Below are 72,089 nucleotides of genomic sequence, written 5' to 3' on the forward strand. Positions count from 1 at the left end.
ACTCTTTGTCAAGTCGGCAGGCACCATTTTTCTTAATTATAATAATGCTTAGAAATAGTTGTTGGTTTTGATCAAACAGATTTGGTAAATTCTGTGCTCTGTACTGATGGTTGGAAATGATGACTTTAATTTCATTCAGGTGCAAGCAGCATTATTCATCTGGGTATCTACACAGCATCTAGGTTCAACATATGTATCTATATTGTTACGGTGTCTTTCATGTAATGGCAGCACCCAACTTCATTTACATGTCATCTGGGACAGTATAAAAATATGGTGCAGAAATAAGATCCAGCATGAGAAACTGGTGGAATGGCCAGGGCACAAGCTGCTGAAGATGCTGCATTATAAAGTGGTCAGAAGAAATTCAAGGCTTTAACAGTAGACTTGCAAAAGAAGAATGACAGGAGGACCTGGCAGTTAGGATCAGATTTTATACTAGGTACAAAAATATCTGCAAAATCTGTGAAGCCTGAAATGGAACTTGGACCTGAAAGGTGTTAACCTAAATGACAGTCTCAGGCACAAGAAGAGACTGGGAAATATACAGTATGCAAGGAAACGTAGAAAACAATGCCAGAGTTATTCCAGAACAACTGGAATGCTGTTTAGAAATAATAAAGAAAAAACTGACTGCAATGACAACATTAAACAGCTGCTTCTTTTATTTGTTAACATAGTATTTAAAAACAAAATAAACATTATTTTCTAGAAATATATTTACTGTCATACAATGGTAGGTAAAAAAATAGGTATTTTAATTGCAAAATCTCACCATGTAATTAGATGCTAATGTCATGTCCAGTACACTCCAAATATGTACACTTATGCCCCAAAAAATGGTAATTTCACAGCTTCCTGTTGGCTCTGATGCAAATTAATGAAATAAATGGTAATTAACAGTTTCCTTGGCAGTTTCCCAGTAACAGTGACTTAAATTATAGATAAAATGACACTAAAACTGAAGTACAGTAGTAGATGTCAGCACTCCTATCTTTACAAAAAATGTCCATGAGACAAAAGAATCAGTGTAAGTTCAGATGTAATACCATGGTTTGGGATCCAAACAACTAATTTACATGGGTTTAATACTGGAGGTTTTAGGCCTTTTTAACTTCCTTAGCACTGTGTTGTATTTTAGTTTTTTACAAAGTTTTTTATTAAAAAGTCTGTGTTCTATCATACACACCTCGTCATGGATATAAGAGGGTTGAATCCTCAGAAGAAAAGAGAACAACCCTAACACAAAATGATAACTCTGGGGAAACTCCACTTCTCTGTAATGAGCCAGATGACCACACAATCTGAAAAGAAATGGGGAGAAAACAAAAGCCCTAAATTACAAGTGCATTTAGTATTTAGCTAGCATTTATATATTAAACTGTAATTAGAGACAAAGTTTACACTTTACCAACAGCATAAATCACAATTCTAGTTTACAGTGTTGAGTCCTGTGAAGTGATCCACTCCAGCAAAACCATGAAGTATAGGACTGAACTAAGGTATCTTCAGAGCTGGTGCAAACACACTAAGAAGAAAAAGCCACTATAGCTTCTTGCACTATGAATCAGGATCTTACACAGCCAGGCAAAGAATACATTTTTTGACTTTCAGGACTAAATGGAATCACTGTTTGTTCTTCCAGGTTTTAGCAAATGTAGCAAAGTATTAAAATGACTACCTCACCCTATCTTTCAAATTTCTAAGACTATCCAATTCAGACACCTTAGGTTCTTTACTCTGTTCTTCTCTCTCCACAGGGTTCCCCCTCTCATCTTCCTGACACTATGTCATGGGATAATAACCCATTCATCTATTGTCCATTGCCTTTGTGTGCTAAATACAAATTACATGTCTAGAAAGTAATTAGTGCTGTAGCAGCCTTCTGCTTCATTATTTTGTAGCTTTTGTGGTCAAAATGTTAATGAAAATGATGAGGTGATTTTTATTGATGAAGTATATAATGAAAATAGCAGACTAGACTTGCTGGTAACAAGTGTCAGACTGAACAAAAGATGACACAGAGGACAAGCTGCAGAGATAGCTCTGTAAACATTAAATTCACCAACTTAGGTTGGAAAACCACCAAACTGGATAAGGCTCAAATTTAGTTTAAAATACTACAAACTTTCAATTTTTAAATAAAAACACTGTACATTGATATGGGGGTTCAGGTGCTATATTCACCTATAAACCCTATACATCTTCTAACTTAACAGTATTGCCTTGGGATGTGGAGAAGCAGTTTAAATGTTCCCTGTGTCTGATTCAGAGCAGCTGTCTTAAATATTCACCAGAACAACGACTGGGATCTGTCTGTCCCAATTTACAGGTAAGTGTGCTAATTACTAGACTATAAAGTCATTTGCTCGCTCCCTCTGGCCCAGCAAACATTTACATTTTACCTCAAACTGGAGGAACAGCCAGACCCGTCCTGAGTGCCATGCAAGCTGCACTTCAGGGAGCACAGTCTGTTCAAAGCCTCCCAAAGTCTGGCACATTGGAAACCTGAAACTAGGTCTCTCATGCCATACATCCCATCCTCTGCCCTACCTGACACCCCCCAAAAGCATATACAACATTTTTCATACACTGTAGTACCTCGTCACGTATAGAATTCTACAGTCCTTCAGCTTGGAAAGAGCTTTATGAACATTGAGTACAACTCCTGTCACCTAAAGACTTAGGTGTAATAGCAAATAGTTTAGATAGAATATAATAAATGGAATAATAGAAAATAATAAATAGAACAGCAAATCAGTTTAGAATCCAGTTTAAAACAAAGTTTTAAAATAAAACATAAAAGCATTTAATCAATGATTTGTCTGATCTCAGCTTTGCTCACACTGTAATCATACTTCAGTCCCAGGAATAAAGCATTATAGCAGCCCTGTTAGGCCATGCTGATTTTTAAATGAAGAGAATTTGTAAGATATTTTTTTTTTAGTTCCATTCTACATACACAGAGGATAAACCCTCATATCTGAGGGAGTACATGTTGTTTTCCAATGTTAAGTAAGTGTCAGATGTATACTTAACTACTTGCATTGCAAATGATATAATGGGAAATTTAACCGGTAAGAATTTAAATTCAAATCTTGTTTCATGAAGGCTGTGACAGTTTGCCATTAACATTTTAATATATTACATATGAAAATGTAGGTTTAAAAACAGACTTTGCATGGAAGATTATTCACACAAGCATACACCGAAATATCCACTCATTCAATGTGTACATAAGATTTACGCAAATCTGTGGTAAAAGGATTATTACCTCTACTCCCTTAAAAAAAAAAAAAGTTCTTATTCATACAAAAGAATGAATCCATATAACTAAACCTCTTGTAATGTAACACTGTGCTTACATTATTCCAACCCATTTATGTCACTGTGGATATGTGAAAAGTAATGTGAAAAGGAAAATAAAGATAAGCAAATAAATCCATCGAAGGACAGAAAAAAGCATACTCGTAAAACCCAGCTATTCTCAAAGGGAATGGAATGCTTTAAAATCAGGATCGTATCACTAAGACTGCATAGGGGGTATTGATCTCTGAATACCATTTCAAATTATATACCAGATAAAAATTTCATATGTGACTCAGGAGACAAATGAATGTAACTCATTTCACATGAATGTAACCAAGTCTTCTTTCAAAAAAAACCACTTTTCAATAGCATACATGAGAAATTCAGGAGACTCCAAGCTAGCTACAGAGTTGATCTTCTTCACTGATATTACCAGTACATTCCTCTTCTGGATTAGGGTTTCATAATACAACCAATAGCAGAACCAAAGTCTGGTATACGATCCAGAAGTCACTGTGATTAAGGCCATCAAAAAATCATATAGTATATGATTTAGAAAATTAATTTTCTGTGCTTTTTTAGAATCCAGGGAGGAGAGGAATGGGACTGTTTTTCCATTCTTTGTAGAGTTGCATCACAAATATTTTTATAAAACACTGTAAAGAAATGAAGTGGGTATTTGCATCTAGCTGCTACTCTTGCCATGTGACTCTAGTTGTTGATTTTGTCTCATCTCCTCTCTTCTCATAAACTCACTTTGATCACTCTTCATGTTACAGTTTGTCTAGTCACAGTCCAAGACTATCCATTCCTCACACACCCCTTTCTAGAAATGACTGTAACTGTATGTGAACACATAGCCGTGCACACACCCTGTATTTGTCATTTGCAAAACTATATGTACAGGACTTTACTTTCATGAGAACTTTCTAAAATGTATTTAGCAAAAATGTGAATACTTACTTCTCATTACACAGTTTAACTGTACACAGCCAATAGTCAGGGTTCATGGTTGTCAGTAAACCACATTTTTCTTGCAAAACTCCCTTCAGGCTATGCCCGTGAAAACAACTCCCATCTGTGTTTTCTTCAGACCAACTTAACTGAAAACTTGAAGGATTTGGCTTTTCAGCACGTTGCACTGAACCAGACAGCTTGCCAAACTGATTTTGTAAATTCACAACCATTTCTGTGCAAAGAGAAACAAAAGAAACAAATGTAAAAGTACTAGGTACCAGAATACTGGTTAGAGGTGACAAGGAGAAAATGGGGTATTTGTGCTTTTTAATTTTTTTTTTTAACCTCTGCATGAAAGACTGAGAAATCCGGGAAGTCTTTAGGTTATCTCAGCCACCTTCTTTGCAGGTTTTAGTGAAACATTTTGAAACATAATTCAAAATGCCATGTCTTTTATACCTAATGATATTAGTAGTGGGGCACTCTAAAACATTCCTGCAAGTAAAACCTGTAAAATCCATTTGATAGAAAGCACATTCATATACACATGGATTGAAGGTTAAGCTTTTCATGGTGCAAATTTCAACTGATAAAAAACCCCAACAATAAAAAAAACCCATTCTATGTTTGCCTGCTGCTAGTGGATGAACGACAAGCTCTCCTAAGTTATTGAGGCTGAGAAGGGAAAGAAGGTATCATGATAGATCAGCACACACTATATGACTGCCTATGCCTTGTTTATCTAGGATAAAAAGCAGGTTAAAAAACATTGTTGGAGATTTAACTGCTTTTAATGAGCTGTATTTAAAGCAACTCATTCATGTATTGAAAAAAAAAAAACCACAGGAAAAAAACCTCCTAAAATAATCCAAGGACTGGGAAGTTTATCTTTCAAGATGACACTAAAACCTATGATCAAAATCAAAAGTTTAGGAAGGTTTCTGAAAACCTGTACCTGGCACATAAGTGTTCTAGAGCACCGTCTCTAGTGTGGTACATTTGCTTTAAGATCAATCCTGCCCAGTTGCAATTATGTGATATTCCTGCTCACAACATTATGATAAAGCTCTATAATCTAAGTGGTCCTCTTCTAGCTCCAAGAGAAGCAGAGCCAGAAGAGGAATCTCTTTTCCTATAAATGCAGGAATTAAAGGGCATCTGAGTAAATAATCAGCTTGAAATGAATACATCTAAACATGGTTTTCCAGGGAACATGACTTGACGGCAGGATCACTCCAACAGGATTTTGAAGAGTAAGTACTTAAACAAACCCCCACTGCATTCTTGAAGGAGAAATCCAACATGTGTAATTCAAACCAAATAGGATTATACAACTTGTTTAGAAGTCCCTGAACCAGTCACTTCCAGAAACTGAAAGAATATATAAAAAGAAAAATACCACTTGCCATACTTAATATCTCTCTCCAAATACCTGCTGCTTTCTGGATAACATAAAATGTAGAATGAAGAACTCCAGATCTAATTTGGCTGAATAAAATTCTGGTTTTCCTTATTTCTGCAGACAACTGGGGTTTTGTGGTTTTGTTTCTTTGCTTTTATGTCAATAGAAACTCCAGAAACTTCTCACAAGTACTTCCAGACCTACTAAAATTCAGCAACTGTACCTGCTTTCTGACCACATGCTGCTGGCTACGCAAGTAAAGCCTTCCTTGCTTTTTGCAGAGGATTGCAAGGAGTGGGAGAGAAGAGGGACATGCAAGATCTACTAAAGGACATACTGGCATATTCATACCAAAGCATTTAAGAAACTAAAGGAGGAAACAGATAGGAAAGAAGAGCGACAACTCATGAGGAACAGTGATATAAAGGCAAACTAGAGAAGATGAGGACATGGCTCAGTAGGTTGCTGGGAAGACTGGCAAAGGCAGTTTCAGCTGTGCATGTTTGAAAAATTCCAGCCACAGCTTGTAAAACAGTACTACATTAATTGTACCCAGAGATGAAAGAGAGGAGACAAAATATTTTAAGATGTAAATGTTATCAGTCACAGCTGAAGATCTATGATGGGAGAAGTTAGAGCAGATTTCTGTGTTGCTGGGAAGAAACAAAGTTTACTCACGTCTTCTCTTTAGAACTTTAGATTTATTCTTGACTGAATAAAACAATGGCTTTTCACATCTCCACAGATACCTACCAGTAAGAGACATAAGAATTGTTAACAAAAAGAAAGCTGGACCAAATGAATAAATGAATAATAAATTATTACAAATACTGCTAAAGTTTTAAATCAAAATCAAAATAATCTAATGTTTAGTGCTATAAAGAGCCACTGCCCCTCCAACATATAAAGGAAATCTTTTTCTGAGCAGGCAAACCAAGGCATGTTAGCCTAGATCTACTGTAATCAGTTAATTGTTCAGCTGTATAAGCTATTTTTCACAGTAAGTGAGCATTTAATAAATAACCTGGATAAAGCTTATGAGTATAAATAGAAAATTAAAACAGTAATTTACTCATTCTATTCACTCAAGCTTGGTGAATGGATATATGGAACAAATTTCTAACTTTTTTTTATTTCTGTAGGGATCAGAAGTTCACACAGAACTGTCTACCTTAAAAAAGAAGTACTTAAAAGCCTCTTACTTGGCTTTTTCTTCATCCAGTTTCTTTTGCTCCACATCCAAGGAATGTTTTACCACCTCATACCACTTCCTGAATTCAAAATATGGCCCCCCTGAATAAAACATACACACTTTAGTTTGGAAAGAAATGACAGAGAAGGTCTCCAAGCAGTTAGACCCTGCATCTTGCACCTGTATACAAACTAACCGGAATGCTATGTGCTTAAAGAAAATATACTTGATCTAATAATTCTGTAAAAAAGAGAAACACAGAAATGGAATGAAAGAACAGCATGTCATAGGAAGTGCAAAGAAGCCCCATATCTTAGGTTTCATTGATTGAGCACAAGTCAAACCTTTTCCCTCTTTTCTGGAAAGGTAAGCCTAGAAACTACCTCCTCTCTACCAAATCAACTAGTTCTCCACTGTGTGGAGTGGCCTTCAACTGTTTCAAAGTTGAATTCAAGGGATTAATGAAACTATGCATCAAGCTTAAGTTTAAACAAATAAAATCTAAAGAAGATCAGATGCAAAATTTCACATAGTTTCACCAGCTCCCCACTGTCTATCCCACTACCTCTGAAATCTTACAAGATTGGAAAGATAAACTAGACAATGGTCTTCACTTCATATCAGCCTCTCATGGTTTGGAGCACAGAAACCTGTTGATATGTGAACAAGTATTTACCAGGGCACATAAAAACATGAAGACATAGGACATATAGCAGCACCTTTATCACTGATCCTCCAAAGAGGCACAAGACTGAAGCAGACCAACTGGGTACAGTAAGGATAAGAATTCCAAACAGAAATATGGTGTAGACTTATATATTTAAAAATAATCAACTCTTATCCCTGTGGGTGGAATATCTGCATTGTGAATTAACCAGACTTTGCATTTCCCCATGGCCCGAGCTGCACTGCATGCAATGCTTGCGTCATGCTCAGCTTTGCCAGCCAGCTGTTCAAACTCTCCTGAAGGTGCATACACTGTTCTTACAATCAAACTTATGTACCTTTTCTATTATTTGCATTTCTGCTGTTTGTATTATCCTGCCTCAGAATGTCTACATTCTAAAATCATAGATGGTCTCAAAAAGCAAGAGACATATGAAAGGAACAAAGACCCCTCAGCAGTCCTTGAAATTCAAAGGTCTGGATACAACTTCTTTTATCAGCTCCATAAACCCCAAGGTTTAAGTAAATACTCCTAAATTGCTGGGAGAGCAGTGTGGGAGGTGGTAGAAATTGGTGTTAAACTTTATATGAATTATTATGTCACATACAAACCCATTGTAAGAGACATGATGCTACACTGTAATAACTCTTCACCTGGCCAGTACAGCTGGTCTGACATTCATGTAGCTGAGCTGACTGGAAAATACACAGCTCTGATACACACATACATATACATCTATATATATCTCAATCACCTTTTATTTGAACAAAACCCATATTGTGGATGTGTGCAGTTCACAGAACACACATGATAGGTAACTATAACTATCTATTGTACTGCTTCCAGTGTGGTTTGAAGAAATGTAGGAGCTGAAATACTATTTTTTAATTTAAAAAAAATTGACTAGAAAATAGATAGTTAAGTTGAGAATGGAGTCAACATAAATTGAATCTTTAAAACTCAGTGTTAACCATTATTCATTTAAGCACTCTAACTTTGGGAAAATGCCAGAGGCAGTTTTGAGCTCTGGCACTGATCAGTCATCTAACAAAAATTCTCACATCAGCTCCTCTGTGCAGCTGCTCACCATCACCCCGACATCTAAAGCACAGGGACAACAAAACACAGCACATGGATCATTTGCACCAGCAGATTTTAAAGCAAAAAAGTGGGCAAAGAATGAGCTGTTAATTCCCAAGGGCAATGAGACTTGTTAATAAGGGAGAAACCCCATTAAGACATTAATGAGCCTCAGCTTGTAAAGCAGTTGCACAACTCCCCACTCCTGTCACTATCATGTACTCCAAGTTTTCAAGGGAAGTAGAAAGGAAAATAAAAAATCCACCATAAATTTGAGTATCCACTTGAATGTGAAAATTACCAGTTTTAGTTAACAGGGACAACTGTCTCTAGTTTTAGCAGTAATTGAGTCACACATGACTAACACCATAATTTTATTAAACAAAGCATCAGAAGGGTCAAAATGACCCAAAACTGGATAAAAGGCCTTACAGATAAACCGCTGCAACACATCTTGGATCTTATCTTCAACTGTGATTTGGATCGGGCCATGGAACATCTTCCTGAAGATTTCTAATCTTTGATTTGGTCTTTCTGCCCTCAAAGAACCATGTTCACACCATTATCTTCTCCATCTTAATTGCTGCTAGCTTTTCCACACTCTCTCAGGATTATTTGGACTAAGAAACTAGATTACATCTGAAATATGTTCCGCACTAAGACATTTTATTTAACAAGACTAAACAAGTTTGGATTTTATCATAAATGTGGTTTGATGCCCCTAGTAAGTATCTGCTATTTACGATCAAAGTGTGCTCCCTTTTCACAGTGTATCCATTTATCTCCACCTACCACACATAAAACTCTAAACCAAGAGGCAAACATGCACAAGCAGAAGTAGAGAGGGACCCAGCAAAATGTGTACCAAACTCCCCTATCCCAAACAAAAAGAATTGTGCAGGTACACTGAGGCCATTTTACATGAACAGGATCTACTCTTTTCTCTGAATAAAATTTCCCCTTAATGAATGACAAAAACACATTTTCATGATCAATAAGAAAAGTCTTTCTAACCCTGATTGCAAAACAGTTTCATTTACAAAATCATTACACTGCTTCTACCAGAATATTTATATACCTTCTGTGTTATTTTTATTTCTTTCTTCAGCAAACTCTGAAAGTAACCTGTAAAAAAATTTTAAAAATCAGGCTGTTTTGTAGATCCAAATACTGCACTTTTCACATGAAATTCAAATACAACAGATAAAAATGTCATCCTAATTTTATTCCAAGTATCAGATACAACCCAACAAATTTTAAAAGTAATTAATATTTAATGTCTAAAATGCCTTCAAGTGTATGGTTTAAGCTACTGAACTTAAGTGAAATTCCAGTAGTATAAATTTAACTCTAAAGAAAGAACAATCGGAGACAAGCATTTGCACTACTTGAAATTTGAGGGTTGCTACAGATTTGTCTGTACACTTACCATTCATAGTGATCATCTAATAAAAACAATAATTTGAGCACAACTACAATAACTGCTGCAGCAAGAACATCATATTTCACTTTTCTTGTTGACTTATTTCCAGGCATTAGAGTCAGGAAATCCACTTCTCCAATACCAATCTTTTTCACCACTCGACAAGTCCAATTATGCAATTCATCTGATTAACATAAATAAAAATATAAAATGTTAAGACAAGCTAGAAATATTTTTACAGTGCAAATATGATGGGCATTTGAGGAAAACACTGCTTAGGTCTTTTAGGACCATTTGACAGCTGTATTTTTCAGGCTGAGGAGTATTTTTAAAAATACTAGGCAACCTTCACTGTGCTTACATGGAAAACACTTGTGACACTATATATTCATATGGAGAATAAAAAAGTCACATATTTAATAGTGCTTTGATGTTACTTGAATAATATAGTGAGATCATCCTGAATATTCTTGCAGGAAAGCCTATTGCAAATCCACATAAATATATTTTCAAAAAAAATGCCCAAAAGCAAAAAACTTGTCACGAACTTTTTTCCTGCATGTTGACTGAACAGCCGTGGCAGGAATCAGCCCTGCACAGAGGAGGAGCAGGGCTGGCTGTAAAGCAGCTGGTTGTGCATGGAGAGCAGTTTGGTGGTGGCAGGGCAGCACTGCTGCTCCCCCAGCAGAAGCTGTGCCAGGGAGATCCAGCTGCAGCCCCACAAGGTACACAGCAGCCTATCTATACAGGCTCTTATTACTCTGCTTATTTTTCACAGATACAAATCCCCCAAATTTCTCACCTTTCCTGTTCAGCAAGAAATACAGGAGTTGATTACATCACCATCAGATTCCACAAAGGTTAGCAATGTATGACTAAGTACAACCTTAATCCAGCTGTACTTATACCCTCTTGCTGCTTACAAAGAGTTCAGTAGGAACCTGTTTTCAATCCTCTTGCACATAACAGTAAAAGTTAGAAAAAAGTAGAAACTAAATTTTCTTATAAATACTAGAAGCATAGTTAGTTCTATTTCAGATACATAACATAGTCTTTTAGTTGGTATTTAGTGTCCTTTAACACTCCCAATTCATTGCCTTCTTTTAGGAGTTGTTAGACAACAACAGCAGCCCTTTTCAATTTTTAAAAAAATGCTTATACACAATAAAAATCTTAGTTGCACGGAAAAGGACAACATATTCCTCTTCTGCAGTAATTTTCAAAGAGTACTTAGCTTTGCATTTCTCTGAAATGATCTGAAAAGATCTGAAAATAACAAATTTGCAGCCTTTGTTCGATTCAATTGATACTTCACAATCTGTAAAACAATGTAATCCTCTATGGGATCACAACACTGGCGTAAAACTACAAAATCAGAATTACCACTCCAGAATTTTAGCCCTAAACCTTTTGGTTATCGTTTCTCCATTCAATTATGACTAAATAGAAAAACCAAACACTTTTATTCATTGTAACTAATTGCAAAATAACACAATAACTCCCTCCCCTACAATGAACTCTTGGAATGTTTTGAGAGAAAAATTTACAGGCTACTTGTCTGTGTAACTCATCTTCAGTCACAATGGTATTTGACAGAAAATATGGTAACCTAACAGAGAGTTCACATACTAGGACATATTGGTCTTTCCTTGACAAGTCAATATTCAAGACTTCATTGTAGGACAGACAAAAAAAGTCAATAATTATATACAATTTCAGAACTAAAATATAAATCAAGTGAGACAGAAGCTGATCTGTCACACATCATCAATTAATATTAATATAAATACTAATATACAATATTATATAATACACAAAATATATTCTTTGTTAAAGAATATACATCCATTACTACACATGAGAATTTCAGAGCTAAGCAATCAGGTCCCAACTACATGAATCATTTAGCTGAAGTTAATATATCACATGAATTCAACAGGTGCCTCTTAGTTCACATGGATACTGAAAGATTTAAAATGAAGTATCCACTCCACAGCCTTACAGAGCCAACATCAGAGTACCCCTGCATATCTGGGCCCATAACACGTACTCTAAATGTTTGAGGAAGGTGCTTTCTACAGAAAGAATATGTTTTGGTTCAAACTGAAATGGGAATAAATTAAAGGAAAAGAGCAGGCACTTTGAAGTAGTAATTTAAGCCTTTTTGCTAGAGTTTAATAAACCACAAAAAAATTTTATCAGTTCAGGCTAGGGAAAATATTTACCAGGTAAATTAGCTTCCATCAAGTACTTCATGCACAGCATGTCTGGATGAAGAAAGCAGCTTTCTGTTATATCTGGAAAACGAGGCAGGTCTAAAAATGCTGCAAGCTCATGCATTTTGTTGAATACTTCTTCATATAGAGGCCACGACTGAAAGACAGGATTGGAGGGGTTATACATTTGCTCTATTACCATATTTGTCAACTATTTAAAATTATTGATGCTAAATTCTGAATTGTTTAATACAGGATTATTTATACAGATTCTTTTAGCACACTATGACTGTACACACATGCAAGAATGGAGCCACATTACAGTACTGCAAAGAGAAACTGCTAGTTTTAAATCCCATGAAATACAAAGGAAAAAACAGAAAGTTGCTTCAGATCTTCCACTACCTCACCACCTTTCTTGTGAAATGCTCATTATGCATCCAGATGCTCCAAAACTGAGAGCTTTGGGAAAAAACAATAGAGATGCAATTGAGGGTGAACTGTCTAAAGAGCTAAGAGGTCACAGAAGTACAGAAGATGGAGGCTGGCAGGGACTGCTTGAGACCACTGGATCCAAGCCCCTGCTTGGGTCTGTTCAATCAGGGTGCCCAGGAGCACATCCAGTCAGATACTGAACATCTCCACAGATGGCAGCTTCCAAGGGTTGTGGGAAATCTGCTCCAGTGTTTGACCAACTCCAATGTACAAACGAAAAAAGATTTTGTTTCCCCTTACACTTAAATGGAACTTCTTGTATTTCAATTTGTGGCCTTTTCATCTCATCCAGTCACTGGACAGCACTAAGGAGGATCTGGTTTTCCTCCTTTGCAGCCTCCTGCAGGCACCACACCATACCTGCCCTGAATATCCTCCAGCTCCAGGGTGAACAGTCACAGTGCTCTCAGCTCCCCCCATTTGCCAGGCCCCACTCCCCCATATCCAGATCCCTTTACTGGCCTCACTCCACTGCATTCATGTCTCCCTTGTACTGGGTAGCCCAGAGCAGCACCCAGCACTCCTGATGCATCTCACCAGTGCCAAGCAGAGAGGAAGGATGCTCTGTCTCCCTTGAGGACTTGAGCAGTCACCAGAACTGCTCAAATCTTAGTGACAGTGACCTTGCAGTGACACCAGCCAGCTGCCTCAACACTTGTGCAGCATCTCATCGCAGCCCATGAATCTTCATATGCCCACTTCATTCACATATTCCCTAAACTGCTTCTTAAAAACTGAGGCAAAAAACCCAATCATCACTTTAGCCTTCTCCTTGGTCTTTGTGACCATATTCCCATTCAGCACCAGGCCCACATCCTCTAGAACCCTTCCACAGAATCTTTCATGTTATTTAGTTAAAAAAAAAAATCCATATTTGCATATTTATTAGTGACTATAAATCTGAAATTCTCTTTTTGAAACCATTGGCTGCATGAGAAAGTTCTCACAATTTGTACTCAGGTTTGCTGCTATAGGAGAATATAAATTACAGAAAGATTTTGACATGTTTATTCATAATGAACTCAGAAGGACCTGAAGTTTGCGTAAGTATGGATCTGAGGTTTGACCCTCATTTCACAATACCCGAGCTGTTTCATTAAATATTCTTAATTTTCTGTAGTTAAAATGATTACTTGAATTTACCTCTAAAAGCAAAAATTTCAGTTGTCCAGGCTACTTTACCATTTTAAATGTATAAAAAGCAATGATTTTTCTGCCTTAGCCAGGGATTTTTCTAATTCAGCAGAGCACTTTATCATGTATTCATATTTTATAAAGTCAATTTGTACATTTGGAACCTTCCATTAAAAGAAACTTAGCAGGGTTTTACACTTTATGCACAGCTTCAAAACTTTTCTGAACAACAGTGAATGCAGGCTTCTGCTCTTTTTTTAGTTCAGATTACAAACAGAGTAACTGTGTTTACAACAAGACATGACGTGACCTAATGTAGTTATATTCAATAATTTGCCTTCATCTATTTTAATAAAAGCTCTGTAGCCAATGCTCAAATTTTGTTTTGAGTGATTACCAACATTACACTGTCTCTTTTTAAATGATCTCCCCTCAGACTGCAGTTCAGACTTGCATGAACACATGCTTAGGCAAATGAATAATTCTGCTGTCACCTACTATTACACATGTAGCTTTTTGTAACAGTTAGGAAGTTGTATCATGTTTATTATAGTTTCTAAACAGTGTTAAAATTGGCTAAGACTGCTCCAGGACTATCTTGAGAAACAAGAAAAACTTGCACTACCAGAGCTCTGCAGAAGACCAGGCTCACAGTACTTCCCATTCCTTCTAAAAAGCAGTGCTAAATTGAATACCAAGCCAATCTTGGAACAAAACCTGAATCATATGTAACTTCTCTTGAGTGTACTGGGAGAAAAATTGAAGTCCCACATAATTCAAATAAGAACATTACAAGAATACTATTCATAATTAGATAGCAAGGAAATATGCTTTCCCCTAATGAAAAGCAGTTGAATTAGTAGCTTCTTAATAATATATCACAGGTGAAAATAAATGAAGACACTGGGAATTTAGTCTTTTGAAGCATTCCCGTTCTCAAACATCAAACTATCACCAACAGAGTTATCCAAAGTCTAATCTGACACTGAGCTACTTTAAGGAATATAGATCTTAACTGGAGGACTCTAATAGACACCTTTATCACCTTTTACCTGAGCTTCTCTCCCTGTACCAGAGCAAGAAGACAGCTTTCCTATCCTAGGTATTGGTCAATCAAACCTTCTTCCCTCTGCCCAATATCTGCTTTTGGTTCAAAGCTTTTGTTTGCAATTTACAGAAGGCAATTGGGTTCTTTTTCAAAATGGCTAGAGAATGCTTAACTTAGCAATGACAACCAATGCTTTTTTTTTTCTGAAGGCAAACAAGTGGTATAAAAACTACAAATAAAAATCAAGCCTGAGAGCTACCACTTGGACTATTTTAAAAACAGTGTTAACAGACAAAAACTGTTCTTGATGTGTGTTCATAAGAGATCAGAAAACACTTAAAATGTGCATCCTAATAGAAGATAAAGATCAACCAAATCAACTGCTGTTTCCCAGGGTTTAAAGCCTAAGCCCAAAAACATTCCCTGTAGTAGTCCCAGCACTGTGCCACAATGGTGAGGCTGAACTGAACCCCTGCTTCCAGCAGCACAGTCACCTCTGGAACTGGGAGCTGCAAGCACAGCTGCATCCAGCACAAGGTCACACCTGCCTGGGACACAGCACAGGGCTGAAAGGTCAGGGCTAAGGACACTGAAGGGTTTCTGCAGTAACCAAGCACTGGCTGTTTTCACCAGTCACTGTATGCCCTGTTCATACTCTGTTTAACTCTGAAAGAGCTGTGAGTTCACACAGAAAATCTTTTATTCTGAAAAATTTCAAACATATTGGGAGGGTTAAAAGAGAAAGAACTCCCAAATTCCACAGAACCAACACAGCAAATGTTGAGACAATATTAAGAAAAAGAAAGATGCTGTAAACAAGAGCCTCAAAATTAGTAAAAGTTACCACCTTCTACACAGCTATGTATCTCTGTAAAAAAGAAAAAAAAGAACCTGATAAAACAAGTTGCACTGGAAGTCAACCAGCAAATCCACTAGGAAAGCAAGACCCAGAGCCAGGGCCTCCCTCCTTCAGTTAAAAAACTCTGCCTCCAGCAACCCATGATTAAACCCCAAGGGAGGAGTACTTGGACAATAGAGGACAGTGTTAGATCATATGCCACACACCCTCCAAGTATAACTTTCACTTATCCAATAATAAATTAAAAAATTCAAGATGTATTTGTGTGGTATATATTAGGACAACTCCCCTGTCCATCACCACATGAAGTTACTAAGCTCTCATCTTGTTTTGGGAACCTGGGAAAAACAATAAAAACCACATATAAAACTCAAGTTACAAACCCTTGAGGGCACTTAATAATTCCAGGAAGACTGACAAAAAACCCTTTTAAAGCTATTCCACCTGCTAGCCTTTTCAGGTGTTTCGCAAGCTGGGATTCCTCCAAGACTGATCAACAACGCTGACAGAGTCTGTAACTTGTCCAGATGGGCTACAGAGGTTGCCAAGACCTTTTCTTAAGGTTTGTTTTTAAATCTTTGTCTCTTATTCCCACATATGACAAATAAGGTCACTCCAGAAAGCAGTATAGAAGATTAGTATTACTTGAGAGCACTTTCCCCTGCCCTCTGAGCACAGGAGAACAAAATACACATCGTTGAGTCAGTGAAAAAGTGTCTATAACAAGATTTTCATAATGATAAATATTCATTAAACTATTTAAATCAGTTGTCTTTATCTTTCAAACTTACATGGCATTTTTCACCTGTATTAGAAAACAACAAACTGGTTTTCAGGAGCAGAGGAGCCAAACTATTAGCATGATAATCAGATCAAGTAACAGGTAATTGTTTTGAGTAAGCCAAGATTGCAGCCTCTCCTACTTGTTTGGACAATATCAGAATATTGCTGATCAACAAGCAGAAAACAGTATGCACTGGCTGGCTTTCTAGAACAATTTGCAGGCTCCATAGTTTCTTGTTTTAAATGTGGTCTGACTGACTCTCTTCTTGGATAACTGTGTAAGCCATTTCCTTCACCCGTGTCAGGACAATATCCTATAACTTACTTATTCACCATATTCACAACTCAACTTATGTTATAATGATAATGTTCTATTGTTTCTGAAAATAAATAATTATACAGTTATTCTAAATTCTTCATTTAATATTTTTCCCTTTCATCTTTCTTTCCTGTTCAGTACTTTTTTTGCAGCAGAATTCCCTTCCTTATCCTTTTACCTGTGCATTTCCATCCTGGGATCCTTTTTTCCCCATGCCTGCACATTCTCTGAAGTTCTACCTACTTTGTGCTCCTTATATTCCACACTGGACATTTTTCCCAAGGGATTTCTTTAATGATCATTTAATACTGGAACCTAATAAGATCTGACTAATTTTTTCATTATCAGCTTTTTGTAAATCTTAGGGAATCTTCTAATGTTTAGCGTTGGATATGCAAGGCTTCATCATTTTTAAGATGACAAATTCAAGTTAGACTGAGTTTGAAAAAGAGTGTACTAAACTTACCAGGAAATGGATTAATAAAGCCATTTAACTTGTAGGTTTGGAAAACAACAAGTTATGAGGGTTGAGGAATGGGTTTTTGCAACACAATCCAGAATTCTGCTTCACACCTTGTGTAAAGCAGGGCATGCCCATAAAATAAAATATATTTATTGTAAAAATAATAAACCAAATGGCTACCCTAGTGCATGTAAAGATCTTTGAATGCTGCCTGGATTGAAACACACATTCCCAGGAACCTAAGCTGGCTTTACATTTACATAAGGTAAAATCAGGTACCAATAATGAGGAGAGTAGTCAAGTTCTCTATGGCACCTGGCTCACCTTACTTTCCTTCTGCTGCTCAACTGGTTCAGATATATCTGGTCATCTGCAGCATGAGCCTGATGTGGGATGACAACAGCCACAGTGCATGCAGATTGCACAAAAGACTTGACAGTAGAGACAATAACTGTATTAACTGTGAAATTTACACCCAAATTAGTATTTAAAACTGAATGAAATTACCTTGTGGACCAATTATTAAATACTAGATCATTAACATGGTCACAAATTTTATTTTTCATGTTTTTTGTATATTCTTACAGTACTACTAATCTAGCTACCTCCCATATAAACCTACATCAACAAATACAGCCAATTTATTTTAAAACAACATTGGTTTCCCCCTTGCCTGACCTCTATCTACCTCTCAGGCACAACCACCATCACACCTGGAACAGCCACAAACGAATCTAATAGCCATCAAACACAAATTAAAGGTACTTTAACACTGTGTATTACGATGAATACAAACTTTGAAAAAATAGGAAATACTGAAACTTTTTTTTTCCATTTAACCTATCTGGAAAAAACTTAATGTAGGCAACTTTGTAACATGGTTAGATTCTGAGCAGTCTTTTCAGGAAAGCCTTCTTTGTAAGAGCAAAAGGTATACAGAAAAGACATAGGCAATGTTTGTAGAGACTCTCTAAAGGTCCCTTCCAACCCAAACCCAAACCCAAACCATCTTGAGATTCCATGGCATCGTCAGCACTGTCACCACTGCTGTATAGAAACACCCTAGGCTTGTGATTTGCTGGTGAGTGTGAAAATGGACAGGGAGGAACCCCTGCACCCTGCTCCTGCCTCCTTTCCTTGGTCACATCTGAAACAGGAGAACAGACTCCAGGAGCCCCACATCTGACTCAGTGCACTCATTTTTACATGGACTGTATTAACTGTGAAATTTACACCCAAATTAGTATTTAAAATGAGTGGATAGCATTTTAAATGAGTGGATAGATTTCTCCAAACCCTGATATCCATGAATCACATACAGATGCTGATGTAACAGTGAGAGGGTGTGCCTGGAATTATTAAAAGGGAACCAAATGACAAGAAGAAGACAGGTGAAACTGCTAGAACTCCATTTAGGTAACTGCAAAGAAATATGCATCTCGTGGAACTTCTTCCATTAGAAAAGACAAAGAGACCAAGCACACAAGTAAAGTTGCTCCTTTACAAGCCTCCTATCAAGCAGAAGGAAAAAATAAAAGGAAATCAATTTGTCCACCTGAAAGACAGGGAGACAGGTTGCCCAAGTTATGCGTCAGGTCACAAATGGGCAGAAGGGAAGAAAAAAGAAGTTGGGATACCATCTCAAAATCACAAAAGTCACACTGGCAGGCTCTCACTTCCACTCTCCTTTTAATAACTGTTTCAGCTGCAACAACTACTACATCCTAAAATCCCAAATTACTCCTGGTCATTGCTGTAGAGCAAGTGAGAAGGGCCTTTACATAGCAAAAAGATTAATTTTAGAAAATGACTCAATAAACAAAGCTTATGCCTTTTTGAGAGAAAAAAGGTGCTAGGGTATTAGACTGCATTAAACTGATCCAGGCAGTTCTTCTTTACTGAAGAATTCAAGATGGCATGAGGATGAGCCAGCAACCTACATACAAAGAAAAAAAGCCATCTGAACGTCTATTACAGATGTACTCCTTTACTAGGGGAAAAAAAAATATTTGGCTGCCTAACAGGCTTTTTAATGGGCTACTTTCAGAGGAAGACATATTTTTCATTACATGATTCCTGGTTAAAGTGGTTTTTGAATAAATGAGTTTCAATATTAATAAACCACGAGAGACACGTGCTTGAGCATTACATTGTTCACGCTCACAAGCAAACTGTGTCAAGTATCACTTTTCCAAAAAATGTAGTCTTTCTAAAAACACAGAGAGGACTCCAATAAGGAACTGAACTGCCATAATGTATTGAAATCTAAGAGTTTGGAAACAGATTTTATTGAATTTCATAAATACTTTGGTAGGTTTGTTTTCTTTCTTCATTAAGTAATGCTTAAAGACAGGTATGGACAAGCTAGAGTTTCTGTTACACAACAGCAAGCTCTCATGATAAACTTGATTACAATAACCCTTTCAGCAGTGAACTTCCTCCTCAGCTTTTTTTCTTTCAAATAAAAGCCTCACCCTTGCTTCTTTTCATTCCGCACTACTTTGTACCCTGAAAAAGTACTGCATGCACCTGCTAAAATGCACAAAAAATACAGAGTTAGGCAGAGAAAAAAGCCCCTCTGATAGATACACACCCACTCCAAAAAACCTTAAGATTACAAGGTATCTCAAAACACCAGCAGACCAAAGCAGGAATCCCTCCTTGTTTGGGAAAGTAAGTGCAGCATAGCTGATGAGCAGAATTTGTAGAGATAGAATTTTATCCCTCTCAAAAGATTTTTTTAATAAATAAGAATGAACACCTTCTGTCTGAATTTGAATTCTTTAAGTAGTTACCACTGAAAACAAGAAATAAAAAGATCATATGGCAATTAAGGTAATTCAAATTTTAGTCAGGAAAAGAGGCTTTTACACATTAGACCTGGAATATTTTGAGAGGAAGACTTCAGCAAACAGAGGAACATGTCTAAAAGCCAGTCTGATGGATAAGCTTTCCAGGGAAGCAGAAAGCTGTTAACATTCTAGTCCAAATTCTCCAGGAGAAAACAGCAAATATTTTGACCTGCATTTATGAGTTCATGAACAGATTTAGTCAGGAATTACTCTGTCTGAATCAGACCCAAACTAAAATACATACATGCAATCCACCAAAACTTAAAGTGTTATGTACATATCCATAAGTCAGCAGTTTCCTAAGAGCTGTGTGATGACTTGAAGACATGTGCTTTAGCTAGTAGCAGATTATTAAGGGATACAAAATCCTTTCAAAAAGCCAGTGTGGAAAAAAAATACAGGCACCATTTTACAGCATTTGGAAAATCTTCAGGTTTCTTCATGACTGTGGCACAAACCCACCCCAGTCCCTCAGGCAGGTGTCTTTTCCCAGTTTTCCACCTTGGGACAGAGCAGCACAACACCAGCCCTGAGAGCCCAGCCCAGCAGCAGTCTTGTGACCAAGGGGAATCATCAGCATCAAAGGAGGAGAAAGGACCAAATATTCTGCAACTGAGTTGGTTTCACGTGGCTTGAACTAATGCAGGCTTGAACGCCATATTAAATGAGAAGAAGGAAAAGATTCCAAGCAGCTCCCTACTTCCTGCATGCTGACCTCAGACGTTATCTTGGTTTAGAAACAAAATGAGATGAAATTGTAATGACTATACCCTAGAGCACTTCTACAGTCTCAGCTAAATGCATGTTCTCTTCAGTAATTCCTAAATTTCATATGCTCAATTGTAAAACTTTAATCAGCATTCAAAGAAATGAAAAGAAGATAGAGTATTAACTTAATCTGTTCACAAATCAGGACCTGTACTTGCTGTTAGGGCCAAAAGAGGACTGCACAGAACCGAAGACTGTTTAAAAATATTAAGGGTAAAGTGCGAAACCCCTTGAGCTGCGGTCCCTGTCAGCCCAGGAGCTCCCTCATGACCTAGAATTTATTTATTCTTACATGGCTTTTCATGTTTCTCTTCTTGCTACATTTCTAGGCCAGGCTTCTTGCAAGTGTTCCTGTTTCCTCCTGGCATTGGGATCATCACTACTACTCAACAGTAAGGAATTTTACATTGTGAGTTATTAACCAAGCAATTCCTTTATAGTTCCTCCATCAAAACAAACCAAAAGGTCACTAGAAAAATACAAGCTATTTTTTAAATAGCAAAGTTTTGCTTAAGCAAAATGTGTAATATTTATTGCTTAGAATTCTTTGCTGTAGGCTAGACATACCCCTTTTATGCAATGATTTTGTATACTTTTACCATTTAATATTCCTCAACACTTTTCAAGTTGAATAAGAAACACCCTGAGATCTCTAAATGTGAAAGTTTATCAGACCGTATTTAGTTAACTTAAAGGCTTGAACTATGACTTTAAAAGAGTTGTTCTAAGATAACTAGTTAATGAAAAATGAAGTTTTACGATCTTTAAAAAAGTCTCCCCAGAACACAAAACCCACAAACTGAAAGCCTAACTGAAACCCCAGAACAAAAAAAAAAAGTGACTGTACCACATCAATCAAAACAATCTATTTAGCCTTGCACCCAGAAGCGAGCAAGCAAAATGTGTAGGGAGGAATTTAAGAACCAAGCAAGCCACAACACTACCAAACATCTGTCCAGCTTTGTACCTTTTGTGGCTGACTCAGCAGTGAGATCTCACTATTCTTTTGTTCCAGATCTCTATTCCTCCATGACATTTGTACAGTCAGCATCTGGCCCTTTTAACATCCAGAGCATCATTTAAGGCAAGGAGTTTCACCAGTTACCCACAAAACATATGAAGCCACATCTGCTGCTGTTTGATTCTGAACCTGTAAACCAGCAACCTCTGCAGATACCTCCCAGTCCTTGAATTGGAAGAGACATTGAACAATTGCTCCTGAACATGTTCTACAAACTATCACCACATCTTCCTCTTAGTCACCTCTTCTTTAGGTTGAAAGATAAGTAGATAATATTAATTGTTTCTTGTAAGAAAATTGTCCCTGTTTGATAATGCTTGTTGTAACTCTGTACCTCTCAGTTCTTCTGCAACAAAAGGAAGGGTAAGAACAGCAAAACACTCAATCAAATCTCTGTATAGCATTTAAGATACAGTACATTATAGATTCATACATTAATATAAAATTTTTTCATCTCCATTCTTCATTAGATGTCAGGAGTTATTAGAAAACAACTTTAATGTAGCTGGTCTAAAACAACTGCGTGTTCAAAAACTGCATCATAAAGGGATTACAGAAACCTGTATCAATAAAATCACACAGGTATTTAAACTAAGGCTGCTACCTGAACATAGCAGCATTGATAACACCAGCTTTCAGAGAACACTGCAAACCAATTTTTCTTTACTTAATACTATTTTTTCTGCCTAGAATAAAGATATTCATGTTAGCTGTTGGACAAGAATGAAGTCTGAGAAATTTCAAGCAATATTTCTCCAGCTGTATTCTCCTAATTATGAAGCTACAAGATTATATATCACAAAAAGGGGAATATTTGATTTGTTCCAAACTGCTCACACAGAATCCAGAATTTTATTAAGGAAAAAAAGAGAGGAAAAGTGAAAAAAACAAAGACTTAACAGAATGATGAAAACTAAGGAACTTGCAGGTATACCTTTGTTTACACTGGATTTTTTTTTTTTCAAAATTATCATTCTTTAAAAATTCCTTCTGCCTGTGTAAGTAATCTTTGCATGTATCAGCAATATTCATTTTACTTTTTCCTACATGGTTTATTCATCAAAAATGGTCAGCAGACCATTTTATTTAAAAAACCATCTTCAGACTAGAAATTTATTTAACTTGCTACTAGCATAGCATTGTTATCATCTACCAATTAGCAACACTAAAACAGTCACCAAACATTATAAATCATCTCCACAATAACAATTTCAGTACGCTGTCCTCACACAATATTCACAATACAAAAGTATACAGAGAATTCCACTCCATAGACAATGGGACAAGAAACATAAAGCCTTAGAACAGTGATTCACTACACCTGTCCCTCCTAGAAGAGTACTATAATTAGGAGACTAAATCCACACCCACAACTAAAGAAACACCAGCACTTATGAAATACTCAAGTTTATGAACTTCTATTCACATACTCAAACTCTGTAATGAAGTAAATTCTAATCCTTTGCTTTTAACTTGATGAAATTACAGTACCATAAATAGCATCTTTGATATAAAACATTCACAAAGAATGAACTATCATTTGTTGTATGAAAGCACTCAGCCACATTCCATTCAATTTAGGGTACAAATCAAGGAATTACAGGAGAAAACTGAAGGGACACATTGGCCTGAAGAGCAAGACAAGTACCTCTATTTTTAGTGATGCTAAAAACAGTCATGGTGAGATTTCCAAGGATCTTCAGTGGTCAATATTACAATTTCATATGAATTGATGCCACAACCTATGAGCAAAACACTCTACAGACATTCCTAAGTAGCACCATCCCCTCTGCTTTTCCCTGGGCACTTCATGGTTCAAGGACAGAACTCATTCTTCCCTGTGGTGCAATGAGGGTCATCAGTGATCTTTTATTATGGGAGAAGATTATTAATTCTTTCAGTTTGAAAAGAATGATGAAAAAGTCCTTAGGCCTTGTTTTCAAGCTTTGCAAACTTGCACAGACCTCCAGAAGAGCAAGAAGAGAGAAGTATCAGTACTCTAATAACAGTCCCTCTGCTAATCTCTATCCTTCCCTGCTATCTACGTTTATGTGACCTAATGAAAATACTCTCAGTAAGTGAGAGAGCAGCTACTTTTCAAAGCTTCCCAGGGAAGATCCTATCTAAGTTTATACACTTCAAACACAGTAAAATATCTGTGATATGCTTCTGACTGCAGGAAACAAAACAAAAGCAGCTCAAGGTATCCAAACCAAAATGCAAACAAGTGTTTCCAATGTGAATAAGCCAAGCAATACACTTAGATACAGGAGTGATAGTTTCCTTGTGTTATTAGGTACTGTAAATTCAAAGAATTAGTTTTCAATAAACCCATAATACTGATGCTACTTCTGGTCAGAAGATAAACAAATTATTCAACCAATCCCAGCAGCATATTTTACAAGAGCCCCCTCACACTTTGTAACAACCTGGTAAAGATTATTAGAAATTACTGGGGATTGAGTGCCAAATTCTTTTTTAAATTGAGCCATTATGCTCAAAAGCTAAGGACTAACCAATTCCTGCTTTTGCCTGTATATGGCAGGTTAAATCACAGAGCAACTGTCTTTCCTTAATCCATGAGAAACCCTCCATTTTTATGTTTTCCTCCAGGCTACCTGACAGTTCTTCTGCCCCCAACATTCACAGGGAAATCAAAATCAGGAGGCGTCTTAAATTACTTAAACTTTTCAGCTAAATTTACAAAACAAAATGGCTTTTACTATGCTTGAACAAAGCTGAATTGATTCACATACATTTTTGTGGCACATCCCCATGTAATTCAAAGCAGCTTTACTGAGCTACTGAGTTGTTGGACGGTCACAAGGCACAAAGTGTTTATGTGGTACAAGTATTAACAACCATATTCTGATTGTAATATTGCCTGTAATGAAGAGAATGAGAGAAAGGATACAAATGTGAGGCTCCATATCTTTAACCCATCTGCAGCAGTAAAACTCTGGAACGTATAATCATATTGTAACATAAATGATTAACACTATATGTCATTTATAATGTGGAAGACAAGTCCCACACTGGGACTTGTAGTAGTGCACAAAGATACAAGTCCTGAGTTTAAAACTTGTTCTCAAGTACATCTTTCTAAATACAGTCCTGGTAGGTCACTACATTCCCAGACAGATCTGCCATATTCCTCTTTTTATTGTGGGATAATTGGATAAAGGGAAACCACCAAAAAAAGATCCCCCTTTTTGAAGAAAGGGGAGGCATTTGACTGCAATGGTCAGAGACAACGTTGTCCTAGATTAAAAAAAAAAAGAGACAAGAAACTACAGATATTCAGCAATGAAACACAATGTAAAGGTGGTTAAGTTGTAAGCAGCAGGGAAACTTAAAACCCAAACAACCCAAAATTCTTGAATTTCAATGCCACAGGTAAATAGGTATGTCATGAAATAGGAAGAAAAGCAAGACTGTGCTATAACTAGAAAAAGAATACGAATCCATTGCATTAAAATCACATGTAAGGAAGAGAAAAATTATGTCTGCAAAAAAGTAAACCACTATCTGATAAAATGGAGTATTTTACAAAGGAGAGGCCCAGATAATTTACACACAAGAAGCTTCAAGGAAATAACTGAGGAGTTCTCTGAAAAACAAATGTTGTTTTTTAAATAATCTTAAGAAATTCTAAACATCAAAGGGCTCTCCACTTTAATATGCAGTATTTAAAAAAATGTAAAAGGGGAGATTCAGGAACTGTAGAATGATTAGTTTGGCATGGATCCTGAACAAATTAATACTATGGCAATGGGAAAAACAGAAGCTAAAAATATCCTGTCAGTCAAACAACCTTTGTAAGGTCAGGAGAGGAGAGGGGAGAGTGGACTGAAACTCCAGCTCCCATAAGAAGGTGATCTGAAAAACCTTCTTCCTTTTTCACAGTAAAGTTAAAGGGGAACCAAATCAAAATTACCACTAAGTCTCACTGGAAGAACGTAACTCACACTTTAATCAAAACTGAAGAGCTGCTCTGCAGGAAAGCATCATGAAGAACAAAGCTGCAAAACAGAAGCATGCTTGATTTGCTAGCAAAGGAACAGCCTGGCAAATTCATCTCAGAAATCAGATCTCTCATATCATCATCAGAAGTGAGAATGAAGCTGACACAGAAAAATGGGTGACAGAAGGATTAGTGCTAGAGAAACATGGATACCAAAATGCTGCCAAGAATAAAACCAAGCAACATTTTAAAAAATGGAAGAGAAGAACAAAAGAAAATACAAACTATAGAATACTGTACAAGAAGAAACAAAAGAGTTGGAAAGTTTCCAGGCAGAATAGAGAAGAATGATCATCTCTCACATTCTTCAGGGAAACCTTTCATTCCTAAATAAAAGAGGAAAGAAATTTACTAATCCAAGCTAGGGAGGGTGTGTGTGTAAATGCATAAGAACAAGGTACGTACTCCTCCAACACAAATCAAATAAAGCCAAAGCATCATACAGAACAAAACACTTCACGCTCAACTGGCATATTCTCAAAAGAGCTGAAGACTTCCAGTCTATTTTATAAATACATTATAACATCTATTTCAACACCTACCACAGGACACCTTTAGGGAAAGGAAAGCCTTGGATGAATTATAGAGCACAAACATTTGTTTTCAAACTGTTCAATTTTCCATCAAAGCCAACATCAGTTCATAATGGAGCATTAATTCAAAGTCCTTATTTAACTGAACACAACTGAGCTGCACAGAGCTACTGGCCTAATCCAGCACAAAAAGAAACACAATTTTAATGTAGAATGATAAGCCATTAAACCTGAAAGAAACAAGGTATCAGCAAGAAGGTAAGAACAATAAGCTTTCCAGTTAGGTGGGATAAAAGGGAAAAAAATCATGGCATGTGATTTTGAGTTTCATGATTCATCTCTCTTGTCCACAACAGATTTATAACTAGCAGAGTATATTTCTGCTGCTTTACCAGGATGCATTCAAGAATTTTCCACAGGCAAAGGTAAGGAAGAATGCTAACATCATTCTCAGCTGGAAGTCTGGAAAGTGTTTCTGTATCATGGAAAATTCTGAGGAGTAATGCTAGGAGTAATTTAAGAATCAAGACATCCAGGGATGGAAATAGGCAAATTAGAGCAGAATTCAAACTAAACAGTGTTTCTGTTAATCTAAGTTGGAAGTTGCGTGTGTAAAAGAAACAAAAAAAGCTTTACTAAGACAATCAAAAAGCAGTATAGACGGTAATTTTATCATGCTGGCAAGGTCAAATCTTTTTAAGTAAGTACATTCCTTGTTACAGGCAGCAATACTCCAGATTATACAAAACAACAAACAAAAAACATGAAAAAAGAGACTATGGAATTGAATTACAGAACAAAAAAGGAAGAATTTTTAAGATACAGATTCCTAGGCAGCAAGGTGTTTCAACAACACTGTCAACACTAAAACACTCCTTATAAAACATGTGGATTTAGAATTGTGCAGCTACTTCCACCTAAGAGAAAGGGAAGGGGAAGGGGGAATGGAGAAAGGCTTATAGAGAGAAGCCATTCCATGACCACACCCCAGGGGCAGAAGAAGTAGCAAGGATAATTCAGGAAATACCCATTCTTTTTGTCTTCAGGGACAAGGTAGTAGACAGGTCTGAACAGAATTCAACTGACCCACCAAGCTCAACTTCCTCCAGGCCCCCCCCCCCATTCACTGGGGGAAAAAAAGATATTCTTAACTCATTTCTTCCTAAAGTTTTCTTTTAAATTTGGAGAAGAGATTGAGAGAAAGGAACTTCTCTGAGGTCACACATCATGCTCCTTGCCAAGTCCAAATACTTGTGCATCCAGAGACAATCACTTCCAAAGCTCTTTAGCACAACAGGATCTGAAAGATGCTTATGAGACTACACCTATCCTGCTGCACACAGCACATACTCCAAAGTGACGTGGTTGTTATCTTCAGTACTTTAGTAAATCATGTTGCTCAACATCCATGGGAGTGACCTGCTTACCTATATATACACATATATTTAAATTTGTGTGTGCATGAAGAATGTGAGAATCAAAATGAAGCATTCCTTTTGGACATTAAAAAAATTCCACTTACAATGCATTAAAGGTAAAATACACAAAAAAATAGTGTGTTTTATAAAAGTAACGAGAGCTAAAGGTAAATTTGAGGCAGGAAAGCACAACCAACTTTCAAGCCCAAGAAAATAATACTTGAAAGATAATTTGGTATACAGTCCCAAGTCAAAAATGCATGGCAAGACAGACCTATGGCAAAAACAAACTGTTGACAGTTCAAGGCAAAAGGGATGCTTTAATCAATTTTGTATAAGGATCAAGATAAATCCCTAAAAGCAAAGTGGAGAATGTGTATCTTAAAGATGTATCCCTACTTCATGCAGAAATAAAAGAGGGAATTTGTGTGAAGCTGGAGGACAGATTATATCAATAAAATAATACAAGCTGAAAATAAATATTCCAGTGAACTTTATATATACTACTAATAATTTACAAATACATTTTAACTCCTATACTAATGGGTTTTAAAAGAAATAGATATCCTAAAATCCTAGATATCCTATGTGCATTAAAAAGGGAACAAAGGTGACTTCCACCTAAAGCAGAAAAGATGACTGCACTTATCAAAGACGTAGTGGCTACTGGCACAAGCCTTAGGATGACCAGAGATCTACTGTAGTTAATTTGCAAATACAAGAAAAAAACACTTTACCTCCTTGCACAGAACAAACCCAAAAACTTATGTATCTTATTCTTTCTTCATACATACAAAAAGATTTTAATCAAATGGAATGAGAATACTTGTTTTAGAAAAAGGAAATTTTGCTTTTCCTTCCTTGCACTGGAAAGTTAGAACTTCTGAACAAAACAGGAGCATCTTGCTGCTGCTGCTGCTGTTTGCCCTGTTAACCCTCTCACTCACTCATTTAGGTAAAACCTATTTTCCAAGGGCTAATTTCTAATATACACATGATTTAATAGAGGAAGGGATAAATAAGATGACTAATTAAGTAAAAGCTTAGAAAACTGACTTGGAGCAATGGAAAGAAAAATACATATGGAAGACAACTCATTTTTCTTAAAGATCTTCTATGAAGTACTTTTATCCTTCGGACAACACTTTTGAGTAGTACTTCTCTCCAGCTGGGCCCTGACACCTGTCTAACAGTTATATATCATGATTAAAGATAGTACAGAGAGCTGGAGGCTCCTTTTCTCTTTATGAGACAATCATGCTCAAAGCTCCCAGACCTCTGGACAGAAGTGTTCAGATACAACCATACCTTTGTGGCAGGTATTTTAAATAAAGTTCAGTTTTAGCAGAATGAAGAATTATGCTCTTCTTGTTAGCTGTTCCACTACCAAAATATGAAGGGCCTATCTGCCACCTATACTGAAAAGGTGGAACAGAATTCAAGGCATACTTGAGGTTGGAAGGGACCTCTGGAGATGATCCATGGAGTCCAACACCACTGCTGAAGCAGGATCAACTACAGCAAGCTGCCCAGGACTCTGTCCCATCAGGTTTTGTGTACCTCTGAAGACAGGGACTTTACAGTGGTCCAGGACTGCCTGTTCCAGCACTCAATCACCCTTACACAGTGAAAAAGTTTAATATTCAAATGGAATTTCCTGTTTTTCAGTTTGTGCCATGTATTTCAGTTGAGTGCTGTCCTTCCACTGCACACCACCAAGAAGAAAGCCCAATGCCATCCTCACTCCTCTCTGACAGACATTTATACACATTACTGACATTGCCCCCAGCCTTCCTTCCTCAGTGATAAACCCCCAGCTCTCAGCCTCTCCTTGTACAGCAGATACTGCAATCACCTCTAACTGCTAAATAGGATGCAACACAAGGAAAAACTGTCAGTGATACAGACTCCATTCCTAAATTACACAACACAGAAATTTATCACAGATGGGAAGCCTGAAACTAGTCCCATTCCTTGTATATGGGAAACTACTAAGTGACAAGTCATAAAAAACCCTTTGTGCATGTACACAAACACATGCCACTACACAGAAAGTAGGTGACTCACTTCATAATAACATTGCATTTACTTTTCTAACACCTGTAACAACTTCAACCTTGCACAAATTCAGCATATTTTGAGTATGTGGGAAATTGTTACTAAAAAAAGTCTTTAAGGCCCTGAGAATATTTATATACAAGATGAGCCTCATCAAGTTAGGCTTCATCTGCACTTCACTGATAAAGCAATATTTAGTATGATTCAAATCCTTCAAGTTACTGTAACAAAATTACTTCTTGATTCAAATTTGGGATGCAAAGGACACAACTAAATGCACTAAAAATCTGTTCAAAATTAAAAAGAAGACATATGGAATAGTCCTGTCAGTTATCAATATTTTGGAATATGTTTGCAGCTTATATTCACCAGATTTGAAGTACAACAAATAATGGCATTAGAGCAACTTACACGCCTGGTTGTAACAGCCATAATATCATCAAGGTTTTTAAGATAATTGTCTACAAAATATTCAATACAGAGCAAAGCAGAAAAGAATGTAAGCTATATTTTCAGAATGGAGTATTACACAATCTCATTTCCTGCTCCAGGACAAAAACCTCATCTCTTGAATTTCTCAAAACTCAGATGCCAAAACTAGACACAGTAAGACATTGGTAATCTCAGTGCTGCAGTGAGAAACATGAGATGTAGGAAAGAGCTAGTCAGAATTTTGCAATTATCAGCCTCATAATGTAGTAAAAAAACATTAAAACTAAATACAACTGAGTATATGCCTTACTAAAGAAACATTGAAGGTAGAGTAAGGAGCAGATATTTCTAAAAAGAGGAAGCCACAATAATAATACAGTGGCTGGAAAACAAATGGTTGAGTAAGCCTAGAGAACTACACCTATATCTCAGTGAAAACACAGTTAAGAGATTACCTGGTTAGTGTGCATATCTACTAATGCTTTGGAAGTGAAGGGAGCAGCCCTATCCTAAAAGGAAACAGTAGGATCCTCCAAAGCAAACTCATCTCCTCTCGGTGAACCAGTTCTCCCACTTTCAGGTATGCTACAAGCTTTACAGTTGCAATTCACAAAATAAAAACTCAAGCAGAAGATGAAGGCAAAGAAGGACAAAGACTGAAAACCAAGTTTATACTCATATTTCAACCTAACATATTTTCTGTTAAGGAAATTTCTAAGACATAGAAATCAAAAGCTTTTATATTAAATTTATCTCCTGATTTTTAGAAATTGAGGTCATAATTCTCATTTATCCAAACAGGAAAGCAGTAACACAAACCCAAAAATGCCAAAACTTCTGAGAAGGCACAACCCCTGAACAACTCATGACTTGCTGAATATAAGCTACATACTGGAGAATGTTAATGTTACTAGCAACATCATCAGTGAGGGCTTGGCAGAATTGCTGCTTTCTGCTCTTAAAAGCTAAGATTTTATTTACACACTTCAAAAATCCATAATAAATTTTTATCTGCAACAGAAATGTCATTGGGCAATTGTTACCACAATACATAAGAATCTTAATAAGGGAAACTAAATTTCACTCAAGTCTGTCCATTACTATTCAGTTCCTAGAAGAGCTGTATTCCCTTACGTAGATTTTAGGTTTGATGTATTTCAATCAGTACAGCAAAGAACCGAACAAGGGATAGCATCTAAACCATATTTTATGAAAAGAATATGGAATTGCAAAAAAATTTAATAGCTCTTTCAAATAAGCACCAAAAGGGATAATATATGGCCATTACACTTGAAGCTAAATCCTGCTTCTGAGTGTTTTGAGAGCAGTTCTGAATACCCTTTTCTCCACAAGTACTTATTGATTTCATTCTAACATAGGTAATCAGTATAATAAGACTGGTTAAAGATTAAAGCACTCCAAGTCACAGAGTGCACAGGTTCTGCCAGGCTCCAATACTCTGAAACATCAACTGTATTACATAACAATAGATTTAATCAACTTTTATTAGTACAGTGACCAAAATGATGAAAATACCACTAAATAACTAGGTTTTGATTGGTTTTTTTTTTAACTTTTCCTTTAAGAAAAAAATTACCTCTACACAAAAGATCTTAAGATCAAGTCCACATAACTTCATTTTCTCCGGAAAATGCTGGAAAACATTCATATATGGAATATGCCCTTCAACAACAAACCTGTATTAGAAAAAATAAAGACCAAATCAAAATAATATATAAGGTAACAAATTAATATGTTTATTATAAAATTAATATACAAATCAACTTCTGATTTGAAATAACATCGGTATTATGCAACCTAAGCAATTCAATCTGAAGTTACACACTGGAAATCTCCACAGAACAAAAACCAGTTCAATCATTTAACAGGCTTTTAAATTCAAGCTGAGATGTGACTGACAAATGATAACATTATGGCAGTAAGCATACAATCAACAAGCTTCCATGGAGTTTGTTCTGCACATTCTTCAACTACTGCATTTCTTGAACTGCTTTAAGCCTCCTTGAATGGCATGAATTTTTGTTTTTCAAAATCCTAAAGCTTTAAGTAAATTTTACTTTTAAAACATAGACTTTCTGCTGGAGGAGTTTGAATCAGGTAAAATGATAGGGAAGAAAATCACAGAATGATGAGCAGATACATAGAACTGAAGCCACATTACTTACATTTTGTGATGATACTTTTCAAAAATAGTATTACTGAGGGATGAATAGCAATTGCCTTGTATACTAATAAACAAAAATAGTTTCATTCTTATTTGCACACAAATAATGCATCTTTGTTGTTAAAAACTGGTTTTGGTAAGTGGTTGACAGTATTATTTGATATTTTTCTTGAACACATACACACACACACACGAACACATACACACACACACATATATATATATATATATATATATATATAAAAAGATGAGACTTAACAATAGATACTAACAAAAAGCCACCACTACACCAAACCCCTCCTCTTATCCAGCATCTTAGCAGACACCCACAATAGGACAAGCAAGCACTGAACAAGCACACATCCTCGCAAGGCAACAGACCCAATTCCACACTAAGGCACACTGGTAGTCTCCCATAGGACTAAGCTAGAAATGCCTTCCTGTCTCCTCTTCTCCAAACCAATTTTGTTAAAAGAGCACATTAAACCTGACAAACAGAGAAGACTCTAATATCTGGACTGAAAACAATTTTCTCCCCTGCTGATGAGTGTTATCTCTCTGATCTTGCTACATAGATTAATAACTTATTGATCTACAAATATTTAATGATATTAAACAATTATATTTAATATTAATTATATTTTAATTAATATTAATTTAATAATATTATTTAATAATATTAATGATAATATTAATGATGTTTAATAATGTCCCTTCTGAGCCTACAGCAATTCACAAGCTCACCTGCTATCTCCCTGCTCTGTGCCTCATCACTATTTGTTCCATATTATGTAGTGTGTATCTATTGAAGTTGACTAAAATTCTGTTTAAAAGCTAGTTACTGCAAAGTTTACAGTTACACTCTACTTTTTTTTAAGCAGTCTTACCTGAATGTTCAGTTTAATTGAAAAAAATTAGTTAAACCCAGGATTAAAATAAAAAGTGCATTTCATGATTGAAACTGTCTCAGTTAGAATAATTTATAATGATTCCTGAAAAATAACAGCAATATGAAAAATCACATTGCCCAACAGCCTTTGTTCCAAAGCTCTGCTTAGTAGTCTTTTAAGTGAAGAAGTAACAGGTGGTGCACAGTCCTTTCTAATCAAATGGTGTAATGATCAATCATTTTGCTAATGAAATTTCAGTAGCTTTCCTGAACCAGCAGAAACAGCATTTCCCCCTCCTGAGCAGAGATGTGCACTGGACTCCCATGAGGTTGCTCTCCAAAGCAGCCCCCATTGCTACTCCTCTCCACCCTGCCTGACCTGCTGGGCAGCTGGCACATCTACTCCTTAGCTCCTTTTAGTCATCCACTACACTGGGGAACATAAGCTTCAGGTATGGTTTCACAAAGTTGATTGAGACAAACTAAAAGCTCAACACAACTAGCAGGACCTCCTCCTTGTGAACCAGCCATGAGCTGCTGTTGCTCATCTCTTCCCCAAACCTAAATCACAACAGCGGCAGAAAACCACCAGTTACTCTATTGCCAGCAAGGCTTCTTTCATCATCTAACAAACTGTGGAGAGGCTCACAGATGCTTCTGCAAGTGAAACAGTTGCCAGAGGGAAGGGGGTGCATGACACAGGCAGGAGTAGAGGGAAGCAGGACCTTCCCCTTTCAGCAGCAGTGATGCATTACTGGCTCAGCTGATGATAAGCTTTGGCTGACACACGCTAAGGCACAGTCACACCACTGGCTGTCAGATATGAAGGCCTGGAACCAAGGCACTGGGAGCAGCAAACGCCTGAGCCAGCAGAGCAGCAGCTGGAACAGGACAGAATCAGGACCTTGTTTCGGGTGTGGTGTGGTGGTGATGTAGCCAAACCACCCTCACAGCTTGCTGCCTCTGAAATGGGAATCCCACCCTCCTTCAGTCCCCTGCCACACACTCCTCCCTGCTGACAAAAGCACTTGTGTGACTTCCCAGAGCATCAGACTGGAATTAGTCTCTTCAGGGTTTCACTCCAACAGACTCAGATGACTGCAGGAACATTACTGCCAGCACAAGGCATAAAGGGACAGCAGTGAAGCACAGCAACGTGCACTAAAATGTCCAGTGAAACTTTCTTTTACAAAATTTATCTTCTCTAGATCTACTTCTTTCACCTAATAAACCATAAACCACATGAACGCTAGCATCCATGGCAAGAGAAAGAACAGGAATGTTAATGCAAGATCACGGCACCAAAAACTTGGAGCAGCTTAAACTGATGCTGGAACCCCATCCTTACACTGCAAGAGACAAGCAGTGTCCACCAAAACATGTTTTTTTTTAAAAAAAAAGTTTTCACTAATTTGGTTGTACCAAGTCAAAGCACTGCAACTGTTTAAAAGTAATATCTTTTCTAGCTTAAAATTATTATCTCCAGAAAAAAAAAAAAAGAATGCTCTCTCCTCTCAGGTTAAAAGTTGTTTTTACACTCTAAAAATACAGCACAAATACCCTGTTGTGAATAGAATGTGCTGATGATGCAAGTTTTAACACTTAATCCAGAAGTCCAGATTTGGAATAGCACTTCAGAACAGTTTCTGTTGTCTGCTGTTCCTCCAAACCTTTCATTTAACAGACAGATGGCCAAAACACCTGTAGGACTATGTTCCATCAGGGAGGTGCTTGAAAACTTGGCTGGCAGATGCAGTACACAGTCCATGTTCTTTTAATTACAGCAGCAACATACATTAATAAGGCCCAAGTATGAAAAAAATCCTCAGTCCTCAGCATGCTAGAAGGAAGTGATGCATTTGTTAAAGCCACAGTAATGCCACAAACTGATTATAAGTTTAGTCTTGCCAGCATATGAAAGGCATTAGTTCTCAGAATCTCAAAAGTCTAGCATCTTGAAACTTTTTCCAAAACCCAACTATTTCATTATTTAGATGAATAATATACATCATATGGGATATTGTAAGACTGTTCTCAATGGAAAAGGATTTCATGTGTAGCATAGACATGAGCAGAATGCTGTTGAAAGTGTTATTTTTAAACCAAAATGTTCCTGTCAGAGGAGGTAATTGTAGTGTTTTTCTGCTAAGTGTGTCAAGTAGCAAGGAGGAGTATATTTTTGGTGTTGTAAATCCTTTAAAAGCTGGCAGATTGCCCAACTGTAGTGCCTAAGCATGTATCACAAGGGAGGAGTGGTAGTCAGCTGACTTCAGGGTACAGAGAAAACCGAACTGAGGAAAAAACAAGGCAGAACTTTAAACAGAACTCTAATTCAGCTGGTTTAAATAAAACAATTTGCCTACAAAGACTTAAAAGGTAGTGCTGAATACTTAATGCTTTCTCTGCATAGTTTTCATCTTCAGTCTGTCGTTATTTTGTATCTTAATGCATGCAAAAATGTGAACATTGTCTGATTTTTTAAACTTAAATATTCAGAAGTCAGAAAGCAAGTATTTCATGGTAGTTCATGCAATTTAAAATTCTTTCTACTTCTTCATCAAACTTGTTGAAAGGCAAAGACCTTAAGGGTAGGGAGGGAAGCATGATAACGTAATTACAGTCTTATATAACTATCATATCATGGTAAAACTTTGCAATACAAATAACATTCTTTTAAACTTCATTTTCTGTACTTAATCCAGTTCATATGTTCAGTGCATTTAAAGTTACTGAATCATTGTGATTTACACAATCTTACACACATAAATTGTATCTAATTACATTATATATTCTCATTCAAATAATCTTATTTCAATTTCCAATTGATAGTTTTAGATTATGCCTTTCTGTGCTATATTTGCTACTTGATTTTTAAAATCCTTTTCCAACCTTTTTACTGCTTTCATGTTTTTTCTAAATCCATTCAAGTGTGCTCATCTCTTAAGGATATTAGTCCAAAGGATAGTCTCCAGGTTCTTTTTCCAGGATCTTTTCTGCAGTCTCCAATTTTTAATGTGCCAAACACAATAATTTACCATTCATATGCAAACAAAACTATCTATCTTCCCTCTTGACAGCTGACTTCAACAGTTGTTGTTTGGTTGGGTTTTCTTCCAACCATACCATTGTACTAAGACAGAAACGTGTGAAGAAGTCTTTGCCTGGTATAAGCCAACAATGCTTCCAGAGACAGTTTCTAAGATACAATAACCAAAGAATATATATTTAATTATTAATTTTTCTCTCCAAACAGAATGGGGTAACTAATAATTCTTTAGTGTGAACCAGTTGCTCTATCCTAGAAATTGTAATTTATTACCTGGATTTTTGCCATATACAAACATTATCAGACAAGTTTTACGTTATTTATTTGCTAATCATTAACAAAACTACTGAGTATGTTATGGTAGTTCTGACTCATACAGAATTTCCTAAGGAAGAATGTAGCCAGTAAAAATCTTGTTATTGAACACTACTTTGGAGTTCTATTTCCTAATCTACTCAATAAATACTTTTGTATTGCAGGGTATTAGTTTGAATTCTGAATATTATAGCATTTTAATGAAAATTTTACAAGCATCTTTTATGCAACAGCGTATCCAGTTATGCAAATATGCAATGGTTTGTGCAATTCTGATCAATGAAGGCAACAGCCACTCATAAAGTAAAATCAAAGGGTTAAATTGCTTTGCATAGTAATTGATTATCTAGTAGTAACTACTGTACTTCAAGACATAAAAAAAAAACCCTTTTGGAAAGTAGATCTTTTGCAAAAAAGATCCTTGAATATCCATCCCTCTTGGAAAGTTTGTACAAAGCTAGAAAAGTGCAGGTGGAACCTGGCATGCCAGGGGAGAGAGGCCACAATGGAACATCAGGCTCTGGGGAAAAAGCCCAGATGTAAGCACCACAGGTAGGGGAAAATGTATCCACTGCCTTGCCTTTTAACTCACAGGTTACATATTTGAAAAATAAAAATAAAAGCACTGAATTTTAAATCAGCTTTTCCCTTACTTTGTCTGAGTTTTCAATTTGATTTGCCAATGTATTTACTTGAGTATTTCTATTCCATATATTTTGGCCAAGTAATATTTTTTCATCATCTGTTTAGAAATACCCAGTATTTCAAAAGTTGTTAAGAAAGGGTATCAGAATACAAAAGGTTTTCCAAGGAAAATCTAGGATTTCCTGAACTTATTTCAGCCTGATTTAAAATATTTATTGCCAACAAGAAGAGTTGATGAATTATTTTTCATTCCCGAAGTAAAGTCCACAAGGAAGTGCTCATGGCCTTTTAGGGGAGAGAAGGGAGCTGCATTGTCAGCAGTAGCCTGACAGTCTCCATTTAGCATCAAACCCTATTATTAGAACAATTTATTTCTACCATATTAAAAGGTATTATTCTGAACTCTCATAATTACAGATACAAAGATATGAAGGCAAAATGATCTTCTTATATTAATTTCAACTCCACTGCGTGAAGTTACTTTGTTGCATTTCAGATCACTGTATACTGCTGGTATTGTCTGCATGATGACACTGATGTAAGTCCTGGAGAATGTTTACTCATTTAATTCTGACGTGCTGACAACAGCAAATATCACAGAAGTGTGGCCATACACACCTCCAGCAAGTCTTAAGAATTTTTGAAGGAGAAGGGTAAAAAACACCTCTAACTTCAAAACCTTCTTCCTTACAGGTCTTTGAAATTCACTGCAATCAACAGAGAATGTCCTCCAACAGCAGCTGCACAAATGGTTATGACAAAGGAAAGACAAGACAACTAAATATAAAGAACTTCTCACTATTACCGAGCAAATTCATGTGAGGGCAATAGTACAGATCTACTTTGGAAAAAATTATTATTATTATTTATAAAAGCAACAATTCTTCACTAGAGACCATTCATACCTTAAGAGCTCGGACAATGTAATTGGCTCTCTCACCCAGAGCAAAGCCAAGTAACAAAACGAAAGGGTCATTGGCATTGTCATCCTCAGTTTCTCCTTTTGGTTCTTCATTAAATACAAGCTGCCATCTACTGATCCAGAGTACACAGAGGTGCTTTCTTCAGTTTTTGTTAAAAGAAAAAAAGCAATTAATATGATAGATACACGAACCATGCGTACAAAAATCAAGATAAAGGAACATACAAGACTTGTTCAGCAACTAGTAACATTTTGAAATCACTACTTTGAATTTTTTGCTTGTTTGCGTGCTTTTCTATGAAACAGTTTAACCCCAATTTATTAATCTACCACAATATGAGAAGAGAACCTGTTTCACAAAGTGCTATTCCACTTGACTAGGACATTAACTCCTATATAACATATAACTAGTAGCACTTATGAACTGGAAATACTGTTTTCCATTTGAGACTGTGAGGAAACAAGGGAAAATCTGATGTACTTAAATCAATGCCTCTGAGTTTAGCATTAAAACACAGTTTTAAACTTCAACACAGGCAGGACTTTAATGAAAAAGTCATTTACATTGCAGAAATGTTACTGATGTTAAAAGTCTGCCCTGAATCCATCTGTCCAATGAATATATAATCTCCAACTGTGGAAACAAAGGTATTCTTTTAAAAAATGTATATAAATTCAATGTCAAAGAAATAACTTTAGAACAAGAATGTAGGAAATGGTGAAGAGGGTGGGAAAAAAACCCAAATAAATTAACATCCAAACCTCTCTACTTCCTTACTCAGGTGAATCACTAAAAACTAAGAGAAACAGAGAAAAGAGAAAATTTTGTTTAGTAGACTGATTTATGAGTTTGGAACATTTTCAGCAGTGAAACCTGAAAGTTCAGGAAAAGAGGATAAAAAAGAAAAATTTAAAAAAAAAAATCTGTAAACCCCTCTTCCCTACATCATGACCCAGCCAGGATGAAGGAAAATGTATTTAAAGCGGGCGACAGCCACACCTGCGAGGTGGCAGGGTCAGCGGGGCAGGGCCACAGCGTCCGCAGGACGGGGACACCGCGCACAGCGCGTTCCAAGGCCGGGCTGCGGTGCCACCTACCGGCCCCGGAGCCGGCGCTGCGGGCACGGCACGGCCCCGGCCCCGGCCCCGGCACAGGCACAGGATCGGCACGGCCCCGGCACAGGCACAGGCACAGGCTCGGCACGGCCCCGGCACAGGATCGGCACAGGCTCTCAGAGCCGGCCCCGGCACAGGATCGGCACAGGCTCTCAGAGCCGGCCCGAACGCCCGGTGCAGAGCAGAGCGTCCCAGCACGCACAGATGCGTCAGGGAACAAAGGCAGGAACACGGGAACATCGGTTTAATCCCTGGAGTCAACTGCTTCACCTTTCCCATGGATACTTGCGCTTAAAGGCAGCTTCGTGACTGAAGCTTCATTGTTAATTTCACATTCAACTCAATTTATTTAAAATAATCCTCATTATATTTGTGGCCTTAATGATGGCACACAATTTCCTTTTATTTCTTCCAGCTTATGCATGGCAATGACAACACACAGTTACGCACAGCTAATAATTTAAGAGTTTTATAGGCTTCTCTAGTATTATCTCAGTGCTATACTCAGTGGAATTTGCTATTAACCCTACATAAAAATAACAAAAAAAACCCCAAAGCCAAAAAACCAAATGCCATCTGGACAAGCCTCTTAGGGAAAGAAGGGTAAGAAGGGTGTTGAGCTTTCCAGTCAGTAGCAATAACAGCTCAGCAGAAATGATCCCAAAGAAAATATTTATGAATTTTCACAAGAGTTTACAATAGACTAGAACACACTTACTTTTGTTAAATTTCAATAGACAAAACTATTTCTATGTTTGTCTGATTTCACTGACATTTACTTTAAGTATCACTGAACTCTTAACTAATTTCAAGTGATTTTAGTGAAATTGATGTCTACTGGAAGCTGAATTCAATCTGTGAAACAACTAACCAAGACAATAAATTACGGCCTACTTAGGACTACCTTGCTGTTCTAAAACTTTAAGCAGAGACCTATAAAAGGCACAAGTACTGAGGAAGAAAGGAGTTACCCTAGACACTAAAAAGGGGAAGGAAATTCAAGGGAATACTCTCACTAGAAATTCCTCACTCAATTCTTTCCTTTTTGTATTATATTTGTATAACGCCCAAGATTCTACATGCACAAACATACAGTGACTCTTTACCTCAAAATGTTGTTGTTTTAATATATAAGGATGAAAGGTTCTAGCATAAAATTTTAAAAAATTTGCATCACCATTTTTATACCTTTCCCCCCCCACCTCCCTAAATCTGTCTGGAGTTTTCTAATTGCTGCTGATCAAATTTCTCATTCTATTACCACTTCTGGACTTTACAAAATAAAGAGAAAAGCTTGAAAAACAAGATTGCATTCTTGTGAGGGTAGAGAGGCAATATCACAGAAGAACAGAAACATCCCATAAAGAGGATAGTACATAACAGGGGAATAAGAAACACAGAGACAGATAAAGAAGGAAAAAGTAAGCAAAGAAAAAAGCAAGAAAGAAAACCATCATAAGTTTAAAACAGAAGCCAAAGCTTTCAAATATGCCTTGCAATGCATTTCCAGTATCAGGCATTGCAGCATTGTCTGATACTACACTTGCCAGCAGAAGCTAACACTCCAGTTCTCTATGACATTTTAATGAAGAAGTTCAGCATGCTGTAGGTATTTTCCTGCTGCTATTGTGAGCAGAAAAGAGAAACTGATGGAATGCTAAAATATGATTTTTCATAGAAGGGGTCATTGGGAAAGCAGTAAAAAGACTGTGGAGACAAAAGATACAGAAATACCAAAGTAATGTAAAGAAAAAAATTAAAAAGCTAAATATATCTATGGGATAGAAAAAAAAAATTCACCCCCGTAAAGAACAAGCAGATGTTTTTTAACATCAAAGTCATGACAGACAGCTCTGCTATCAGTTAAATAGAGTTTAAAAAATGGTTAAATATGGTTCAAAGCTGCTGTGTTTGTGAATATCTACCTTGGCAGATGGAACAGCAATTTTTTTCCCACTCCAAACAGGAGGCATGGAGCAAACTTGTTATAAACCAGAACTTCCCCCTGCATTTCCCCCAGAACTTCCTTCTGTATTTCCAGGTCCTGTTCAACTTTTATCTCCTTGGGTGGGAGTTGGAGGAGGAAGTGTTCTATTACTGGTAGAATATAAAGTAGTACAGTGTCATACAAGACTGAAAACTTTACAACCAGTTCCTCCAATTCACTGTACACAAGTACACTTTAAATCTATTTATATTTAAAAACTACAGAAAAACTGGTTTTCAGATAGTTCAGCTCACTGCTCGTACCTGAGACCTTGCTCACTGATGAGGCAAAGCTGCAGTCGGTCTGCAGATCCCCCTCACTTTCAGAGAGAGACAGCAAGTGCAGGAGGCTGGGTCTCTCTGGGTCACTGTCCACATCAGTACTGCTCTCACATACCTGGGGTTTGTAAATAAATATTTGTATTAGCTACTCTTAGTTACAGTTTTGATCTTAACAAACCACATAAAGCATGACAGATGCAAAATTAACAGCAAAAGTTAAAACCCAACCTGTTCACATTTTTACTCCACGAATCACCAGTAAGTGGGGGGGAAAAAAAAGAAAAAAAGTAAAGGAAGTATTTTTCAAGGATTTCTCAAAATCAAAAAACTTCCAGTGACTGCATTTTAATCTGCTACAATGACCAGAAAGTTGGCAACACACAGAATCAAAGCTTGATCAAATGAGTAACTTCAAGAGAGCAGGCAGGAAAGGATGGTAGCTGATGATACAGTTTGCATAGTCATTTGTATTTACTGATTATCTATGACAAGACAAAGCAAAACTTTTAAATAAGCAGTTTCAAATAGTCACATAAATATTCATCTCTTGAAATAAGACTCCAAAAAACTCCAAAACCCAGTAACATGGACATATGCAAGGCTGTTCATGTGATCTCCTTCATACTGAGGTGACATTATTACCATCAAGATATGTCGCCTAAACAAAGAAGATTTCTGGTGTTGCTTTTAAAAAGATACCAAATCTCATGGGATTTGAGCTTTCACTTACTGATAATGCTTTGACAGTTTCCCCAGCTGGTCTCTTGCAATATGCCTGTTTGCTCTTCTGAAGGTAACACCTCCAAAAATTGCACAGAATTTCATCCTGATAAACACAAATGGATGGTAAATGGTACAATGTTTACAAGATCATTAATTGCTGAGAGAACAGAGTGTAATTATTAACTCAGGAATCTGAATAATATTCCCTCTCTAATTTTACTAACTGTGATTTATAAAATACATTTTAAAATTAACAGAGAAACAAATTTTTATTTCATATGCTCAATGATTTTAAACAGAGACTTGTGTGATTCACTTTAAAAATTAAAATCTTTTAAAATCCCACTTTCTGTAACACACACACACACACAGAGTGTACAATTCACACTGACATCCACATACCTTCATTTGTGGACACACTCCTAATGCTTCTAGAGCTTCCACTTGTTTCTTGAGTACAAGCTGAAAGCCTTCACAAATATACCATTCACAACCTCCATCTAAGAAAGAAAAATGGGGGACTATGTTTGTTTGTGCTATTTTGGGTTTCTTTAACCTTATGCACATGTATCCCCATATCTCTATTTAGTAATTTCAGACCCTAGTGCATAAACCAGCTACACTGAACACTCCATTAACTTCCATTTATTCACAGCCTTAAACGAGAAGCAAAGTTACTGAACAAGAACTTCACACATTTCCCAAGAATAATATAATTCATTATAATGTCTAGTGTGGCATTTGTAATTGAGCAGAGCATTGTTAAATTACCAGTTTAAAAATAACTGAGAACCTGCCATTAAAAATGAAATATGAACATTCCTTTCCCACCCCTGACACAGAAAACTGGAACATTACAGTAGTGAGTCAGGCAAAAAACAACCAATACCACTTTGGTGCTTTACCATTCTCTCCCACAGAATCATACATGTTTAAATAAAAGAATATCCCAACTTCTAGCAAATCCTAGCACAACATGAATTTCACAGGGAGTGGGCCTGCTCCAATCTACTCACTATTTCTTCAAGGCTGCATTGCAATTACTTTTCGCCCTTACCTCTCTAAATTCACTACTAACCTTTTCTACAGGTTTTTGGTTTTAGAAATTTTCTCTGCATTTCTCAACTCCCTTTTCATTCCTTCCACACCTGGTCTTCACTACTTTTGTTCCAAAACACACCTTGCATCTCCCCATCTTACACATTATCTGCCCAAAGCTTCTGCCCTGCTTTAATGATGCTGCTCTTAACTGCTAACCAGTGAGCTAACAGACACAGCTTACTCCCAAACATTCATGGAATACAGTGTAACATGACTGCATTCTGAAGATAAGGATTTCTTTCTTAAGAAGCCTGGGCTTGGCTAATAACCTTCTCAACAGCATAAATTAAAAGCAGTGGTGGTCCAGACTTTAGAAGCAATACAGGATAAGGAAAAGTGGAGGGGTCCCTTTCACACCTCCTTTCACTTCCACACAATTGCTCTTTTTGAAGCAATGTAGCAGCCCACTGCCTCTGCAACAGAGCCGAGGTAGATGAGCACATCAGAGAGAAAGATAACCCCTCACTTTATTTGGCATTTTAATGCAGTTTTGTTTTCTGAAAGTGGTCACAACAGTAAAAGATGTGTCCAGCCAACACAGAATATCCACACAGCTCTAGCAGCAGCTTTACCACTACATCCTTATGGCCCAGATCCTCCTGTGTAATGACCACTGTTCTTCTGAATATTCATAAATTAAAAGTAAAAGAGTGACTCTGGATGAAAGATGCAGACTGTTTCAGCTACTGGAACTGACTGAAACCTCTTCCATGCAGTTTGTGAGTAAGCTGCAGGGCCCAGTGCCTGTAACACAGGCCAGACTGACACCAAGAGCTGGACCACCATCACACCTCACCTGCCAAGACAAACAACCTCTCTGGTTTTGTGATAGCCATCACAGGGGAGGAACAAAGGATCACCACATCTGAATGCATGCCTCCAGTAGCTTCAGTGAGTATTTGCTTCCAGAAATCAAAGCAGCAGTAGCACATAGCTCCATTCAATCAAAAAAAACCCACCTCTGGGCTCACCAGAGGTCACCTGTGGCTCAGGAAGTCACCAAATGCGATCTCTGAAGGTTGTGGCAGCATCAGGGAGGTGCATTTTGCCCCACTCCTACAGTCTTTCTTACCTATCTGCTTTTGTTCTCCACCAAAGACATAATGGCCTAGGTGAACAGCGGCTGAACCCTTTTGCAAAAAGCAGACAGAAACTCATACATACCATTTTTTCCCTCCTTTTTTAAACCTTTGGAGATTGTTTGGACTCTTGAATTAGTAATAAAATCAGTGTTTACAACTTCTCTGGTTCTCTGCAAAAAAGGAATACAACTTAGCAAAAAAAAGAGTCAGGTCTAACTTTGTCCCATCGATTGTCCCATCATAAAACATAATGGAGGAATTAACTCAAATTTCCTAAACTAACAGAAGACGAGACAGTCTGAACTTCTGATTCAGAAATTTCAAAAACAGACAATTAGTATAATGGACACACAGGTGACATGCATCAGGGTTTGCCTAGATTTGGACTGCACAAAAGGCAGCAATACCCAGACAATGCTTCTAAGGCACCTAGAGAGCACACTGAAACCACAGCTACAGCAACACAGCAGGCCAGGATGGCTCATTCTAAATGTTGTGATTTCAAGGAACATTAGTTTTCAATAGTGTCAGCTAAAGCATGACGAAATGCCCTCAATGCCAAGAAGAAAAATCTGTAATTTTCTTATATAAAGTCAAGAAGCAATCAGAATAAACCTTGCAAGTAAATCATGTTTTTACCTCAGTAACGTTGTGGCAAGATCTACAATAAAATCTGCCTCCATCAGTGAGACCCCAGTTCACTTCTGAACACTGAGCACAGCGCTCATTAAAATCTCTCTGAAAGAAAGAAAAGCCAGAAGACTTTCACAATTGCTTAAGTAAAACAAATGGCATTATTGCTAGGCTACTGCACAGCTTCTGAGATGATTTATAGAGGAGAGGATTTACAGCCTTTGTGTTGGCTCTGGCTGGTAACAAGTGATCATGGCACTTGCCATCAGCCGCAGGTAACTCTGAACACGTAATTGTAGCTGTGAAACACCGGCTCCCGTGTGTCTGAGCGTCAGAACAACAGGAATGGTGATCCACGCCTCGCACACACGTGGCGGGGCTTTCAATAAAGCCACCCATCAGGAATGAAAAAGGAGACACAAACTCCAGTGGGAGGCGAAAAGAAAAATAAATTTCTAGAACTGTAAAGAAACACACGCGGTGAGAGAGAGCTCGCACGAGCCGGCGCTTCCCGGAGAAACCGGAGAGGGGAAGAGAAGAGGGAAACCGACAGATTAAAACAAAGTGGTTTCCAGAAACGCCCACGTGCGTGCCGGGGAGAAGCAGCTCCGCCAGGCCCGGCTGAGGGGCGGCCGGCACCACATCCCCGGCCGGGACCGAGCGCCGGCCAACGCCGAGGGGCCGGGCACGGCCTCGCCCGCCGCCTCCGGGCCCCGCTGTGGGCAGGGCAGGTCCGGGCCGGGGCAGGCAGCGCCCGCCGGCGCCTCCCCTTTTCCCCGTTTCCCCCTCTCCCGCCGCCCGCAGCCGCCGCCCGCCCGGCGGGGAAGCGCCCCCGGCCCTGCGAACCCCGCAGCCCCACCGTGTCCTCCTCGTCCATGGCGGCGGCGCCGGGGGCGCACCATGGCAACCGCGCCGGGCGGCTCCGCGGCCCGCCTGGAAACCGCGGCCCCGGCGATTGCGTTCCGGGCCGCCGCGGGCCCCGGGGGCGCAGCGTGGCGCCCAGGGGACACGGGAGCTCCAAGGGGTCATTGCGTGCCTCACTGAGGGGACATAGATCCAGGTGTGAGACATTAGATAGGAGGAGGAAATTCTTTCCTGTGAGGGGTCATTGCGTGCCTCACTGAGGGGACATAGTTCCAGGTGTGAGACATTGGGTAGGAGGAGGAAATTCTTTCCTGTGAAGGCGGTGAGACACTGCAGCAGGGTGTCCAGGGAGGTTGTAGACTTGCTGCACTTTTGGAAGTGTTCACGGCTGGCTTGGATTGATGCCTTGAGAGGCTCCCTGGACAGAGGCTGGACTGTGTAAAAGGAATAAAATAGGGATTCACTAAAAGGCCTTCAAAGGATACACCCTGGGCAGTGCAAGAACCCGGCCATGGCTCCACCTAAGATGGACCCAAAGTCACGAGTTTTCACACTTTTATAAGTTTTGGTCCATTTACATGTTGGGGTTAATTGTCCAGTTACAGCTTCAGGTTATGAAGTCCTCATCCCCAGCTCTCCTCAATTATCTCCTTTTTTACACTTTTTGGGCCTGAAACTGCAAGAGTGTCCTTGGTTCTTGGCTGGAAAAGGATTGTTTTGTCTGAGTAAACTGTGAGGAGAGCTTGCTAACACTTTATATGAAGTTCAGAGTACACACTAATGCAGTACAGAATCTGGAAGATATGAAAGCTAAAACTTAAGGCATCAGAGGGGGCCCTGGGCAGCCTGGTCTGGCGGAGGTGTCTCTGCCCACGGCAGGGGGGACTGGGGCTCGGTGATCAGTGGATCTCTTCCCGCCCCTTAATATCCATTATATCCACATGGTGGATTCTATAGCTTCTGTTCTTCAGCCATGGAGGGGACACGGCAGCTTCAAGGGGATGTGGGTGACCCAAGGACTGCAGGGTACTTTCCATCACACAGTCACTTGGGTTGGAAAAGACCTCCTGAGATCATCGAGTCCACCACCATGTCAACTGGACCATGGCACTCAGTGCCATGTCCAGTCCTTCCTTAGAGACCTCCAGGGATGGTGACACTGCCACATCCCTGGGCAGCCCATTCCAAAGCCTAATCACCACTTCTCTGAATAAATTCTTCCTGATGTCCAACCTAAACCTCCCCTGGCACATTTTAGGACTATGACTACATGTGCAGCTTAAGACTAACACTATGTGTGCCCTCTGAGCCTCAGCCCATCGCCATCCTCTCCACAGAGCTCCTGCATCCTCATCCTTGCATCACCTCTGTGGCCCCAGCTGGTGACCACCAAGGTTGTACCAAAGCTCTGGGAAGGGGGCTGCTGCTGCCTGTAAAGAAGGCCACAAAACCTCATTTAACTATGTAAGAGTGTTTGGAGATCCTTGAATAAGGGAAACTACAATTTGAAATCCACTTTCAATTAAAAAACAACACCCAAACCTCCAGATCTTGATGTAGGTCTCTAATTTCTTGCATGCTAATAATAATGTTTAAAGATGTCTAAACACCAAGATCTGTTATTGCAGCGAATTTGCCCACAAAATTGGAGAACAGGTTTAAGCCTTTAAAAAAAAAAAAAAAAGTCCACTAAGCGAAAGCATGGGAAAAAATTAAAGTTAAAATATACATATAAAGAGGTGAGGCTACCTTGACAGCTGTGGTTACATTGATGTTGGAGGATATGTAGAGAGCTAGAGGCGAATTGTTTATGTTTAAGAAAAAAGTTATTACTCATACCAACTGTGATCTTTTTTCAGTGTGGGCTGAACATTTGTAACAGCCATTAAAGAGAATTACGCATGTAGTTCCTGCCATGGTAAAAAGGTGATTGTCAACCTCACAGAAATGCAGCTAATACTTTGATGAAACAGATCCTACTTGTGTTTTAATTTCCATATTTTTTGTTTGTGGAAATACTGTTCTGGGAAAGCAAGGCCATTTTGTGTGACAGAGGGTTTGATCTTTTTCTAATATATTTCTAAGATTAAATACTACCTTGAAAAAAAATCATATCTGTACCTGTGATAAGAGAGGAAGAGGTGTGTTCCAATGCAGAAGATAAGGCATTGCTCCTGCTGAGAGCAGTGCTGATGTGTGACTCGATGCTGTGAGCGGGCAGTGGGCCTGCCCAGTGGATTTAACTAAATTGAAGAATTTGTTTAAATAACATGTGGAACTGACTGCTTTGATGAGGCAGGACCTTAGAGTTAGGTCTTCTGTTTTCTAATTACAGCTGGTCCATAAAATATTAAAGGAAGTGTAATGACAGGGCTGCCATTTTGTCAAAACCTGATCACTTCATATTTACCAGCAGTAGTTGAAGATAAGCAAGAAAAGAAGAAAGATGTGGGGGACTGCACAAGGAGGTGTTTAGGTATAATTGTGGCCATACTGGTGCAGCATGCCAATAAAGTGAACAAGAAAGCCCTTACTCTCTGCTGCTGGACAGCCCACACTGCTTGTCTGAGCTGCATTTTCCATGCAGGTGAAACAGATGTGAAAAGGTACCAAACTTTGGAAAGGAACTTCTACAAAGACTGATGCTGATATTGCTAGCTACTTATTAGTGTCCAGGCTCCCTATAAATGCAAAGTTTCTATTGGTATTCCAGAAGTCCGTAAATTAATTAGTGCAGACTACTAATCTGGTAGAAAAAAAATCAAAGTATAATAGGGTTACCAAGGCTTATAACTATTTCTTAAATATTTTTTGAAATTACATGAATAAAACCGGTTTTTCAGCATATAAAATGATGTGTAACCTTTGTCCCTAATTACAAGTTACCCAAGCATACTGATAGGGGTATGATAATTTCAAAGCCAGGAGACAGACTGTCTTCCTGCTTTGGCTCACTTTTCTAATTAAGATCATTATGCATAGTAGTCAGATTGATTCAAGGCTTAGATAAATAACACGTCCTGTTGTTTCCATTGATTTGAATTTTTAATGAACTGAGTTCCATTGCTGATATCACATTTCTGGCTCTTGACTGCAGACTTTCTGCATGTGAAAATGTAAGAAATATATATTGGACTGAAAGACATGTCCCTTGGCCTGTCCTTTGGGTTGCTGTTCATGAAATTGTGCTGGCTCCAGGATACAAACTTCTGTAGCAGAGATTCTCCCCAGAGTCTTCACCCATTGTCAGACACCTACTACAAAGAGTTAGAGCAGAACAGCAACCTCAGCTGCTCCAGAGATTGTGCACATGAACACAGGGCAGATCTACCAGATTCAAGTTTATAGAAAATGCATGCAGTTATTAACACACAACATATCATCTTCGCACCATCTCTCCATGGAAGGACACATGTTTAAAGGCAGACAGAAAACAAAAGAGAAATTAGGAGAACAAGAAGCAGATGGCTTCACTCTGATCTTTGGAGACCACGCTGTAGAAGGGGTCAGGGTAGAAGCTGGGCCAGCAGTGGAGGCAGAGGTGCAGCAAGTTGTGCAAGGACAAAGGTGGGAACAGCAGCAAGGTGTGGGGGTTACAGCAGGCTCGGCAGGGAAGGATAACCAGGGAGGGGCTGAGCTCAGCACAGCTTTGAAGGAAGCGACAAGAAGAAGGAATTTAACGTTACAGCTCAGACACACCCAGCATTGCCTTGCAATAGTGTTTGTTATACGGTTTCAGCTTTCAAATTTTATTAGTTAAATAAATTTCCATCCCTGTTGTGGAAAACCTGAAGATATGATCTTAAACATACAAATCACCAGAAAGCAAATAATCTTTTTTTCCCAAAGTTTACTCAGGTTTTCTTAGCATTTTCCTAGGATGTAAGCAACAGGAATTTGAATTCTTAATTACCAAAAACATCAATATTGTACCCAAGAGGGAGGCAAACTGATCCAGTCTTAGGCACTAAGTTTGGGGTTCACACCATCAGCCTTTTCTTTGCACATGTGCTGCAGCCCAGCCCACCTCACAGACTTACACTGGGGTGTCACAATCCCGGCCGAGGTTCAGCTGTGGCTCTCCTGCCACAGAGAGCTGGGGATCAGCTGTGTGGTCACCCAGCCAGGGGGCCTGGGGACACACACCTCAGGGCAGGACCTCACATTCAGATGAGGTGCTCTAGCAGGCATAACTCAGGGAGGCCATGCTAGCACATGGCCAGCCATGGAGGGATTTGGGAGCCTGGGGATGCTGAAGTCCTGGCCGGAGTCAAGGAAATACCTCCTAGTGTGTCCTGGCCTTCAGAGGCAAGATGTCTTTCCTGAGGAGCACCACACTGCCATCCTGCTGCCCATGCTCTCAGAGACTGCACCCCTCAGTACCTGGTGACTATGTTAACCTGATCCTACAGAGCTATGGAGTGGGGGAAGGACACTTGTAGGAGAGAAGCCACACAGCAACAGAGCAGGCAGTGAGCATTTGAATGTCCCACTTCACAAAGGCATCTATAATGCCTTTATTTTCTTGTTTTCCACATTTTATTGAGCAATTGACATGAAACCTTCCTTCAAATTGTAATAAATCAGAAGTGTCAGACTTTGTCTAGTTTTCAGCTTTACTGAAAGAAAAACCTACCACATACTAAAGGGGATCTTGGCTCCCACTGTAGCATTGTGCATCCATAGAGCCATGAGGATTGTTCTCATGATCATTCTGGGATATATTTAATTCACAAAAGCAGTGGTATTTTTAAAGGAATCGAGAGCCACCTTGTGGAGCTGGGATTCACAAAGAGATTCCAAATAATACAGCTGGGAACAGCTACTCCTGCTAGAAATTCAGATCTGGTGTGATCCTGGAGATTGTCAATCTGGGGCACATGCACCATGCACATGTCTGTGTATATTCAGTGCACAGTGCATCACAGAACTCCTCTGCTGACTAAGACTGAGTGACAAAGAAATGTATTTGTGGACAGTGGCAGGTAGGAATGTAAACCTGTCAGAAAAATGCAGAAAGCAGCAGAATCAGGGAAGCAAAGTAAGGTACTCACTATGACCTACACAGCCTTGGTGTGTGGGTGGTGTTGCTCACAGGGCATTTTTCACCATATAATTAATTAAACCCTCAAAAATGCTGATAAGTTTTGGAATCATTATGTGCAGATTTCTGTCACAGGTTTATTTTCTTCTGCAGTCATTTATTAACATAGAGAATTAGGATTGCCAGAGCTCAAATACTCCATAATCAGAGAAGTAGCAAGAAGGGGCTAACTTATATGAGACTTATTTCTTCACAGAAGTAAAGAGCTGTCTTAACTTCTCAGTCTCTGAGGCTGCTGCAGGGACTGTGAAATGTTTCATTTACCATTTCTTTCCCATCACGTCTCATGATGGACTCTGAGCTGCTTGTCAGTACTGATATGTGGATACCAGCACACCATCTTGCAAAAGAAAAAGGTATTTGCTTTTTTTCAAATCTTCTTGGTCTTTTCCAAGACCTTTATGCTGCACCAACTTTATCCTCAGCACATTAGATGATAACTTAAAATTGTATTTTATGTAAGGACAAATTTTTAAAAGCCTCTGAGTAGTAGACCTTAAGTATCTGAAGAAACTCAAAACAAAAAACAAACAAACAAACAAACAAATCCCCCCAAAACCAAAACAAAACAGGGCTCTGATGCTCAAGTCATTCTCCAGGTGCTAGAGAAGCCAGTGCTGAGGCAAATGGTTGGTAGTCCACTGATAATCAGTTTGGTTATTGAATCATGATACAACTGTCCTACATGCTTTACCCATTTTCTGCTGAGTGAATTTTAGGTTCCAGAAGCTTTTAAAATTAGATACACACTAGCAGAGCTTGAAGTTAAGTTAAATTTCAGAACAGATATTTCTTTCAAAATCTCTGTTAGCCAGTCACTAATATCCCAAAGCACAGTACAAAGCAAGTAGAATGTGAAAGCAACCTGAGAGGTCATTCCTTTTAGACCAAGTCTTAACAGACAAACCTAGCATATCCTTTATGCTTAATAGAGTTCAGTTTCCCCTTTGTTCAGATGTTGTTTTGGTAAACAGGAGATATCTATGGGTGTCATTAATGGTTGCTTCAGACTGCATTAATTTTTCCCCAGTAATTTAAATGTAACCACTTATAAGATGACATGTGGTAGTAGGAGAAAATTCATAAAAAGACACCACAAGGCTATGGCAAGGAGTCAACAGCTTCTGGTTTCAAAACTATGGAAATCTCCAAAAAGTCTGCAACTTTTCCTGTCGTACTTCATTCCATCATGCTTCCAAGAGACCATGGTACATGGATACATGGAGCACTAGGAGCAGGTTTTCAATGTTTGTTCCAAAAAAACTATGATAGATGTTCCACATTATAATAAGTAGAGGTGAAGGGGAGCCAAATCTAGAAGAAATAGAAATAAGTAGAACGCAATCCCCTATTTTCAGAATGTTCCCAAGCTTTGGTCTCAAGTCTGCACTTTTCAAGTTGTCTCTGTCAAGAAGGGAACAGAGCAGCATTCAGGAGAATCCAGAAGAACCAGTAGGATCACCCTAGCCAGGGTGCTGTACTCTTCAAAACCGACATGCACGTTCAAGGCTACAAAGGATGTTTGATAAATGCTGTTCTAAACTAGACATGGTTCTGGCAAAGTGAATTTTCTGTGAAGAAAATTAAAGCAAGAATAGTATTTAGTACACCCTTAAAATAAAGAATAGAATATTGTTTCTCAATTTCTATTCCCCACCCAAAATACACAGCTTTTATGATAGTTTTTATTGTAAATACATATGCAGGTTCGTGGAGTTTAAGAGCAGAGTTTAGAAAGATAAATTTTCTGTTCTAACTACAATATTAAAAAGAAAAAAAGCAATTAAATTTATAGGACCCCCTGCAATTCATGAACTGTTTTTTAAAGGGTAGGCTATAAAACATAGTAGTGGGTGCTATTAATAAAAATGAAAGTATAGTAAAGTTGAGGCATAGCTATGCTTTGATTTACAATCTCATTACCCCAATGGTTTTTGCCCTCTATTTCTCACCATCTATTTTTCTGTCCCTTTCTTTCTGAAGAAAGAAAAGGTCACCATCTCTATTCAAAACTTGATTAGGTCTGTAAGTTACAGCATGCTATGGAACCTAGAACATATTGTGTCTCAGCAAGGCTCAGTGCTGTTTTGAGCTCACCACTGCATTGGGGTATTTGTTGTGGTGGTGGTACAAAATAGACTTTAATGACTAAGGGACAGAGCTGTGATGGTTCTTTTTTTTGTCTCACCACTACATAATATACTTAAAAGAACCTTTTTTCTGCAGATGCACAGAAAGGTCACAGAGGAAAGCTTTGCTCCTTCAATGGTGAATCATAGAATCATTACAGAATCACAGAATGGTTTGGGTTGGAACAGACTTTAAAGGCCATCCAGTTCCAACCCCCTGCCATGGGCAGGGACACCTTTCCCTAGGTCAGTTTGCTCAGGGCCCCATCCAACCTGGCCTTGAACACTTTTAGTGATGCAGCATCCACAGGTTCTCTGGACAACCTGTTTCAGTGTCTCAACACCCTCAGAGGAAAGAATTTCTTCCTGATTTCTAATCTAAACCTATTTTGGCACATCTTTGTTTTTATTATTAATTATATGATGGGGACATCAAAGTGAAGAAAGTCAGGATGCACCTGAGACTCTGTGAGGACCTGTTAGAGTACTGCAAATTGTGTTTCAGCCCTGTTTTATCAGTACAGTTCTAGGAAATTTTTAGCTTAAGAGGGTGCATTTCACAGTGACTAAGGGATCATGCATTATAATTAGGAGAAAAGTGCTGAAGCCAAATTTTAAGAGCTTTTGTGCAATAAGAAAAAAGCTAGGGATGAGTCATGTTATTTTCAGCTTTTTATGTTTCATCTTAAAACTTAATGGTTTTTTAACAGTGTTGTTTCTACTTGAGGACAGTAATTTAATTATGATTGAAAGTTGTCCATCTGGTGGCCTTTTAATACCATTAAAGGCACTGATTGTATTCCTGCAGTGGTTGTTTTTCTGGTTTTAATCATAAAGCTGTTTGGCTCTTCATTACAGTATAAGCTTCAAGATCCCACACAAAACTTGTTAAAAGCCAGTGGAAATTTTTTCACCCATTTCAATGGATTTTTGATCATGTCCACTTGGACACTGACCCAGGTTAGGTGTATGAATGCATACAGCAGCAATTATCCCAGAAGATTGTATTTAGCCTTAGCTCACCCTTGGGAAACAGAAGTATCACTGTCACCACTTGCAGATGGATCTGGAGATCTGCACACCACGAGTTGTCTTAGTCAGATCAACCATAATCCTGAGCACGTTATTCTGGAGCGATCGCTTAGTGTTGCATCAGGGATTTCACTCCCTGCCATGTCTTTGTTATTTGTTTACTTATTTTTTTTATTTATTTATACCTGGTTTTCTGTTCCTGGCAGGTGAAAAACTTTTAAGTAATAATTTTCTTACAGCCTCCCCTTCTTGGTTCAGTCTGCACACAGAAAATGTTACAGCTTAAAAAAAAATAGTATACAGCTATACAGCTTTTAAAAAAATTGTAATTATCTTTCCCCTTGCTGCCTACCTAAAGCACCTCTTTAAATGAGTTTTACTCAGAAGATACTTTGAAAACAGGAAGGTGGGATGCAAGTCCCCAACATAGGGAGTGCTCTGGGAATCCCACCCTTGCCCAGAGGAAAATCCAGCCCATTTCTGTGTAGCAAAGTCACCTTTGCTTAGTGGTCTGCTCACAGTCTGAAGGTAGTGTGGACAATCATGTGGCCTCATGGTGTAGGGATTTGGGTTTTGATTTTACTCAGGGATTTTTTTTCCAATGGTAGCTAAAGAGATGTTTGCTTTCTCATATGAATATAATGTGTGGTAAAAAGGCCACGTGCCCAAATTACTGGTGCCTTCACCATCTTTATTCTATTTCTACTTTTTAGCCACACACATAAGGCACTACATGCTAATTCAAGAGTATACACAAGATAGGGAAGGGATAATTTACTGATTTTAAAATTCTAATGTACTCTAAGTATCCTTCACAATCATCAGAAAGGAAGAAAAAGGAGATCTCAAAGTCAGACCAGGAATCTTATTTTCGTCTATCCCTGTCCATAAGACAAGGGCAAACAAACCTAAACAACTGCATAAACAACATCCACCCATCCTCAGAATTGCTCACACCATTTAGGCAATTTAGAGCAGTAAACACAGATAAGCAATCTGCATAGAAGCAGCTTTGGGTGACCACAAATGGATACCGCTGTTTAATTCAAGCCTCTCTCACCTAAACAAGTTTGTTTTCTCAGCGGTGTTTATTTGTATAAGGGAGTGCTAGGGAAAAAAATTCCATCCTCCTCCAGATTATCTGCTTCAATGTTGTGAAAATTCAGTATTTCCCCAGCATGGGAATATACTCCTCCTACAGACACAATCTGTATTTTGTGGTCTCGCCAACATTTGTTAGCTGGTTGGGTTTTTTTCCCTGTAGCTCATAGCATTTAGCTGGGACTAGAGCTGATCTTTGAAATGGGAGAAGTCCTACAAGGTTCAGTCTGGAAGGGAAACCCCATCTGATCAGCATTTCTGTCTTGAGAGGCAGGAAAATGGAGGAAGGAGAGATGAAGCCAAAATAGATATATTAGGTTTGAAAAAATAAATTGGGGGATGATGCCAGAGAAATGTTTTTTCTCCTTTTCATAAATTTTCTTATACTGGACAATGAAAATGGTGACAAAAAAGGTAAGAAGAGCTTTTGTGATTTTTTTTTTTTTTTTAATTCACAGTGAAATAGCTGTCTGGCACAAAATTGTAAACATGTCAAGTTGTCAAAATGTTTTCCCTGGCTCATACACATTTCAATCTTTTTCACTTTCCTGTGAAAACAAACAGTATAAGGCAATGGCTCATCCTGTGTGGTGGTGCTGGCCTGGATACTGGAAGCTGCACTGGCTGTCAGTCCCACTGAGCCATAGCTTGGTTAACATCCCAGGTAGAGGAACTCAGTTGGAAGAGCCCATTTGTTTCAGGTTGCCCTTAACTGTCTTCCTTCTCATCCTTCTGTGCAAACACAGACCTGGGAGGGTGGAATAAGGGAGCCTGTGTTCTCTTCCCCCTCTCTGGAGTTTTGTGGTCTCCCTGATCAGGCCAAGGAGCACACCTGGGGCTGGATGGGTATGTAGGGCAGTGCTGGGGTAAGGAAATGGAAGGGGAATGGAAAAGGGAAATAGACATAGGAAGAGAACATCTGTATCAGCAACTACATTCTAAATGTGGGGCTACCACAGTTTTCCCCCATCGACACCCAAGAAGGTCTTAGAAACATCTTCAAAATTCACATCTCTTCTCCAAAGAAATTTGAGATAGTTCCCTGATACATAGGGCCTGGCACATGAGCTTTGAAGTTTCAGGGTGACAGTCTTTGAGATACATCAGACTTTGCCAGGGTAGTGAGAAATTGTCTATATTTTATTCTCTACTGCAGCCCAGTGCAACCTTTTTCCTGTCAAACAAGACCTGCATATGCAAGGTGAATACATGAAACTGGTGCAGAAATAACATCTGAAGTGAAAATCTGCCCACTTTCCACACTTACTCATTCTCAAACCCATGAGAAAAAACGATACATGGTTTACTACCTTGCTTTGTTATTTCTAAACTTGCAGGAAGGTCCTTTCAACAAAATTATATAGTAAAGTATGTTAAAATAATCCATTCACAAAGCAAGTCTGAAATAACTTTGAAGCATGGGCTGACAATGACAGAAAGTACTCATATGTGACCCTTAGCTTCAAAAGAGTTCAGAATATGCTGGCAACGGCACAGAGATTATCTCCACCCACACAGGAGAGCATACATGGCGGAGTGGCTCTGTAGCACACAGGGAAACAAAACAGTCTAGCCCAGAATTATCTTTGTGGAGGAAAAAGTGCTCTCTGCTGGGTAGCAGAGAGCTTCCAGCCTGGCAAACAGATCAGAGGCTTGCACTCATGTTTGAACTCTCCATCCTTATGTCTCCATCACTCCTTGGATAGGGTGTAACCACCAAGAGAAAGAACAGCTAAAATTTATACAGATTCTGGCTATGAAAAAAACCAAGGTGGAAAATACGATCCAGGTCTTCACAGCACCCCCTGATGTCAATGGTCTGGGTGTCCCAGGCAGGTGCTGAGCAGCTGCTGCAGAGCACTCCCCAGTGTCTGGGGAGATGCTGCTGGGGTGTGCCAGGCTGCCACAGCCACTGCATTGCTTCTCCCTGGGTTTGCCCAGTGCTTTCCATACAAACACTGCTATGCACACCTGGCTCCAAAGACTTCATCATTAAGGAGAGTAAAGTAATACATGAGGAGACTGAAAAGAAGTAAAATCTACTATTTCTATATCTCAGTATTTAATATGTAGCTGCAATTGTCACAGCTCTCCACTCAAACATCACATTCAGGGAATGTCTTGTATTAAGAAGCAGGTCTTGAGGATGGGTTTACACATAGTTTAAACATTCTCTGAGCCTAGCTCAGAATAGCATCATGAGGAACATTCCTACTAGAACCAGAAAAGACAGAATATGTTTCTCAGTCTTTTTCTGAGGCAGAAAGCTCTAGGAAAAAAATCATGTTTGTTACTTCTTTTTGAAACTCTCAATTTATGAATCACAATTTGATTGTCACTGAACCTCAGGGTATGTCACGTTCTTTCTGTCTGGGATGCTTATCATCAGGAGAGCATGAGGTTCATTGGAGATGTGGTCACTGTGGTCAGTTCACAGCAATCAGGCAGGATACTGTTGTTTACAGAATGTATATGACAAGCTGGGTCTTCTTTTCCATCAGCTTCCCTCCCCTTCTCAGGAGTGGTAACTCCTTTTGTCTCCTAGTCAGTCTTATCAGTAGCCTTTTAACCCCAAACACACAAAGTGAAGCACCTGAAGGAGGCAGTATCTTAACTGAGGATTTTCACTATAGGACCCTCTGAGAACAGCTGACAGCCCTTTGCAATTTCCTTCTTACTCTTATCTCTTATCTAAACTCAGGTACTGCTGAATGGAAAAGCTCTTGGTGGCTGAGAAGCAATGGTGACACCACCAGTGTCCCAGTGCTGGGGAAGAGCTGGTGGGTGCTCTGGCATGGAGGCTGCTGAGGCAGGAGACATCTGTCCAGCTGTGTTGAGGTGTCAGGTGTATTTAGGATCTCACATGATTAGCAGCATGAAGTGTCAGGTGTATTTAGGATCTCACATGATTAGCAGCATGAAGTTGTGTCAGGGCAGGTTTAGGTTGGATATCAGGAAAAGGTTTTTCACCCAGAGGGTGGAAGGGCACTGAAACAGGCTCCCCAAGGAAGTGGTCACAGCACCAAGCCCAAAAGAGCTCAAGAAGTATTTGGACAATGCACTTGGGCATGTGGTGGGACTCTTGGGTTTGTCCTTTGCAGGACCAGGAGTTGGACTCCAATGACCCTTGGGGGTCCCTTCCAACTCTGACATTCTAATATTCTGTGATATAGCTCTATCCAAATTCACTTGTACTTGGGCTTCTGCTGTGTAGGCTCTTGGTGCCAATAGCACCCACACTCAGGAAGTACATTCCAGTCCTCTAATTTCAGCTTATTAGGAACATCTATAATAAAGCTCCTAACTTCAATAATTTGGATCATATTTGGGTTACATCCCTGAAGTGAGCAGTGTGATAAACAAATCTGCCTTACTCCCAAAGTGATAGGAGCCACTGAAACACTATATCCATATTTCCATAATTGCGTGCATTCATGTGTATGGTGTAGGGCCTATGATAGTTCAAAAACTACTACAGTTTGCAGTTTCCTGTCTGAAAAAGTGGGAAAGATTTTCATTTGAGTTCCCATTTCTTTTTCTAAGCATCCTTAGAAGATTCTGTGGAGGTTTGCTACAGTACAGGGTGTTGCTGATGCATCTTCCCCTTGCTGCAGTAGCTGCTGTCAAACCTGTCCCAAGGAAATACTGTTCCCCTTTGCCATTCCCTACACTGGTAGTTCTTCTCATATTACAGTTTATAAAGCATCAGTATGGATGCACGCTGTACACTTTTAAACCACTTCTCAATGTTTCCCGGGAATAAAGCAGCTAGGAAGCTCTCTATGCTGTGACAGAAGTTAGGTCTGGCTGCTGCATTGCAGCGAGGCTGGTATCATTATGTTGCCTTGTTTAACACAGATTGCCTGCCAATAAAGTCGATACTTCTACACATTTACATGGTTGGTTGCCAAATTAGAAACAATAAATATGGTGAAACAAATACAAACCGTGCAAAGGAGTTTTCAGGCTTTCAAATGTAACCCTGGTTTGCAGAACTCGTGCAGTTGTGCCCAGCCCTGGGGTGGAGCTGCAAAGCTAGCTGGTGGCCATCAGAGCTGTAAATACAGCCAGTATTTTCTGTGTCCTCAATAAATAACAGCTGTGGGAGGGCTAGTGACACTCTTGAAGCAAAATCTTAATAGATATCAGAGAATTTGCCTTGTAAAAAATAAGAAAAATAAAAAATAATTCAGAGAATGAGAAGCAGTGGGGAAGGGTCTCTATGTGGGCACCTGCTTCTAGCTTCACTCCCACAAGCAATATAAGATGCATAAATTATTCTCTCCATGCTGGGGAAAAAGGTGCAGCCCCAGGACTATTAGCAATGGTGGAACCTTTGCATTTTAGCACTGTGGAGAAACACACATCCTTCTGAAATAGTGATAGACTAAGCCATGTGCATGCAGCAGCTCCTACATGTACTGCTGGTTGGAGCTGTGTCATCTCACGTGGATCCAGTCTGCAGACAAGCACCTTTGTATTATGGCAAGACAATGAATTAGGTAGAAAAAATCATGCTGTCTCATTAAGGTAAGATTATAGCATTCAGCAGGGGAATATAGGCTGATGAGCAGAAGCAGCATTTGGAGAAGATGTGCAAGATTTGAATCAGGAGGAGAGCTTCAGTTCTTCCCTTCACAGCTGCCTTTGGGGGTTCAGGTAGTAAGGATGACAAGGGAACCAGACTGCTCGAAACAGAGTCCAGCTCCTTTCCAGGTCTTGCCAAAATCCTTTCCAGCATCTTAGCCAATGGGAATGGCAAAGGCAATGTCCTTCTTTCTGCTAGAATCACTCCTCAGAGAGATCCCAGGGCATTGTGGGGGCTGTAACATGGGCGTTATTCTCAAAGTGAACCTCTTCTGGAGATGGAAGCTGTACATGGCAAGAGACATGCAAGTTTAGGTCTCCCAACACACTCTTCAATGTAAAATGACACTGTGTTACTTCCAAGCAATGCTAATAAAGATGCTTATGGCACATTGGTTTTAGAAATATACTTTTTTCACATCAAATTGTGCACCTAATAGATCACAAAGTATTAATGTGCTCTTCAAAGCCTTTTCATAATAATTCTGCTTTTTATTCTGTGGAAGTTAAACTATCAAATAAACAAATTCTTGCATTTCCAAAAATGTATGTATCTGGATGCCTCCTAGTGAAAAATCAATGAATCACATTAGTAACATATATTGCATTATACAGGTTAATTTATCCTTGAACATGCCATTAAATATATAATGATTTTAAATTACATCATTCATACCCACTAACCTTCTACTGATAAACTGCATTTAGCAGAAACAGCTGCAGAAAGATTCGTTAATTGAGCCCCCAAGCAAATGGTTACAGTAATCAATTATTTGCCACATTTCTAAATAACAAAATTGGGCCGAATTCCTAACTGATGCAATGCCACTGTCTTCAGAACACCCTGTTTATCTCATTGTACTCAGATAATTTGCTACTTGCACTTGACCAAACATTTTAGAATCTCTTGAGGCGTATGTACAACTTTACATCCCCGTTCTGGAAAATCTCATAGCTTATCCTTAACAAAGACCTTTCTGTAGGAATAGGGGTTTCAAATTATGTGTTTCTAAGGATTCAGCTTTCTGGCATATAAATAGCTCAGGGGCCTACCTCAGGTGCAGGTAGCTATCCCAATCACTGATGAATGAAATATCAGTGGAAATGCAATCCTCTACTGTCATTTTGAGTATTTTCTTTAGTTGAATTCCAATATTGCTTTCATGCCACTGTCTCATTAAACACATCATTGGTTTATCTGGATTGTACTGCAGTGACTGACTGTAGGTAATTCGTCACACATTTTAAATACTGTGGGCATGTATTTGCTGTTTCAATGCTGGACTATAAGCAGCCACTTTAATATATTTGGCTTTCCAGTGTTTTTATCAGTCTGAGATTTCCACTTTTTATTATTACATTGATTTGCTTTATGAGTTTGGAAGTGTAAGGATTTTTGATGGTTTCCAGTTTACACATAGTTTTCTTGAGGCAAACATCAAGGAGGGACTGTGGTCATTCTCCTAGGGAAAAAAACTTTGCCAAACTAGGTAGTTTGGAAGACTCTTTTCTAAGCAGAGTGCAAGAGAGAAACAAATATTTCTTTTAAATCTGTTCAGGACTACATACTGTAACTGTTTGAGCAGATTTTAAAATCCCATTATCTATCTGGGAGCTGGTGTGATTCAGCCAGCACAAGTGTGCCCAGCACCCTGGCAGCCAGTCCTGGGGGCTCCCAGGGTCCCTGGAGAGGTTTACCTGCTCCCATCTCCCATATGTATCCAGCTTCCTCTGGCAGCTGAATCCAGACATGGTGAATCCCGTGGAGCAGGCAACTCTGCTGGCCGTCAGTCAGATAGGGAGCTATGGGCTACACAGTCTCCACATTTATTTTGTATTTCTGAATTACTGCTTGTAAACCTGCAGCAGAGGAGCCCAGCCATGAAACTCTGTTCCATAAGCACTGATCTGGGTTAACCCTCAGTCAAGTCCTAAAATCTGGCTTGCAGAGGCTGCTGTTTTGTATGTCTTCCACGTATTTTTTTTATTTCTAGTCAACTTTCCCTGAACCCATGAAGAGCAGAATTGCCTTAAATGTGTGGTATGATTGACTGCAGGAGGTGCCTTAGTGACTGTGCTTTATTTTTCCATGATGGCATTCTCCAGGCTTCTGCTGAAATTTGTGTAGTTTATCTATTGATTGAATGAATTGCTGCCTTTGCCAGCTATTTGTCATCTCTAACTACCATTTGGAATACAGAAATATATTTTAAAGTGAGAGTTCATTTTATTTTTATTTTTGGCAGCTTGGTGAAGGTTTTATTCCAATAGCTACATGGAGCTGTGCTTGATGTGTTATAGCTACTTCTTCAGCTTTAAGACTGGGGATGTAAAGATGTTTTCGGCCCAGGGTATGGTATCAGCACATATGGAAACACAAATGGTCTCAAAAGCTTCTTGATTTAAAAGTTGGGATTTATTTTCTTTTGACTAAAGCTCTGTAATTTGAAATATTCATAGTGATGACCCTTGCTTTCCTTATTGCAATGAAGAAAGCCTGAGCTGGGTGTTGAAGCTGTTAGGTAAATACAGGGGTTTTCATGGGGGGAATTGTCAGAGCAGCTTGAATAGTGCACCATAAAGGTGAAGACTTATTTACAGATGTGGAAAATAGTTCCCTTTCTTTCCTCCAAACCTAGATGCTTAGAACAACTAAAGTTTTCATGTTTTTACACACAATGCAAGCCTGATAAATGTTCTGTCATTAAAGTTATTTTGGACAAGCTGGAAGTATAGAAATAATTCTCATTCTATTTTTGTCTTTAGCACATTGGCTCAGTACAATGGACAGGACTACATTTTCCTACAAGGATAATTCACAAACTCACTGGCTTCCATCCCATTTTTGACTGAATCTTCTTAATTTCTTGCCAAGAATTTCAGTGCTTACCTAAGAAAACTCATGCCAGGATTCAACAGCTCATGTAATCTGCAAGATCCTATCAAAAGTCATTAAACCATGCTGCTATAAGAGTCAGTTAGCAGACACAGAGGCCCAAACCTATACCTGCCTCACTTTCTCTGCATATCCAAGATGCTCTCACAGCTGGAGAGCAGAAGTGACAATGAAGGAGCTCCATTTTTAACTATCCCACCTGGCAGGATCTACCTGAAATGGCATCTCTGGGACATGAAGGGGTTCTGCTCTGGGGAACACAAAAAAGGAAAGGGTCCTTAATTTTTTTCAACATTCTAAGGTCAAAAGAGATTTTTCAGAGGTCTAAGAGAGACCTCATGATAACTGCTGCAATGCTGTTGATGTTCCACATGAAAAAATAAAGAGCTCTTCCAAAAGTTCTTTTAAAGACCTTAAAAATATAAAATATTTGGTAACCTCAGTATATGGCAATGGTCTCCTCATGAACACTGTTCTTGCAATATGTAATATATTATGCCTAGGTGATGTGAAAAGGGAAGACCTGCACAGGATCTAACTAAACCACTGAATATGTGAGGGTTTTAGTTGTTCTGAAAATCAAGACATTCTAAAAAAAATCATGCAACCTTTTATAATATATCCTTTAATCTGTCATATCTTATAGTGCAGATAAATTGTCTATTAATATTCAGATTTTTCCCAAAATCCCTTATGAAAAGTAAATGTATGTGTAAGCAAGACATATATATACACACACCAAAAAAGCTTCAGTTTAGCAAAGAGCCATACCCTAGAAATGTTTTTTGTCTCTGCCTATATATGCATCAAGGTTAAGAGTTGCCACGCAAGGTGGCTGTTGAAGAAGCATGACTATAAAAAACTCCTTGAGTCTATGGAGGACAATATGTTTAGTGCACAAAAATAAATACTCATGTAAAATTGATTGGGAAAAAATTAAAATAGGATAATTATAGTTATAAATCCACTGGAACAGTGGGATGTGAACAGCGTGGTTTGATTAGACGATTTGCAAGTTGATTAGTGATCCTTATCTTTTCCTGCAGCATTTAATTGCCCCTGTTGGTCGTAGCTGGCCTGATGAGAGATCTCAAGGCAGAATTTAGCACCTAATCATGAGGGCAGGTGCTCTGAGAACAACCCCAACACTGCAGTGGAGATCCAAGCTCTCCCTAAACAATCTGCAGGAGGGTTTGCACTGTGCCAGGGGAATTTGGTGCAGGATGACTTTATTTCCAAGTCTCAGTGGTATATGCCAAACAGTTTTTCTGTCTTCTCAGTCTAGTAGCTGTGGCTAACTTGCAGTCCCAAATGCTTCCTTTCCACTGGAGAATCCTGGGTGTTTCCTCCTCATCCATAAACCTTCTCCTGGAAACTAATTTTTTTTTTGTTGTTTTGCAGTAGTGCCCAGACCTTTCCCCTGTTCCAAAACTCCAGAGTCTTTGCTAATGGCAGAGGAGGGTGAGGTACCCAAGTTTTTCCTGCAACCCAACCTGACCTCCCAACACCCAGTGGGCCCCATTGCATGGGGATAAATAAGGAAGGCTGGCAGCACCTCCACTTTGTATCCTCCTTGCCTTAGTTTTCTCTAGGAAAAGAGGATACAAAATAAATGGAGAGCATTTATGCTTGTGTTTGCATTTATGCTCTGACCCACCTCCTTGGACTTCAGCTAAGTCCAGCACCTTCATCTTTGCAATGAAGCCATCAATAGGGGTCACCACCTGCATAGAAACATGACCCCAAACCTTGGTGGTGTGGCTCCAAGTCCCTGCCGAGCATTCAGCTGCTGTTTGTGGCACAAATCCATCACTCTTACCCAGGGAATGTTCTTGCAGGAGGGCCCTCACCCAACAGCAGCACTTTGCTGGGGCTGAGCTCACCACCACCACCACTGATTTCAAAAGGCAGACAGCAGAAGTGTTTCAAAGACAGGGTTGAGACACCCAATCCTTTAAAAATAATTGAAACTTCAGGTGTCTGGCTTTTATAGCCTTGCTTACCTCCCATGCATTGCTTCAAGAAAAAGTCAGCAACACCACACAGGATGAAATACTGCATGAAGCAGGGCTTTCATACCAAATATTTCTTGGGGATGTTAACCTAATCTAACTTTAGACTTTCAAACTTTGTAGTCTAAGTTTAAGTTCCACACACAGGTCATTCTCATTTTATAATAGGAAGTCGTAGTGTCTCATTTCTTGTCACTGGCTATTAGGGAAATCTAAGGTTGAAAACACCAAGTTTACATTTTTCTTCACCGTAGTTACCTGGCTTAAAGGCACCAGTGGTCAGCTAATCCACTACAGTTTCTTGCCCACCAAGAGATTAATTCCAAGCTTACAGCAGAACAAAAAAAAAAAAAAAAAAAAAAAAAAAAAAAAAAAATTACTGCATGGCTCTGCCCTTGAAACTCCATCATTTACTTATTCTTATAATCCTGAAAGCTCTTCTGGTTTCTCTGAGCTGTATTTTGATTCTTCTGTCTTTGTCAGTGACAACTGTCATGTTTTTGTTGATGTCACTAATAAACAAAAAATAGTTGATTCCAAGATCAGTTTTTTAGTAGCACCCTAAATAGTTGTCTTCTACCCCAATTGTTTTTTAGCTCCTATTTCCATATTAGCCATTTCTTCACCTGCCTTTGACATATTCCTCATTTAGTTGTTTCTAAGGCAACATCATATGAAGTACTTTACTTAGGATGAGAAAAACATTGGGGATTTTCTCTGCTAAGAATCCATTAAGCTTATTAGAGATAGAGCAGGTTAGAGACCTACCTTGGATTAAGCTGTGCTAAACTATACTCATTTGTCTATCTCTGCCAGCTGTTGAAATGAAAATAACAGTTGGTGTTTAGCTAGATCAAAAATTTTTCACGCTTTCTAAAATATAGAAGATACTCTTGTTTTTCTCCCAGCATCTGTTCCTGAGGAAACATATCAATTTACTAGTTTGGGCAGGTTCCTGTGTTAGTTGTGTCAAGGTTTTGGATAGAGATGGGATTTCTTCGCCCGAAAATATTAGGCCCTTAGATTTTTTTCTGCTCCAGATGCTCTCTCATTCACCTGAGTCACTCCATCTTGGCATGCCACTGTGCTGACTAAAAACTGAAGTGAAGTTTTCATTTCATTTTTTGGCCCATACTTAGGTTATCTTTCACCCCAATCTCCAATTTTTACAGCTTAACAGCTTCAAATTCCTCTTTTTGCTCTCTATTTGTTTATATGACTAAAAAATATTTTACAACGTGTTTTTCATTTCCTTTGCAAGGTGTAACACAGCCCCGCTTTTCACAGATCTCACTTTCTCCCCACATTTTCTGACCTATAAGATACAATTTTCCATGTTAGTCAGCCCCTTTTTTCCATTTCTTGTAGGCTCTTTGCCTGCTCCTCATATCCCTTTCTGGTTGGATTGTCACCAGTTGGGTCTGGAGTTCTTCATGAGTTTTTTCTCCTTCCTGAAATGCAGACACAGTTATATATCTTTGACTTCAAGAATCTCCTTTGCAGCCAAATCTCAATGTTCCTTCACTGCTCTGAGACTAAAAAAAGACAAGCACAAGAAGGCAGAACAGCACAGGGTTTTTATCTTTCTGTTCAGAAAGGGCTCTGATCTGCTTGATCTGGGCTATTTTCCACAGCCACCTCTTCAACAACATCCTCACTGTGTTTGAATTAGCACTGCCTCAAGAAATACATTTTTTAAAATGTCTTCCAGCAGTCCAGAATCAGGAAGAATGGAGCTGTCATCACCTGTAGCCTCAGTTTTATTATTGATACCATTCTGCTCTGATTAATCTCCAGTAGCAGGAGGTCTCCCACAGTTCTGTTGACTGTCTAATACTATTCCACTGTCCCATAACCACAGTCACATTTTATCTAGAGAATTTAGTGGATCTATGCTACTGCTGTAGTCACATGAAGATTTATAGTGCTTTGCAAGAAGCCAATTGACCTTGATTAATTTTATTACATCATGCTTTTCCTCCTGCACACACTACCACATCAGTAATGTATAGTGCTTTTCTGTCACCCCTACCTCCCTACCTGAGTTCTGCCTTGCTCTCAATACTGTACTCCAGCCAGAAGGAATGTCCCACTCTCTTGTAAATGCCTGGTTTCTGGTCCTGCACCAGAAGATTTGGCTCCTGCACCTCACTGCATGGGCTCATTGCACAGTGTCCAAGCAATCAGCTCTTGCACCTCAACCTCTCTCAATTTCCTTGCAAGTGAAGTTGATCCACTGCCTTTTGCTTACCTGGCCACCCATCTTGTGAATACAGCTTTGTGTTTTCTCCTTGCTTTGCAGATTCCTATCTTAGCTATGTTGGTTTTTTCCTTCTTCTTCACTTATTCCATTTCGTGTTTCCTACCTATTAACCTGGGTGAGATAACTTGAGTCTGTTCCAGCCTTAACCTTGGCACTTTAATTCTCCATGTACAAAGGCAGTTCAGTTCACTGAAGACAATTTTCCTCCTGTGAAAGCTTTCCAGTAATTTAATGTGCCAAAACCATCCTTTCCAGCTCTGTCCTTGAGCTGTTTGTTGGTTTTGTAAGCTTGAAAATCTTTCACCTTTTCTTGCTAGGAACTAGGAACTCTGAGACTTAAACTGCAGATCACTTAAGCCTTCACCTCTTTGGCAGACAAAAGAAGTAACTTCACAAAAAACATCACAAAAAACTTCAGAAAAAACCACATTTCCCCTCCCAGTCTTCTCTTGTGGCAGAAAGAGATCTAAAAATGCACCTACATGGAATTTTCCCCATTAAAAAATTAAAAATTTTTTTAAAAATTAAAAATTAAAACCAATCTCTGTCATTCTTAAAAATATGTTTTTCTGTATTGGTGAAGCTTTGTACATGCAATCTTACCTAGCTGCTTTGTGTTACTGATAATTTCCCATCAGACATACTACAGCAAATTTGTTCCCTTGTATAGATGTTAATGTGAAATATACTCTTAAAATGGTTAAGACTATAATAATGCTTCATTAAATATATATTTGGAAATGAGGAGGTTGCTCTAAATGAGAAAATATTGACCAATATTTAAGATAGAATCAATACAGTCAGTCTTTCTAAGTTTCATATTAAGCAATAAAAAATATTAAATTAACAGTCTGTAGTACAGTTTCTTACACAGGCTTTCCAAGAGTCAGCACTTAGTGTCTTCTTTGATACACATACATTAATTTAATATGTATGCTTTGCCTAAGAACATGAATAAGTCATTCCTTTTAATGTTTGCATTTGCATGTTTAATTTAAGTATGGGAATCAGTGGAAATGCACTTAAATACTTATGCTAGTTTATTCACTTTGTTTTGAAAATTATTGTGTGCAGCATGGGTGAGAAGGAAGTAATCTAAGTAGAAGCAGAGTTGATGGGAAAGTAGGTTATAATTTACTTACATGTCTGTGTAGTGGACATGTGGTCAAATCTGCAGGGAAATCAATATTATCTGATGCATTAATATGGGATTAAAAAAGATTATCAACATGATCAGGACCAGTTTCTGTAAAAATGGAAGTTCCATATTTCCTGCTCCTACCCTGTTATAAGGACTATCCTACCTGCTTCCACTCAAGTTCCCTGAAATCACACCATTTGTAGAGGCAGAACTGAGGGTTTCATGAGCATCTATGAGCTTTTTGGCTTCCAATTACAAGATCATGATTATTTTTCCATAATTCTCTGGAAGTGCCCACTCCACAAGAACTTCAGGATTTCTTTAAAAACTAATTGAAGAAGCCTCAGAACTTTTATAGAAATTCCTATTTCTGTAATTTCAATAGAATAGAATAGAAATTCCTATTTCTAAATTTTCTATAGAATATAGAAAATAGAAAAGCACATGTTTGGGGTTGATATTTTTGAACAAGGTTGAAATAACAGATTCTATTAAGAGAAGGATATTATTTCTGATTAAATGATAAAACCTAATCAGAAACTGTAAGGAGGACCTATCTTCTTTTAATAATATCAGGGAAGGTTTGTGGATGGGCAGATGATGGGAAAAAGAAGGGAGGGAGTGCTATTAGTTCTGTGGCAGTACCCCAGGGATGTTTGAATGCATTTCTCCTGAGGAGTTTCACAGAGCTCTTAGGAGAGATGCGATGCTGCCCTGTGCAGGTGCCCATCTCTCACATGGAAGTCTCTCAGCAAATGTGGTCTGACAAAGAGGGGATTCATGTTCCAGGGATTCCTGAGCAAGCACTGAGCCCTGTAAAGCATCTTGTGGTTCTGTCTTTTACAGGGAAGAGACGGGTCCCAAAGGAAAGCAAGCCAGCAAGCAAGATGCCCCCACTGCCCCCAGCTCCTTTTCAGTAGAAGCTCTGAGTGCCAGGGATGCCCCATGAGCTCCCACTCCTCCTTTGCCCTTGTGGGAGCTGGAGCTCACTGTGCAGACTGCAGCTCTGCCTCTTTCCTCTGTACCTGGAGACATCCTTTGTTTTGGTTGCTCCCTTCTCCCTCTCCTTGCCCTGGAGGACCTGGGCTTTGTTTCCCCCCCATCACCCTCCTCCATCCTCTCTCTTCCTACTAGGAATCAAGGTCCCCCTGAGCACTCACTGCCCAGCTCCTCTGCCTCTCATTCCCCCAGAATTTCTGTCCAAAATGAGACCTTTAGCAGCCAGAATCACCGTCAGTTTGCAGGAAGTCACCTTCTTACCCCAGAAGAAAACTATTGGTGTAATTTTTGTTTGGATTGATCTTTTTTGGAGCCTGGATGGGGGCTGCAGGGTCCAGCCTGAAAATTCTTGTTGGGTTGGAGAAGAATTCATCAGAATCTGACAGAACTACTTTGTTCATTGCTTTTAGCTACTTTGCAAATAAATGCAGCCAGAGATCTGACATTCCCAGGCCTGCATCTCAGCAAGCCTTTTCTATTCAGAAATATTCAGTTCTTCAGCAAGCAGACAGAGAAACCACCACAGGGTAACTTCTGGCCTGACCCAAAGAGCGATGGACAACAGGGAAGGGACAAAGCTGGGGGAGACTAGAGGGTTGCAATTACTCAGTTTTAGCCTATGTACTTCCAGAAGATTTTACACATTTTTTTCATACCTGTTTGACAGTTAGCATGGTCTCACATTTTGTAGACATCCCTTAAGAGTGAATGTTGAGCAGAGGTATAAATGCCACAGTGGAAAAGGCTTTATTTGGATCTTCTGTCTGTCTTGTTTAATCAAGGAGTTCTGTGATGTAGAACTAGTTGTGCATCACCAAAATTGTGGGTCTTCAGGTTTTATTAAGTCTTTCCTCTTTTTTTGAAACAAAACAGTCCAAAAATATTATATTTTCCCTGTCACATTTAAAAGCATAGCACAATTTCCTTATGAATTTGGGAAAACCAATAAAAGTTTCAGGGATTTTTGTTCTTTTGGACATATGATCCCAATTACTTAAAAGCAAAGGATGATTTACTGCATAACATTGAACTTTCTCCTCTTTTTGAAGTGAATGCTCCTGAAACTGCACTAGTTTTATTTAATTTGCTGAAAGAAGAAATTTACTACAAAGACAATTGCAGAATTCCAGCTCACCTGCTGCAGAAGAATTCAATCTCTGGCTTGTCTTCCTTTTTTTTCCCCTATATAAAGGTACAAAAATAAGATATCAACTGGAGACCAAACAGTAAAATGATGAATCACAATTTCCTGATGTACTTGCCATAAAGTACAAAATGCCTGGAACATAAATGAACCTAAAGTGAGAAGCTGAAGTTCATGTTTTACAGCACTGTAAGGCATCATTGTGTGTCACTGGTATGAGGGACTACATGAGCACCACACACAACAAGTTCCTGCCAGCTGAGGAGGAACTCATTTCACACATGGCAGAACAGCTCTGCCCCTCTGCTGGGACCACTCAGGGTTCTGGTCATCTGCAATCCAGCTGCAGGTCACCCCAAAATGCCAAGAAATTATGTGGAGCAGCTCTGTGCCTCCTCTGGAGGGATTCCTTTGCTTCATGGACCTGATCTTCTCAAGTCTGGATGTGCTTCAGCACCTACTCAACACAACCGAGTATCAGGTGTTTCACACTCTGCCTCAGGACTCAGTTACCGCTCAAAACTCCCCTCATGTGTTATACAGTGAGAAATCTGTCACTGGAGAGCAGGGACTGGACTCTTGTCACTCTCCTGTAAATGCATCCAGGTGTCTACAGTCCCTCCTGGACTGCTTTACCTTCTGGCAACATGGAAAGAGCAATTTCTCAGCCCCAGTTCCACACACTGTGACGTGCAAGAGTCAGCCAGAGCATTGGCACTTACGAGCTCTGGTGAGAGCATTGCAGGCGTTTTCCACCAGCTAAAAAACTGTGAGTGGAGATTGCTGCCCTTGTGTGGATGGCGTTTTAAGACGGGGCGAATGCTCCCTCTGGAGGTGCTCGTGTCTGCAGCGAGCACAGAGGCAGCCCGGGGCACGCACACTCTGCTGCAGGCAGCAGCCAGGAGGAATCCCCAGCATTCTCGAAGCTGGGAGGATGATCAGGAGAGGAGGGAAGAGGTTTCTAAACCTGCTGGCCGCTTTCTGTCACAGAAAAGTACAATGACTGAGACCTCAGAGGTGTACAAGTCCCTGCTTTTACTTCTTTGGCATGGGAGGACTCCCAGGGGACATTGGAGGTGGTCACAACAGAGGGGGTTGCTGAGATTAGAGCCCACAGCAGCATGAAGTGGGGTTTCACCTGCTTTCAAGGATGCTGATGACCCATGGGATCTTCAGCCCAGTCAAGCACAGCTGTGTCATTCTATCTGCCCAGCACACTGCAGCACATCCCTCCTCACTTTGGTGTGAATTTACTGGTCTTGCTACAGGCACACAGAAAAATTCAGTCCCAGCTGTAGGGAAAATCAGCCCTGTTGATTTTTGCACCACTGGAAGGGAAAAGCTTGGCAGAAAAGTGAAGCCAAATGTGGCACAATGTTAATATGGGATAGAAAGCTCATAAGCTCATTGGGCATGTCTGTGTCTGTACTTGTGTGGCC

General features: G+C 38.9%; 1 protein-coding gene across 1 annotated transcript; it reads right to left on the reverse strand.

Moving 5' to 3' along the window:
• Positions 1 to 647: 647 nt before the first annotated feature.
• TAF1B (TATA-box binding protein associated factor, RNA polymerase I subunit B) lies at positions 648 to 46,348 on the reverse strand. The gene is made up of 15 exons (XM_071440989.1): positions 46,238 to 46,348; positions 45,385 to 45,483; positions 44,828 to 44,915; positions 42,965 to 43,062; positions 42,570 to 42,665; positions 41,822 to 41,954; positions 38,439 to 38,595; positions 32,051 to 32,150; positions 12,256 to 12,403; positions 10,037 to 10,214; positions 9,686 to 9,732; positions 6,871 to 6,961; positions 6,347 to 6,417; positions 4,273 to 4,498; positions 648 to 1,304 (listed from the first exon to the last, which is right to left on the reverse strand). The coding sequence occupies exons 1-15, from the start codon at positions 46,253 to 46,255 to the stop codon at positions 1,076 to 1,078; spliced, it is 1,779 nt and encodes a 592-aa protein (XP_071297090.1). The 5' UTR covers positions 46,256 to 46,348; the 3' UTR covers positions 648 to 1,075.
• Between the last annotated feature and the right edge of the window lie 25,741 nt (positions 46,349 to 72,089).

Source organism: Agelaius tricolor, unplaced genomic scaffold (genome assembly GCF_023055355.1).
Source record: "Agelaius tricolor isolate 1412-34295 unplaced genomic scaffold, bAgeTri1.0.p SCAF_1, whole genome shotgun sequence".
NCBI lineage: Eukaryota > Metazoa > Chordata > Aves > Passeriformes > Icteridae > Agelaius > Agelaius tricolor.

Coding starts and splice junctions, on each gene's coding strand:
- TAF1B (XM_071440989.1), bottom strand. Junction 38,596..41,821: donor ATCAGTGAGCAAGGTCTCAG/GTACGAGCAGTG, acceptor CAAAAACTGAAG/AAAGCACCTCTGTGTACTCT. Junction 4,499..6,346: donor TAAAGTTCTAAAGAGAAGAC/GTGAGTAAACTT, acceptor CTCTTTGCACAG/AAATGGTTGTGAATTTACAA.